Below are 72,089 nucleotides of genomic sequence, written 5' to 3'. Positions count from 1 at the left end.
TCCAAGAAACGAGCTTCCTCTTCTGAAGTTCCGGGGAGAAGGTCAATTGCGAGTTTGAGGGACGAGATTTCACACTGAACTGGTAAGATTGCTTCTAGGCCATACACTAGTTGGAAAGGTGTAAACCCAGTTGCATTCCTTACCGATGTTCGGTATGCCCACAAGGCTAAGTATAGGATTAGGTGCCAACTCCTTTTGTGGACTCCAATAATCCTTTGCAGCATGCGCTTTAGGACCTTGTTGATTGCTTCAACTTGTCCGTTGGCCTGCGAGTAATATGGAGTAGAGCTATCGTGAGACAACCCTAATTTGGCAGCTAATTCGGCCATCATGTGATTGCGAAAATGCGATCCATGATCTGTGACTATAGCCTGTGGAACGCCGAATCTGGCGACTACATGATTGAAAAAGAAAAGGGTAGCTGTTTCACCAGTGTTATCCAATGTAGGCATCGCCTCGGCCCATTTGGTAAAATAGTCAACTGTGACTATGATATACCCATGCCCCCTGGTCGAGGTGGGGTTACATGTGATGAAATCGATGCCCCATTTGGCGAATGGCCCAACAACAACTATTGGTTGCAGAGGTGTGGGTGGTCTTCTGGTTTTGCTATCGAAAATTTAACATGCATGGCAACTTCTGACTGCGGTTATGCAATCTTTGAACATTGTTGGCCAGAAGTATCCTGCTCGTAAAATTTTTTACACCGTAGCATAACCAGATTGATGCCCCCCACACACGCCTGAATGGCAATCATTCAGGGCTTTTTTGGCCTCCTCATGGGTGAGACACCTCCTCAGAACTGTATCAACACCATGACAGTAAAGTGTTTCACCGACGATCATGTAGTCTTTTGATTGGTATCGAATACGTTTTTGTTCAGAGCGGGAGGTATTAGGCCTATATTTTTGGGTTTGGAGATAAATGATTATATCTCCATACCACAGATTGCTTGAAGATATCAAAAACAAAGATTCATCCACGATTGTTTCTTGGGATGTTTCATCGCTAGATGACGATGGGAGATCGCATACTAATTCTGCGAAAATCAGGGCTTTCTTTGACTTGGATTTTACAAATTCCAGATCAAACTCTTGTAGAATTGCTATCCATTTTGAATATTTGCTCCCAACAACTGTCGCGACAATATATAAGTCACGGGGTTGCAATCTGACAGAATGGTAGTTTTTCGAAAGAGGACATAGTGTCAAAATCTCTGTATCGCTTGAATAGCTACGAGCGCTAGCTTTTCAACATAACAATATTTGATTTCTATATCATTTAAGTTCTTACTCAAATAATATATAGGATGTTCAATTCCGTTGTCTTCTTGAACTAAAACCATTGCGATGGTTGTATCCGCTGTAGCCAGATACAGGTTAAAGTCTTTTTGATAATTGGGAGCGTACATTAATGATGCTTTCATTAGGGATTCTTTTAAAGCATCAAAGGAAGATTGTGCAACCTAATCCCAGACGAAGGGAACTTCCTTTTTCAATAGACGTGTATAACCTTTAGCAAGTTCAGCGTAATTTGGAATGAACCACCTCAGAAAGTTTGCTTTCCCTTGGAGTTTCTGAATCTGAAGCAAATTTGAAGGTGGAGGCAAATTTATGATTGCCTAAACCTTACATGGGTCAAGACGAATCCCGTCCTTTGAGACTACAAAGCCAAGTAAACGACCAGAACTGACACAGAACACACATTTGTGTGGATTGAGTCGTATCTTGTAGTGTCGGCAACGTAAAAATATTGCTCTTAAATGCTGCAGATGATCAGTCCGCTTTTGCGAATGAGACGGAAGGTCGTCGAGATATGGTTGAACGATGTTTTTGATGTCATGGAAGGCATAATTCATTGCCCTCTGAAATGTTGCCCCTGCATTCTTTAAACCAAAGGGTAATTTGTGATATATGAATGTGCCCCACGGACAAATAAATGCAGTCTTTGACTGGTCCTGTGGGCAGATATTTATTTGATTATACCCAGAGAATCCATCCATAAATGAAAAGATTTCGCATCTGGTGCACTCATCAATTATCTGGTCAATGAAGGGTGTAGGGTAGTTGTCTTTTGAACAAGCTTGATTTACATCCCTATAATCGACGCACACTCTAATTGTTCCTTGTTTTTTCATAACAGGAACAATGTTTGATACCCAATCGGTTAGAGGAACCAGGTAAATGAAACCAGCATGGAGGAGCTTTTCAACTTCCGCCTTGATGGCAGCGGCTTTCTTAGGGTGCACCTGCCGTAGCCGTTGTCGTACTGGTTTGACATCTAGATACATCTTAATTTCATGTTCAACGATACTCGAGTCAATGCCTGGCATTTCATTATATGACCAAGCAAGTACATCTCTAAATTCGTGAAAAAGAGCATTATATATTTCCAGTTCTAAAGGAGAACAACATTTGCCAACATAAATATTCTCTACAACATCTGTTTTTCGCGATAGTCTCTTCAATGTTGGACAAGTTTCGCTCGGAATCCACCGTGTTTACAGTATTTGATAGGAAATCAAAAACTGAAGGATGATGAAGGTCATCAGGAGTATCTTCTTCACAATCCGGAAGAAGGGAACGATGGTGGTAATCTTCCCATGGTGCCCCTTCAATTACCATTGACTGAATAATTCCTTCGTCGATGTAATGCACTCGTGACCAAGGATCTGAAGGGGTGCCATATTCCTTAGACCTATCTATCCAAATGCTTGATGAGTGTTGACTTGGGCTTGCCTCCCATGCTAGGAACATTGATTGCTACAATATTTCCATTGGGCTTGGAGGCAATACCTGCGTATGATCCATGTTTATATCATTTTCTGAGATCTTTTCAATCGAAGATATCATATTGCAGGTTCCTACCGATGCTACTTCTGCCAGATTTATTGGAGGCATAAGGGAAAAAGTTCCCATTAATATAGGGTCTTTTAGTAGGCCTACTCCGATATTTTGAAGCGAATGGGGGCTTCCATGGATCATTGGAATGCTTCTCGTAACTTGAGAACCATTGGGGAGGAAAGTTTGTTGATCGATGATTGTAATCCCTCCTTGAAAGGGAAATGCAATCTTCCTAAAATAGGTCGACACAACAGCAGCCATAGCATATATCCATGGTCTTCCCAGTAGGATGTTGTAATCAAGGTTTCCATCGATTACTTCGACATCTATTTCTACTGTTTTCCCTCCTAGTTCAACCTGCAAGTTACTTAGAATACCATATGGGGTATATGTTCGTCCGTCGAATGCTTTTAATTTCATCGAAGATTGTGACAAGGTTGGAGACCCCAAAGTTTTCCAGCAACTCATCGACATAATACATGTAGATGCCCCCTCATCAATAATTGTTCGATGAACAGTTTTGTTGAGGGCTTTCACTTGAATGAGGAAAGCTAGTTGAGCTGGTAACTGAGGATCGTATCCTTTATGATTAAAGGACACAAGATTGGAATCCTTTGGGTCTATCCCACCAATAGCTGATAATAAAGCCTGCTTTTGGGATGGGCAATTTTGCAGTACTTCAAGTGTCGACATAGCGGATGGCGATTGGGCCAGATCTTCCACTATATTATAATGTTGTGCTGCTCTAGCACGAGGATTAAATGTCGACTTGTGTACTACTCCCTTTGGCGGTTTTATTGTCAGCTCAGGAATGATGGGCGGCGCAACTTCTGTCGAAGTTGTTGTTGAACTACTAGGTTGATCTTTATCCTTGTTGTTTGACAGCTGTGGATTCCCGTAATCTTTGTTCCTTGTCGATATCAAAGCATCATTTTGCTGTTTGGAAACCGACAACATCAGCACTTGACACGGGGAAGCATTTCCACTATGTTGAGGGCCCTAAAATTGGGTCAACAACAAGGGGGATACCCACCCGGTCCGGAACCTGGTTGGCGGCTCCTTGCCTGTTTGGTGTAGCGGGTCCGACTGGGGATAATGGGACCAACTTCCCAATCTAAAGGATGTGTGTGTGTGTGTGTAGATTTTGATGATGCTAATCTAGAAGTAATTTTAAGCTAATTTAATTCTAAACTCTAAACTGACTCTATGCTACTATAATCTAACAAAAACAAAACATCTAATCTACACTAACCCGGGGTAGAATTCTTTCATTATGCGATCTAAAAAGATTTCATACAATAACTGGTAATAAAGATCATTCAGCTATCATAAGAATATAAATCAATTAAGATAAACCATTCTGCATAAGAAGTTAGGCAAAACAGTTGTGAACAGCATATCGCATAATAAGTTATTCATATGTCAAGCACAAATAAATGACTCCACCGTACAAAAGTGCCAAATGGTAACCCACACATTCATACATTAACATATCAACAACTCAGCTGTATATCACTCTAAGAATATAAGCAGAAATTCGTCAAGAGATAAAAGTACCATTTATGACTGATTTTCACTCACAAACCTCAAGCAATAATGATTTATCTCTAATTACTTCTAACATCTACTAAGAGTACAAAAGTGCAACATCAGTAGCAGACATTAAAATGCAAACACAAATAAATCTTGATCCATCCATTCATCAAAAACCCCCTCCGAGGGTGCAAAACAACATGTTCTGAGGACAAGTTTTTTGACAAATTTCCGGACCCTTCTCCAAATGCCATGAGAAGGGTTAAATACTACCAACTAATTAATCTTAATTACACAAATTTAGGAAACGTCTTCAAATGACCGCCCTTTTACTAAAACAAATTTATTTCTAAAAATTGAATCTAATTTCTAACCGTTTCTGTATCTGCTCCTTAGTGCTGTAAGCAATGCAACGTTCGCCTGGAAAGAGTCGGCTGGTTGTCTTTTCCCTTCGTTCGAGCGATAAAAGTAGAAATAATAAGAGCTGGCACCTTTTTCTGACAAACTAGGAGATATTTTTGAAAATCTTTCTTTGGCTGGGTGTATTCGTTGTGTGTATACTTAGTGTAACCCAGATTTCTTTCAAACTGATTGTGCTGTTGCTATTTCGGTTTCCGATCGTGCGAACGACTCAATGAGTTAGGGATTTCGTTGCCTGAACAATCTTCTATATTGAAACTTGCTTCCGTTCTTTGTTCCAGGCTTTTCTGGAGCGTCTTCCCTCTTTAGCGTTTTTCTTTTTGCTTTACCCAGTCTGAGCTTCAGGATCTTTTGCAAACATGCTGCTTTTGTGCGCCTTTGACTCTGAGTCTTGGATAGTCTATTTCCATCAGTATCTGTTGAGTGATACTCTGGAATCCGCGGTCCTGCTGCATGCGGCAACCATTTGCGAAGGCATCTCCTCTTTGTTCTCCTAGTATTGGCGCTTTCCCCTTTTCCTTAGATGTTTCCTGCATATCGATTTATATTAGTTGCTGCCTTACAGTTTACGCAAAGGAAAAGAAGAATTACGAAAAGATTGACATGAAAGCATTAAGTTCTAATGAATGCATAATCATGACACTCATAATGACTTGACTCTTCGAAAAACGCAACACAATCATTCTTGGATATTCAGGCGTACAATCATTAATTTCCCTTAAGGTGCGCGCTCAATTTTGGGTTTACAGACTATGTCGAGGAAATCTTGCGATGAGTGGTTCTGCGATTCACATCGCAGTATCGAGGATTGTGATGTCAAGAAGTGTCATCGCAGGGATTGATAGTCTCATTCATCGCAGATCGCAAATCGCAAATCGCAGGATCGCAGATCGCGAGATCGCATTTTCATTTAATCATTGTGTGCTGCTTATGCGATGTTGCGATATGCGACGTCGCATATCGGCCGTCGGCGATTCCTTCAGAAATTTCATTTAAGGGCGCTTTCAATATATGCGATGCGATGAATTTCGTGTCGCTTCTTCGCAGCTTATTTATGCGCATAGGAAACGCTTCACTCTCTCTTCGCGATGCGATCTAGCTTTAGGGAGTTAAAATACAAAAATTTTGATAAAAATATTTTTTGGATTTTTTGCTAAGGGTCCCCCTTTGCTTGGTGTTATTGCTAATATCAAACAAAGAGGGGGGTTGTTGGTGACCACAACAATGGCGATTCACTGTGAAGAACCAGTTATCTCTGCTTTTCTATTGACATTTCCACTTCCGAAACAGAAAAATTTTCATATGTCTAAATTTTGTTATGGACAGATAGAGTACGTTACCCCTTATCCTGTCAACGATACTTTGTCTCAACCTTTTCATATTCCAATTGTCTGCTTCCTCAGGCTTAGTTCTTGCATTCATACCAGACATTACTTGGTCTTTTTAAAGATAAAATAAGGTCTTCTCTGCGTACTGGCTTTTTAAAATATGCTCATTTGTCGTAGGTAGAGCCTCTGCTGCCCGCAAGCGTCCATAGCCTCGACAGGGTTACCATATTATCCAGCAATGATCCTTTTTCCTGCTTGAGGTTATTTACAACATTTCAGAGAAAAAATCCTTTTTGACACTTTTTCCTTTTTTATTCTCTAAAGAACAATGTCTTGGTTTGGTGGCCAAATTATGACACAGTCATTCACTTGATTTACACTTTTGCTGAACAAGCTGGCTCGTGATGAGACCCCTTGTCTTTTGATTGCAACAATCTTGAGTCGTTGCCCTGTTTTGATAGACAGTATTGGCAAAGTCAACAAGTTATAATATCTGTGATCATGATAAGCCGGCTCGTGATGAGACCTCTTATTCTTTGAGATATAGTGTTTTCTCGGATTGTTCCTCTGAATGCTGCGATTTCCTTTAGCAGGGAGGAAGTCATCGTTTTTCCTTAAGAAAGCTCTGGACGACAATAATAGAGTTTGAAAACAGCAGCTTTACAGAGAATATTTATTTTATTATTGATGATACCTTTCATTGTGCTGACATGAAACAATTTTTTTTTTTTTTTTTTTTACCAAAGGTTGCTTTCATCAAAGTTTTTCTTTTAAGGTTGAAACTAACATCATATTCAGGCTAAAGTTAACTCTACTTGTCAATAATAAAAATCAGATTTTTCGAAAAGTTTTGCTATTTGTACAAGCGAAATCAAAATCTGATAGAGAATTGGTGTGCTCTTTCATGAATCCTTTTAAATGATCATTTACAACCGGTTTTATTTATAAGAAAGAGAAAAACAAATAAAAACTAAAACTATCCTACAAAAATAGAAGAATGATCTTCTATGGGAAATATATTTTAAGAATCTGTCCATTCACAGGCAAAGAATCTCTTCTACCTGCCAAATCCTGCAACACAAACGTCGATGGGCCTATGACTTCTACAATCTGAAAAGGACCAAGCCATAGCTTCTGAAATTTCGTATGTTTGCCCTTTTCTTCATGAGCCTTATCCCATTTTAAAACTAAATCTCCCATCTGAAAGTTTTTTCTAGTCATTATGCTTGAGTCAAAAGAGGATTTTATTAGCGCTTGGTGGTGAGCATGGGTTTTCTTAGCTTGTTGTCGTCGTTCTTCGAGTTTGATTATTTCCATTTGTCTCAGCTGTAAGGAGGAAGTAGGTACTTCATCGATGTATTGTACTAAAGACAAAGAGGGAATGACTAGGTGAGTTGGAAGAACCACTTCTTTCCCATAAACTAAATTAAAGGGAGAAGTGCCGATTGAAGCTTTCTTCGTAATTCTATCTGCCCATAAAGCATTTACCAGCGCTTTGTGCCAATTCTTTTGGTTTTGGTCGACTGTCTTTTTAATAATCCTGATTAGGTTCTTGTTTGTCGATTCAGCCAACCCATTACCTTGTGGATAGTAGTTGGCAGAATACTTCAGTTTGAACCCTCTTTTAAGTGCAAACTCAGTCATTGTATTTCCAGAAAAGTATGAGGCATTATCAAACATTAAGGCTGTTGGCAATCCAAACCTAGTGATGATAAATTGATCTATGAATTCAATAATGTTTTCAGAATTAGCTGTCTTGAGAGGAACTGCTTCTACCCATTTAGTAAAATAATCTGTTGCCGTGAGGATATACCTATGCTGCTTAGAAGAGTGAGGAACGATCTCACCTATTATGTCCAAGCCCCATTGGTTGAATGGTTGCTCGATGTTAACCGACTGCAATGGCATGGACGATTTCTTTTGTCTCCCTGCAGCGGTCTGGCAGACTTGGCATTTCCTTATGTAATTGTATGAGTCTTTGAATAGCGTGGGCCAATAATATCCTGCACGTAAAATTTTATGTGCAGTAGCTTCTCCAGCATAGTGTCCACCTGCTGGTCCATCGTGGAGTTCCTGCAAAACCTTATTGGCTTCAGTTTTCTCAAGACACCTAAGAAGTACAGAATCGTAATTCTTTTTAAACAGAACATCATTTATGAGCTGGTATTGTTTAGCTTTCAATCTCAGAGCTCTTTTCTTGGTGTGGTCCAGGTGTGATGGAGCATACCCATTCTTAAGATAATAAATGGTGTCAGCATATAAGGATTTTGCGTCGTTTAGGCTTACCTCATACGTATGTACCTCTTCAGATGAGTTCTCAGGAATTTGCGATGCTCCAGCTAACATCTTGTAGAAGCCTTGACCTCTTACGATGTTTGCTGGCTTGATCTCAAGATCGTATTCTTGTAAAGCGGTAATCCAATTTGCTCTCTTTTCGCCCACATCCTTCTGTACCAGAAGGTTTCTTACCGCTGGAAACGGTACTACGACTTTGGTATGGGCTTTAAGTAAGAAAGGTCTGAAATATTTGATCGCTTTGAAAACAGCATATGCCTGTTTCTCCACGTCTGAATAATTGAGCTCAGCACCTTGTAAGTTCGAGCTAAAGAATGCGATTGGAGCTTCCGCCTTCTCTTGATTTGCTTGAGTTAAAATCGCGGCATAAGATTTCTCTGAGGCAAAAGTGTATAAGATAAAAGATTCTGAAAAATTTGGGGTAGCTAAAGATGGAGCGTTAATGATAGCTTGTTTGATCAAGTTGAATGCTTCGTGCTCATCTTGACCCCATTTAAAATTTGAATTCTTTTTTATCATATTTTGTAAAGGAGAAATAATACGTGAAAAATCCGGGACAAACCTTTTTACAAAATTGATTTGTCCAAGGAAAGATTGCATGGCCTTTTTGTTATGGGGCATGGATATTTCAGAAATTTCTTTGATTCTGTCAGGTTCAATGTGAATACCAGATTTCGACACTATGAATCCTAGCAATTTCCCTTCACTTAATGCGAAAAAAGATTTCTTTGGGTTAAGTGAAATCCCATACCTTAAACATCTTTGAAAGATTTGTTTCAAGTCTTTGAGATGGTCGCTTCGCTTCTTGGAGTACACTGTTATATCATCCAAGTAAATCACCACTGATTTATTGACTAAACCTTTAAACGCGATGTCCATGGCTCTCTGAAAGGTAGCGCCGGCATTGATCAGACCAAATGGCATCTTTCGATATGCATATGTGCCCCATTTGGTTCGGAATGTGGTTTTCAACTGATCATCGGGATGTACCAGCACTTGATTGTATCCTGAAAATCCATCCAGAAAAGACATTAATTATGAGCCTGCTACTGCCTGTAATATTTGCTCCATAGGTGGGAGGGGAAAATTGTCTTTTTGACAGGCTTTGTTGAGATTCCGGAAATCGATACAGATCCTAATATCTCCGTTTTTCTTTCTAACGAGCACCATATTGGATACCCATTTGGAATGTCTGACGGGGAAAATTATTCTGGCTCTCAACAACTTATTTAACTCAGTCTTTATCTGATTTTCTAAGTTGGGGTGGATTTTTCTGAGCTTCTGCTGGACAGGTTTTTCATTGTCAATCATAGGGATAGTGTGTTGAATGATAGAAGTGTTGTATGTCTTCAGCTCATCGTAATTCCATGCAAAAAAAAATTTGTATTGTCTCAGAAGACGGATATATGCTGATTTTTATTTAGGAGCTAGGCCATGGCCTAGATTAACGTTTTGTGGCTTCTGATCGGTCCCTAGGTTCACTAATTCATAGTTCAGAGTCGAACTGTAGAGTTTAGAATTGGCGGACCTTTTAAACCGACTTTTCAAATCATATAAGTCTTCTAACTTAACCACAGATTTAGGTATAGCATTATCAATGCTATTTTGTTGTATTTGGTGATCATGATGGTCTTCGTCAATTATTTGATTTGAGTAAGATCCTTCAGAAGTGAGGAAATTTACAATGTCAGGATCGTCGTTGAATACTCTCCAGTTGGTGATGTTGTCAGGGATGGATGGTCTAAAGATTAATTCTATTGAGAATCTATCTGGATTAAAATCTTCGGAGGGAATAAGTCTAGAGGCTACGTTAGCTAACAGGTCTGCGCTTGCATTTTGGAGTCTTGGGATTGACGAAATATTGTATGCTATGAAATGTGCAGTCAGATCTTGTACTAAAGATTGATAGTGCTTTAAATGACTTGACAGGCAATGTATGGTGTTACGTACCTGTTTGACGACAATCTCAGAATCTCCAAAGACTTGAAGATACTTAACATTCAACCCGATTGCTTTGTATAGGCCTTGCACCAAGGCTTCGTACTCCGCTGTATTGTTTGTGCAATCGAACTCAAGTCTGCATGTAAGCATGATCTTGTTTCCGTCTGGGCTAATCAGAACGCATCCTGCTCCTGCTCCCTCGTTAGATTTGGAGCCATCAAAATATAATTTCCAAAACAAAGATGTATTTACAGGGTTATCTAAAAAATTAAAACACTTTGAATCATCAGTTTGGGAAAAATTTTCAACTTGGGACAAAACTGAATTTTCTAAGTAAGGTGAGGTGTGAGCATTGAAATTGCCGAGGAAAGAATCTACCGAGTAATTGCCTATGATGCTGCTATTGTATGCTATTGCTTCATTCTCTCCTTCCAATTCTGTCACTATGTACTTTTGGTGCAACTCTCGTTCAACCTTTATTTGATTCGGTTTACCGTTGTAGGGTAACCACATGTGCGACCAGTCGGTTGAGAAATATCCGTAGAGTTTTTCAGACCAATCCTTGCTAAGAATCAAACCATAGAATTCAGGGATATCAGCTACTAGAATGTCGATAACCTGGCATACCTTCGGGTTAGACGACAATCTTATGGTCACTTGATTAAGTTCACCAATCACTTCGACTTGAGATCGATCAAGTTGAACTATGCACACTGCGGATTTTTGTGGTTGAACATTCAATTTGGCACATATTGATCTGGGTAAAATATTCGTTGAAGCACCAGAATCAACCAAGCAATTGTGCACGTTTTTATTGAAAATTTCATAAGTGAGAAGAAAAGGAGGAGTATGAGATCTTGATCTTCCTCCAATCAAGGCGATGTCATTTGGATCAATCTTATTGATCGTGTTGGTTGGAGGTCTTCCCATGTTGTGGGAAGCTACGACTATAGGTAAAGATGTAGTAGGTATGGCATGTAATTCCTTCATCATTATTTTCTGTTGATGTTTCAATTTGCTCAACTCGTAAAGAGTGATATTAGCCCTAGTCTTTTTCATGTCATCAATAATGTTATACTCCATTTCATCCGACACTATCAGTGTTCTTGATGGAGGTGCTTGATCTGATTGGACTAGGCTAAATTGGGTCGCTCTAGCGGTTGTTTTCTTTATTGCGACCTTATCTTTTGTTGCAGGGCTTGCGCCCTTCTGTTTAGGGGTAGTTTGGGGAGGATCAAGCTGGTTTTTGCTTCGTGTGCTAACCGGGAATGCTTCTTGATCTTCTTCTTGTGGGAGGATGAAATCCCACATTCCTTGTAGTTCCACAACTTCTTCATCATCGGTCTGCTCTTCAGTGGCATTCTCTTCTTCTTGTTCTTCTTCAGATTCAACGTTTGAGACAACATTGGGTGGTCTGACATCCATGGGAGGATTTCTTTTAAAAGCTCTGTAGGGATTTTTTGAAGAAGTTTCTACTACTTGTTTTTTAATGTCAATCATCTCATTGGACATGGCCTTTAACAATTTTTGTAATCCTTCCAAATCGAAAGGATCTTTCGTTTGTTTCTTCTTGGTGTCTTCTTTGAAAGAGATTTTATTAGATTTGCGTTCTTCTATTGCAAATCTCTTTTCTAGGGCCACTACGCGCTTTTCTACTGCTAACGCCTCTGTCAAGTTTTCAACTAAGGTCGTCTTGTTTGCCCTATCTACGAAGATAGCCAAGTTTGATGGTAAGGCCGTGATATACCATTCACATCTTACTTCCTCGCTGGGTTGAGAAGCAGCGGGAATTTTGTTGAGGATCTTATTGAACCGTGAATTGAAATCTTTAATGGGTTCTCTAGCCTCAGCTTTAAGATTGGATAGGTCATTAATCAATGTCGTTGTTGATCTATCATCACCGAACTTGGTAAGGAATTGACTTTGAAAAATGTCCCAACTTGTGATGGACCCGGAAGGTAACGAAAAGTACCATGACCCGGCTGTTCCTTGCATTGTATAGGGAAAAAGCCGGACAACAGCATCTTCGTTGGTAACTCCATTGAGATTAACAGAAAGCATGAAATTATTGATATGCTCTTCAGCTAGCATGCCTGTTTCTGGATTGAATTTAGGTAGCCATTTCTCAGGATGGGCCGGTATTGGACTCAGGGGTGGAGGCATTAAAACCGCCCCAGGGTTGTTCCATGGAGACTGGGCCATCGTTGAGCTGCTAGTTAATGAAAGTGCAGGGGATGATCCCTTATGCTGAGAAGATGAAGATATTATGATCTTTGATGATTGAAGAGGAAGGGTTGTGGAAGATGGATGGGTGATTTGGGATGAAGATGTGGGTGGTTGACTTCGCGGTGAGGGAGTTGAAATGGACGAAGTAGATGAAAGGGTCTCACTGTCAGACTCTGGTGGTGTTTTCCTTGCTCTTTTCCTTGTGGGGAGAGGAAGTTCAGTTGGCTGGATGCCAAACTTTTCACTCTTCAATCTGGTCAGGGGATGAGCAGGATTGTATTGCGAAGTCACGCTGCTTTGAGATTTATCAGACCACTGATTGAAAATAGAGAATCCCTGGAGTTTACGAATCAGAGTTTGAATTTCAGGGGGTTCAATGATAAGTTGGTCTGATATATTAGGGTATGTAGCAGTGGTGGATACTTGAGCGACTTCTAACTCCGGGTTTAACTGGACTGGAGAAGTCGGGGGAGTTGATGAGGGTGATTTACTCTCAGAATGGTATTTAGATTTTGATTTAGGTGCCATTCATAGTTCGTGCCCTCCTTCTAGCGCCAAATATGTTGAGGGCCCTAAAATCGGGTCAACAACAAGGGGGATACCCACCCGGTCCGGAACCTGGTTGGCGGCTCCTTGCCCGTTTGGTGTAGCGGGTCCGACTGGGGATAATGGGACCAGCTTCCCAATCTAAAGGATGTGTGTGTGTGTGTGTAGATTTTGATGATGCTAATCTAGAAGTAATTTTAAGCTAATTTAATTCTAAACTCTAAACTGACTCTATGCTACTGTAATCTAACAAAAACAAAACATCTAATCTACACTAACCCGGGGTAGAATTCTTTCATTATGCGATCTAAAAAGATTTCATACAATAACTGGTAATAAAGATCATTCAGCTATCATAAGAATATAAATCAATTAAGATAAACCATTCTGCATAAGAAGTTAGGCAAAACAGTTGTGAACAGCATATCGCATAATAAGTTATTCATATGTCAAGCACAAATAAATGACTCCACCGTACAAAAGTGCCAAATGGTAACCCACACATTCATACATTAACATATCAACAACTCAGCTGTATATCACTCTAAGAATATAAGCAGAAATTCGTCAAGAGATAAAAGTACCATTTATGACTGATTTTCACTCACAAACCTCAAGCAATAATGATTTATCTCTACTTACTTCTAACGTCTACTAAGAGTACAGAAGTGCAACATCAGTAGCAGACATTAAAATGCAAACACAAATAAATCTCGATCCATCCATTCATCAAAAACCCCCTCTGAGGGTGCAAAAGTGCATGTTCTGAGGACAAGTTTTTTGACAAATTTCCGGACCCTTCTCCAAATTCCATGAGAAGGGTTAATTACTACCAACTAATTAATCTTAATTACACAAATTTAGGAAACGGCTTCAAATGACCGCCCTTTTACTAAAACAAATTTATTTCTAAAAATTGAATCTAATTTCTAACCGTTTCTGTATCTGCTCCTTAGTGCTGTAAGCAATGCAACGTTCGCCTGGAAAGAGTCGGCTGGTTGTCTTTTCCCTTCGTTTGAGCGATAAAAGTAGAAATAACAAGAGCTTGCACCTTTTTCTGACAAACTAGGAGATATTTTTGAAAATCTTTCTCTGGCTGGGTGTATTCGCTGTGTGTATACTTAGTGTAACCCATATTTCTTTCAAACTGATTGTGCTGTTGCTATTTCGGTTTCCGATCGTGCGAACGACTCAATGAGTTAGGGATTTCGTTTCCTGAACAATCTTCTGTATTGAAACTTGCTTCCGTTCTTTGTTTCAGGGTTTTCTGGAGCGTCTTCCCTCTTTAGCGTTTTTCTTTTTTCTTTACCCAGTCTGAGCTTCAGGATCTTTTGCAAACATGCTGCTTTTGTGCGCCTTTGACTCTAAGTCTTGGATAGTCCATTTCCATCAGTATCTGTTGAGTGATACTCCGGAATCCGCGGTCCTGCTGCATGCGGCAACCATTTGCGAAGGCATCTCCTCTCCGTTCTCCTAGTATTGGCGCTTTCTCCTTTTCCTTAGATGTTTCCTGCATATCGATTTATATTAGTTGCTGCCTTATAGTTTACGCAAAGGAAAAAGAAGAATTACGAAAAGATTGACATGAAAGCATTAAGTTCTAATGAATGCATAATCATGACACTCATAATGACTTGACTCTTCGAAAAACGCAACACAATCATTCTTGGATATTCAGGCGTACAATCATTAATTTCCCTTAAGGTGCGTGCTCAATTTTGGGTTTACAGACTATGTCGAGGAAATCTTGCGATGAGTGATTCTGCGATTCGCATCGCAGTATCGAGGATTGTGATGTCAAGAAGTGTCATCGCAGGGATTGATAGTCTCATTCATCGCAGATCGCAAATCGCAGGATCGCAGATCGCGAGATCGCGTTTTTCATTTAATCACTGTGTGCTGCTTATGCGATGTTGCGATATGCGACGTCGCATATCGGCCGTCGGCGATTCCTTCAGAAATTTCATTTAAGGGCGCTTTCAATATATGCGATGCGATGAATTTCGCGTCGCTTCTTCGCAGCTTATTTATGCGCATAGGAAACGCTTCACTCTCTCTTCGCGATGCGATCTAGCTTTAGGGAGTTAAAATACAAAAATTTTGATAAAAATATTTTTTGGATTTTTTGCTAAGGGTCCCCCTTTGCTTGGTGTTATTGCTAATATCAAACAAAGAGGGGGGTTGTTGGTGACCACAACACACTGTCAATGAGATTTGTTCCTGGATTCGGAAACGGATCAGTTAATACTGCCGAGGTTTTTGAATTCTTGAAGAATTTTCTAATCTCAGCTCTATGTGGACAATCTGATGTCCAATGATCCTCATCACATATAAAGCATGGAATTTTTGGCTTCCTATTTCCAGGAGGGTTTGCAGAAGATTTTTCAGGTGATGATTCCTCCTGTTTCTTCTTCTTCCCTTTGTTTTTCTTCTTGCCTCCTAGTTGCTTGGTTTCTTTGCCTTTATCTGTCGAGACGACATTTACTTCCGAGGCAAGAATTTCTTCTTTTGCATTTTGACTGGAAATCTTACGGGCCTTTTTAGATGTAGCCTTTGTCGATTTCGTGTCTGTCGTGCCAATCACGCCATCGCCGGCATCAGAGTCATTGTTTGATTTAGGAGGAGGGACCGAGAATTCCGGTCTGGACGCGTCAGGTATTTTATCATAGAGCATGCCAGACTGAGTGTAAATCAAGTCCAAATATTGCGCACGAGCAATAACTTGCTCTTCGATGACGACTCCCCCTTTTGCCACATCTTCTATAATGGAAGGTAACAAAGACTTAATAAACCATTCAGCTAAAAGCTGATCAGGAACATACGTTTTTACCATTCTACGATGACGTCGTCATTCATGTATATGATCAGATATGTGAGTGGCCATTGTTTGTTTGAAATTGCTAAGAAGTTCTGTTCCCGTTTCGTACCTCATCGGTAACTGAGAATGGGTTAAAAAGGTTGTGGCTAGGGTACTGAAGTTGTCAAACGAAGCTCTGGGCAATTCGATATACCATTTTGCTGCTGGACCAGTTAACGTCCTCTGAAAATGGTGAAGCCTAATCGAATCATCATTTAGGGTGTTTGATGAACACCATAGATGAAAGGTCATCACATGATTCGACGGATCTTCACCCGGATTTCCATTAAATTTAGGAATATCTGACGGAAGTTTATGCGGAATCGCTGGCCACCAAGGGGCGTAAGCGATTGGATCGTTTGTTAACCGATTGAGATCTGGTAACTCTAAAGTCGCCACGAAGGGTAATTGTTGATTCAGGTTAGGCGAAGCATACCTAGGATAAGATGGAATCGCTTGAGCAGTTGGTCTTTGCATACCAGCATAATGCATTTGATGTTGGTAACTTTGGTAAGGTTGGTGGGCATAACCATTGTAGAATGGTTGATTTTGACCATTTTGAATATACAGCTGCCCACTATTTGCAAAGATTTGTTGCTCGAATCCTTGGTATACTTGTTGGAATTGCGGTTGTTGGTATTGCACCAGCCAGGGTTGTGAAGCCATGTGCTGTTGCCCGATACTAATTGTTTGACCAAGATGAGGGGTAATTGTACCCGTTTGGGCCTGTATCATTCCACCAGTCGGCGATTGTGGTTGAGTCGCAGGGTCAAGAGGCTATTGCATTACAACCTGAGAAACCTAAGGTTGGCATACAACAGGCAGCGCTTGTACTTGCGACACCGTCACAATAGCTGGCGTAGTTGGTATATTTGACACAGGTAAACATTGTTGCATTGAATATACAACTCTTGGTTGTTGAGGCAGTATCGGCACCCAACCGCTAGATGTAATTCCAGCATAACCTGAATTTTGTTTTGAATTCCTTTATGGTTGTCCTCCCGGAGGAGACAATGAAAGGGTATACTGCCCCCCATACGGCGGTAATCCGGTACTTAAAGGAATGGTTTTCCCTTGGGGACCGGACTGCCCAAATTGACACCTTGAAGGATCAATTTGATGAGACTCAACATAAGAGTTTCCGGATACTATTCCGGATGAACAAATAGGAAGGGACCATACTATCGAAATAGCCCCTGGGTGGGCCCCTTCTAGCGATTAAGAGCTAGTTGGGACAGATGGTATACCGGTGAACATTGTTGGAGTGACAGCAGGAAGTTCTGCCGTCACTGTGTCGGACGACACAGTCCTAGATGTCGACGGTTGTTCAGACATTTCTAGTCTATCCAAAAGACTACCTAGTGATTCTACAGGAGCTTTCGATGGCAGTAGACTAATTTCTGATGAAGAAGGATACAGAGTGATCCCGACTCCAAATTGCGATGGAGTACTAGATGTAGGATCCTCCACAATCTCTTCTATAGCAATCAGACCAGTTGGAAGAGGTAGACCGTCAGGTCCGTAAAATATTTCTGGTGCCAAAGAAGGTATGGAATCTGCAGCGATAGATGTTTGGGGAATAACACTCTCCGAACCAGTTGTAGATGAAACTGGTTTAGTAACACAAGTGTTTACCTTCAAACTAGGATCAGAACTACTGTCCCTCGGTGGCTGCCGAAATTCTTCTATAAAGGCAGGGATACCAGAAACGTTTGGAGTAGCCAGAGTTTCTGATGGTGTTGGAACACTTGTTCTAATTTTACCAGGAGATTTGGAACCGGTTAAACGAGTTCGCTTTGTTCGAAATAGTTTCGATTCCGGAGACAAAGACAGTTGACTCGTAAGCCTCCGCGAATGACAAGGTTTCAATTGACTTTCTTCCACGATTGCAGATTACTCAGTCAACTAAAAATAAAGGGGAAGTATGTTTCTGAATTAGATGAATTTTAGACGCTTTGACACAACTTGTTTTTTCAATTTTTAAGAGTCGAGAAAAAACAAAAGATGACTCTAGTCACCTTCAATTTTTAACGAGCCTAAAGTGAAAAGTGCTTAGATGGACCTTTTCCGTTAAGGAGTCTGAAAAGGAATGAAAGGGACTACTCTGGAAATCTAGGAAGAGGGATTACCAAACCAATCGCAAAAGTACAGAATACTTTTTACGGTACGGCAGTCAATCTTCCCGAATGCTGTGTTCAGTGCATTGCGATCGATAGGGCGACAGACATGGCTTCCTATGGATAAAGGATTAAGCCTATTGTGGTCTCCCAAAATATAATCGACGGTACCTGGGAGCACAAGTCCGTACTGGCACTTATCGTCTCAAAGTGGAGGAATCACCCAACCAACAGTGAAAACAACAGTTACCAGGCTTTACGACGTCGGAATATGTCTCTAGCCTAGACTTCTAGATGTTGTGCGTTAGGTTCCAAAGCGTTGTTAGATTCATTAAATTTATTTTATAGTTGATCTTGCTTAAGAAATTTTCCTTTCAGGTTCACCGCGTGATGTAGATGTACAATTCCTAAAATGCAATCTAAGATGATAAACAGTCGTTTTATCTTCTTTGTGCAATGAAAATCCTAGCTACTAAGGAAAGAGAAATGGCGTTCTTTCAGCAAAGAGCATAGAGCACACACTATATGCACTGTCCTAAATCAAACCGATCAAACAGTCTAAATGCAAATGCACACGCATGTATTTGTTTTCAGCCTTCTTAATATGTGAATGATAAAAAGAAAGCTAATATGCAAATTTGAATTATTTTTCAAAGCGACAATTACTAACAAGTTTCTTTTCAAAATCAAAATGAAGACAATGACAACACTTTGCGATTTGGAAATGAAAACTTGCTTTTGACACTAGAAAAACTACTAATTTAGATCGAATACAATAGTAACAGGGTAATCGAATATCAAGAACAATCAGATTCTCTTCTATGACTGAAAACGACACTTGCGACACTTTCAAATCAAGAAACGACAGTACAATTACGTTACTTCTTTGTAAAGGAGAACTGAAAATGACTCAAAAAATACACAAAAACATTTACAGTTCTTTGCACAATGGAGGTGGAATAACAGCAAGGAAAGGGGTTTCAAACAGAGGTGTACTGACTACAGGCAGCAAAACTCTTGAATAGATTTGAAAAGAGTGAACAAAGAAACCAAAATTTAGGAACAATGCCTAGTCTGATCAGCGCACCTGTAACACAGTGAAACTGAAATGTAATGCACCTACTACACTCAGGAAGTGTGTTGAATTTGAGATTCACAGAACAGACAGTGCGCTGGACTAGGGACGAGACTTTGATTGGGTTTCGGGTCACAGTTTGCAGTTCATTTCAGGGATTTTGGCCGAGCAAGTGGTAATCAGTAAATCAATCACAGGGGTAGATCTAAGGAGGTTACTAGAGCCACCATGAGGGCAATTAGAAAGCTTGTAAATCAATTGTTTAATTCATAAAAAAACCCGGAGATTGACTGAAGCAACGTTGATCTACTTTGCACTTGCATAGAAAATGCAGTTCGAAGGCTAGCTGGCTTGACTTCAGGCTCCGTCTGTAAGTTTATAAAGTAAAAAAATGTAGATAAACAATCAATCTATTCGCTCCCCAGCGGAGTCGCCATTTTGTTACAGGGAAAAGTGTCTATGCAGAACTGCTAATCCCACTAAGGCTGGTAGCTACCTTAGAAACAAACAAAGTAAAACTACTTTCGTTTTCCTTTATGAAAGATAGATGAGAGAAGAATAAAGGAGACCAACCTCTGTCTTGCACTTGGTTCCTTGCTTGATTCCTCTCTCTTCTGATAGTCCTTTGCTACTTGCTTTCTTGTATACCCAGCTTCACAGAGTACCTGTAGAATCAAAGCAGCATAACACTATACGAGAACATGGATCTATTATCATAAACAATCTAGGATCATATGTAAATTGACCATACAAATGCATAAAACATAAATCACACAAGAGTATGGAGGAAAACTTGAATAGATTTATTGATAATTAAGAAAGAGCCAAGAGAGTTACAACCAATCGTTCTGACCCAGCATCATCCTCTCAGCAAATGAGCCCTTCTTCACCTCATGAAAAGCTTAGATCACCCAACACTATCATGTTGCCTCAAGAAACCAACAGCAATTCCTTACAAGATGCAAAATTCCAGCCCCTGGATCTCTGGGATGAGGGATCCATATATAGATGTCTGCAAGGGAGATGAGTCAGCTTGTGATTTGATTAGTGTCTTCCCTCTGATAGTTCTTGATTCCACTTGGAGATTGATGATCTCTTACTCATCCTTGGTCGAATTCAGAGAGGCAAGTGTCACAGAAGAAGTTTCTGGAAGATTCCATGCTTCTCCACCTCGCGGATTGACACTGCCATTTGTCCCTTCTCACCCATCGCACCCCATAGAAGGGATTTTTGAAATGCAACGCACCTACTATGTGTATTTAGGTGAGATGCAACGCACTTTGCCTATGGAGCAGGTGAAATGGTCCAGTTTTGACCAGTTCTGAGTAGCTTTTCATGGAGAACTTCTGGGAGAAGCTGTAATCAGTTGACCTTGTTCTTTTAGGGGTTGGAACAACACTTTTAAGGACTTAGGAGCCCTTAGTGTATGGACATTTATGCTTGGGGTTGCAGTGCCCAAAAATGTATATAACACCATGTTCTTTTAGGGTATGAAACAGATCTTTTAGGGGTTGATGAGCTCTAATTTATTGACATATAAGTTTGGCGTTGAAGTGCCCAAATATGCCTATAACAGTTGCCCCCTAAAGCTTGAAGTCGTAAATCTTGATGTCGGGTGAAATGATTTATCATGAGGATCTGAGGTTTCGAAACTGGAAGGTGACCTACATAAGTTCCAATACAATGCATTATCATATAATTTTCATGATCTAGCTGAGGTAGGTATTCCCATGCTCAGCTTTATAACTTCATTTCATGTACATAGATCAGATAGTCGTCACAGATGCAGACTGATGATTATTCAGATGTGGAGTCATCATCCTTGGTTAGGATGACCATCTGTGTAGCATCTTTGTACATTTGATGTTTTTATATCCTTGAATATATATCGTAGCCCGGATGGATGAAACTAGATCTAGGGTCTTCAAACTCATTCAATATTTGTCCGATGTACAAGTCAATCCATGTGAAGTGATGTTCTGATGTCGAACATGGAAAGACATCGCCTGATTACCAGCCAATAATGTGAGCTGTTAATAGTCGCGAGAGGAATCACCGATAATGATAATGACCCTCAAGGTACTACAGTACAATTCACGTGGTGTGAATGTATGATCCGATGTCGAACACCACGCAAAATCTTCTGGTCGAAGGCCATTGATGTCAACCTGTCGCCAAAGGTGAGAAACTTGCCATTGAGGCATGCAAGCTTCAAAGCACTGAAAGGGTTGTTTCTAAGTCAACTTCTTGGATAATGAACTGATGTCGATAAGAAGTGACTCGTCGTAGGAGGGCCTTGATGTATCCCACATCTACGACATGAAAATGAAGCAAATGATTTTTGGAGGTGAAAATGATTTGATGACACAAGGTTCAGGAATGGCGGTCATGAAAAATGAAGGTTGAAGGTATTGCAGTGGATGAGGCATTAACTAGATTGTGCTTTCTCAACTGAATGAATTCTCTTGAACATGTCGGCGACACTGAGATGAATGGGTAGTGTTAACCCCAAAATATGGATGGTATGAAAGACCAATGGTTAGATGACCGGTGAATGGAATAACCCAACCCAATTCAATCACGGAGATGAAGTGAAAGTGTCATGTTCAAGAGTGGCCCGCTACCATAAAGTTTTCAATTTTTCTTCCCCTTTTCCCCAGTCATTACTGACCAGTACCTCTTTATTTTTGTCAAGCTTGAGGAGGATAACATATGCTTGTTCTATAATTTTCCCTTCGGGCAAACCTGTCGCTATGTTTTAACAAGTCTAGCGACAGTGAAACTCGGTCTTGTCTAGAATGGACAAGTTTGTCTCTATTGTTTTAATGAGTTTAATGATAAGGATAACTTGGTCCTTTTCATGTTCAGAGAGTTTGAAAAGGGACAAAAAGGAAACTCCAGAAGTTCTTCTTCTTAGAATAGTCCCTTAGGTCCGAAAAATATTAAAATAATACAAAAGGGATGACTTTTCCAATCACTTTAACGAGCTGAAAAAGACAAGCGCTCAAACCTTTTCATGAGATAATCCCTCAAGTCCGAAAAAGATTAAAATATATAGGAGGGATGACACTTCCAATCACTTTAATGAGCTGGAAATGTCAATTTCTCGACAATTTTTTCATATTTAATGAGTCTGAAAAGGGTTTAAAGGAGACTCAATTTTGAAGAACGACTGGTGTCTAAGATATAAACTGGTTCTGAGTAAGCTTGGAACTTCTCAAAACATGGTAATTTTTGTGAAGAGGTTGGCTAATAAGACCACTCATCGCAACTATTCCTCAAAAAAGGGGTAAACAACCAAGTGGAAGCATATGATTGACCAAAAGAATGGAGGTGATGAGAGACAACCAAGCCTCAAAAGGCTGATAGCATGGGAATCAAAAAGGTTAATTACTTGAAGGTGGGTTCATTTTTTAATGAGCTTGAACCACGGGGGAACTATGCTTGGTGTTTTTTTTTTTTTAGTTTCATATTTACACAAGCTAGAAACGACAAAAATAAAAAGCTAGAAACGACAAAACTAAAAATCTAGAAATAAAAAAGCTAAAAAGCTAGAAAATGAAAATTGAAAAAGGAAATGAGAATTTTGCATGCCCCCAGCATGATGAAAAGGGGAGTCTCCAGTAGCCATATGGAAACTTACTGAGGTTAGGTAGGATGGTTTCATACAGAAGACAAAACACTTCCTTGGCTTCGTCCACAAAATAGACAAAACGGAATGGTGTGTTAGACCAATCACATAACCTACAGGGAAACTTATCTTTTCAACTAGGTTTTTCCAGAATAGACAATGGTGCATGCCCCCTAAGCTTTGTTACATTCACCAGACTACTCATGCCAATTGGGTGGGTGGAATGAAAGTTCTTTTACGAGATCAAGTGAAAGACTCGACTGGGATTTTACGAGATCTAATTAGAGACTTGACTTTGAACTTGGGACCTTGTTTCATTTTTAAATGAGCTTGACACAAGACAAGGAATTATGCTCATGTCCTTGGTTTCATCTTTTAACGAGGTTGACACAAGATAACAAACTTTCCTCGAACTCCTTCGATCACAACTCATAAGTGGTCATGAAGGAAAGATCTAGTTCCAATGCCCCTAGTACATAATGTACAACATCACTAAATTGATCGTCAGTCGATGTAGGTATGGAACAGGTTGCCACATAATTAACCCATGGCGGGGATGATACCATTGGTATAAATGGACCATTTAGGGATGATGGTTGACTAGGAGCTATATTTGGACTGGGAAATGAAAGCTGGTCAACAGTGACAATCCTGCCTTCATGCGGGAAATAGATCACTCGAAAGAGTGATGAAACAATAGCTCCCATGTTATAAACATAGTCACGCCCAAGAAGTAAATTGTAATCTAAAGGGCCTGGTACTACCATCACGTTCAGATAAATGGTTTTCCCTCCCAAAATAATAGCTAACTGAGGGAGGATCCCTAATGGTCGACTCATTCCTCTGTTAAAACCCAACAGTTTCTTCGTAACAGGCACAAGCAGTGGTGAACCAAGCGCTTTTCAAGTAGTTGAGGAAAGGATACTCATGGATGCACCTTCATCTATAATAGTGCTAGATACAATCATATTAAAAACTTGTACCATGATCTGGAAAGGCATGTAAGATGGAAAACGGAATCCTGCTAGTCGATTCCAATCAAAGGAAGTGACTAGACTACTTGGAGGGGGTACCGTAGGAATGGGAGAATTAACCCCTTGAGTTACGAGAACTAGAGGATTTTCCTCCTGTCTTGATGGAACAGGTGGATTGCCCCCAAGGTCGTTAGAATCCGAAGTGACAAAAAGGACTTGAGCCGACTTGTTGATTTTGGTCGGTTATAGACTCATAGGATTCACTTTCAGAGAGAGTGGTTTCGACCGACGGTTGATTTAAGTCAGTCGATTCATCAGCTAGTGAAGGATTCAGGGAGAATTTCCTGTAACCAGATGGAAGTCACTACGGTGAAGCAGGACGGTTATCCAACACTCTTTTGGCTTCATCCAAATAGGGACAAAGGTGAAAAGGGTGTATAGCTTCACATAACCTACATGGAAGCTTGACCTTTCCCTTCTGTCCATGAACTTTACTATCACTAGTTGATGGTGTGTTAGCAACATGATTTCCAGAGGTTGATGACACAGGATGGTGTGAATGGGAAGACCATTCTTTCAAGATTCGAGGAAAGTAAGGACAATTTCAATGAAAATTGTCTTCTGCACAAATTATGCGTGGATATTTGACTTTGTGAGACTTAACGGATGAATTTTCATCAGATGTTGCATTTAAAGCAATGGTTGCTTGGTTGCCCCCTTGCTGAATTGGCTTCTTCTTCTTCTTAGCCACCTGGTTACTAGTACCAATTCTTTCACCAAGCGAAGAGGAAGAAGGGGAGGGTGAAACAAACGAGGAAGAAGGCAAAGGGTCAACTTTAGTATTAGCTAGAGGTTGATTCGATTGTGGAGGAATCATGACATTTTGAACCACAAAGGTTGAGAACAGCCATACTGGCAGGCCAATGGTAAGTCCCGGGAGAGATAATGTGGCCATATGAGGAGCACCAATATTTCCCCAAGAAGTAAAAGGACTAGGATTCCCCTCGAAAGGGATTCCTTGATTGCTGGACTCCATATATCTCAACCTAAGATCAACTAAGGAATAGGGATGTTATTCTGAATTCAATTAATTTTAATGACACTTTGACACAAATTTGCTTTTTCAGTTTTGAAGAGTCAAGAAAAAGCTAAAGATTACTCTAGTCTCCTCCAATTTTTAATGAGCCTGAAGTGACAAGTGCTCAGATGGACCTTTTCTTTTAAAGAGTCGAAAAGGAACGAAAGTGACTACTCTGGAAAGTCTAGACAGAGGGATTACCAAACCAATCGCAAAACTACAAAATACACCTTAGTGATAAATTAAAGAGAAATTACCAAGGACTTATGTACGGCAGTCAATCTTCCCGAATGCTATGTTTAGTGCATTACGATCAATAAGGCGACAGACTCGGCTTCCTATGGATAAAGGATATAAGCCTATTGTGGTCTCCCAATATATACACGACAGTACGGGGAGCACAATTCTGTGCTAGCACTTGTCGTATCAAGGAGGAGAAATCACCCAACCTTTGATGAAAATGATAGTTACTAGTTTTTATGACATTGGAACATGTCTCTAGCCTAGACCTCTAGATGTGTTGCATTAAGTTCCAAAGCATTTTTAGATTCATTGAAATTTATTTTAGAGTTTATCTTGTTTAAATTTTTCCTTTCAATGGTTCATCATGTGATGTTGATTCGAAATTCCTAAAATGCAATCTACAATGATAAACAATTGTTGTTTATTTTGAGCAATGAGAATCCTAGCTACTAGGGAAAGAAGACTACAATTATTTCAAACAAAGAGAAAAGAGAACACACTAGTGCATTTTCCTAAATCATTTTTTGCACAAAAAATAAATGCAAATGCAAATGCATGTATTTGTTTTTCATTCTCCTTAATGTGAAAATGCCGAAAAGGAAAATTGAATGTAGCAAAGATCTGAAATATTCTTTTCAAAATGACATGTTCAACAATTTCTTCTTCAAAAGAGAAAGGAAGACTAAACGACACTTTTCAATTTTGAATAAAATATGCTTTCAACACTTTGAATAAAAAAAAATCAAATCAAATACATGAAGAAAAGTTCAATCAACTGTTAAAGGAAGGAAGAATCCACGACACTTCTCTTTTCGACAAAAAATGACAATTACGACACTTTTTGTACTAAAGCAGCAAATTGATTTAAACAACTTTTCGACAAAGGATTGTAAATGATGAAAAAATACACAAAAAAATTTATTAATCCTAATCTAATGGAGGCTGATTTAAGTGATGCAAGTAGGCTTCAGTAAGGAGGCACTGTTCATAAGTAGCAAAACAACTAAACAAAACTGAAAACAAGGTCAAAACCCTCAATTTCTATAATGGAAAAAGAGGTCACTCAATCATCACACCTGGGCTTCACAGAAACAGGGATGCATCTTACTGCACTCAGGAGGTGCTATGCATACTGAGTCACAGGGAGAGATAGTGAGATGGTCCAGGGAGCACAACTGAGATGCGTTTTGGCTCAAATGTGCAGCTATTTTTAATAAGTTAAGGTGGGTTTTGATGAACAGTAAAGAGCAAAGTATAGAGGAATGTCTTGAGAGGTTACTAAGCTACAAAAAGGGAATCTAGAATGCTTTTAAGTTAGACGTTCAATTTATAAACTAAACCAGAGATTGACTGAAGCAACATTCATCTACTATGCAATTGCAGAGCAAGAGCAGTTCGAAGGCTACCTGGCTGACTTCAGGCTCTGTCTATAGTTTATAAAACAAACAATAACAACAAACAAACATCTATTTGTTCCCCAGTGGAGTCACCATTTTGTTTTTGGGAAAACTAGTGTCTTTTTGAGCGACTAGCCCTCTAGGTTTGGTAGCTACCGTAGAAACAACAGTTTAAAGCAATTCAACGATTTCTTCTATGTGTAATGGATAAGAGAAAGGTAATAGGACCAACCTAGAACTTCCGCTTAATCCCTTGCTTGATCTCTCTCCCCATTGACAAAGCTTGCAACTCCTCCCCATACTTATACCACTTGGAGAGTACCTGTAGAAACACAGTAACAAAGAACCGTCAAAGCATCTTGATCTATTACAACATACACATTATAGAATCAGAAATATAATGAACATATAATAGCATTCACAAATGATAACATTCACAATTGCACAATCATATGGAAGAAAACTTGAAGAACTTTATTAAATAGAAGGGAGAATTACAACACAGTTGTTTGATCCAACATCATCCTCCCAGGATCAAGCCCTCTTCACCTCATGAAATAGAAAGATCACACCAACAATACAATGCTCTTTCCTCAATTACAAATTATCAGTACTTCCTTGCAATTCACAACATTCTAGCCTCTGGATTTCTTAGATGAGGGATCCATTTATAGATGTGTGCAAGGGTGTGAGTCATCTTTGGGTTTTGATTAGTGTCATTCCACTTATTACATTTGGTTCCACAAGAGAATAGATAACTGAAGTTTAGATCGCTTACTCATCCTTGGGTGAATTGAGAGAGTCAAGTGGCAGAGGGGAAGTTTCTAGAAGATTTTATGAGCATCCACTTAGCAAAATGTCCCAGACATTTGTCCATCCTCACTCATCACACCCTATAGAAGGCCTAATCAGTATGCATCGCACCTTAGCAGTGTATCACTCAGTATGCATCGCACCTGGCCAGTGTAGCAGTCAATATGGTTCAGCTTAGGCCATTTCTGGATGGTTTCTCAAGTGGAACTTTTGGGGAATGTTGTAATCAGATGACCATTTTCTTTTAGGGTATGAAACAACTCTTTTAGGGGTTGATGAGCTCTATTTTATTGACATATAAGTTTGGCATTGAAGTGCCCAAATATGCCTATAACACATACCAATGTACCTCAACACTTGTAACATCCTCATTTCTGTAAAGACCTTTATAACTTTAGCAACCCAAAATGGATAGCCATTGGGATATCCATCTGCTAGCACTACGATCATGAAACCCTCCTTAATATCTTGTACTAAACCCCTGTAAAGGTCTTCCATGGCTTCACATTGTGCACGAGATCTTTTGGAACCAAGATACATCTTTTTTTCCTCTGCCTGTGAAGAATTAATAATACCTTGAGATTGTTACTGTTCAACAATGTTTATTTCCTCACGTGCATTTGACACATTTTGTGGCCAAATAAATGGATTTTTCAAAGCCATATCTTCATTTGTTGTTGTTGAAATGATATCACTTTGATTATTGAAAAATGACTCCCACCAAACTGAATCAACAATGTTAAAGTACTCATATGTATATCTAATACATTTTTTAATTTCTTCTAGGGAATCACAATAATTTATATCTCTATTTTGTCTGCGTGCATTATGAACTTCACCAACTGATTGTAATAACAATATTTTTGATGAAAATATTGGATGATCTAGAATGAACTTCAAAAATTGCAAACCTGATGACGGTGCCCATTCTGCAGTAGTTGAATACTTCTTGCCCCATATTAGTGTTTTCCCATCAATTTTTTTGATATGAAATTGATGTTGGAACTTAATGTCATTAAGTTGTTCAATGCATTTCCCCTCACCATATTATCCCAGAATAAACCTTCGCATGTCAAAAGTTTCTTCCAACACATCAAAAGAAGGTTCTGGCATGTATGATTTCTTAATACATTCAATTAATGATGGCAAGCTCCCAACTTCCTTATTCCTCAATGTGACTGAAAAACGACTGAACATCTGATCAATATGGTCATGAGTGTGCCCAACAAGAAGGAAACCAACCTTTACCTTCTGAAAAATTCTCAATTCAACAAGCATGTTTAGATATCCAAAAGCAACCTGATTTTTGTTTTCACGGCAAGTGTTGTCCAATTGTAGATACAAAACTTCAGGAAGATTACCATACCAATGAGAAAGCACATCATGAATCATGGTTATGGTCAGATTTGCATCATTATGAATATTTGGAGCTGCGAATTACACCCTTGGCAACATTTTCCCATTGAAGACCATACAACCGACCAAGTGATACTGAATAAAATTTTCCTCCTGTAAATTTTTGGGTGTGCGAACAAAATGTGGTAAAAGTGTTTTCTTTTGGTCAATACCATCAATTATCAAACCCAAATATTTATTCGAATTATCATAACACTTCTTTCGATGCTTGTACAACTTTTTTCCTTTCATTTGTTTGTTGTTCGCGATGCTCCTGAAGTTCTTTGACAATTGAATCTACACAACATAAAAGAAAGCCATTAAGAAATATGTTTTCATAGTTGATGATTATACAATTTTAAAAGTTAAAGTTATGAATGCTTACCTCTTTCTGACCCTTCACATTTGTCCCTTTTTTATTTAAGAGAAGCACATGTACTGCAAATCCCCATCCTTGTCTTCTTAGGAATACAGACATTGTTGAATTCTTTCTTCCATACCTTCACAAAATATTGATAGGTAATAAACCGACCGTGTCCCTCAGCACCTTCTACATATTCTTTATATAAGTTGTAGATTTCTTGTCTTGAAAAATTATCTGGAATATGTATTATCTCTCTATTTGGCATACACTCTCCATCCCTTGAAAATAAATCTTTCATCCATGACATTGCAGTATTTGATAATGGCCCAAACTGTCTTTTATGACGTACTTCTGAATAAAATGTGGGATCCTTTTCCAAATTTTCTTGAATTCTCAAGAGACGAAAATTCCCAATTGAATGAAACATTTTGAAAGCTTTTCTAGAGATAAATAAAGTCCTAATATGATAATCATAACCTGACAATGTAGATTGTATGCACCCAACTAAATATGAATTTTGCATGCTTTTATTCACTGACAAATATCTCTGCCTACTCTCTAATGCAAATTTGAAATCCATATGTTTCAAGCAATCTTTTTGGCAACATTCACTTGAAACGACAGCATTGATAGAACTTCTTCTCGTTAGATATTCTGCTCTACCCCTTGTATAACTAGAACATCTTTCATTGATACAAAAAGGTCTGCTTCTACTCCTTGATACAATATTTCTTGGCAACATCTCCATCATTGGATCAACATTTGTATAAGGATTTTCATCATCATTAAGAGGAATTTTATCCACACTATGATTAGCTGTGCTTTTCAAACACTGACTTGGAGGATATTCTTCATCTTCCCCTTCTTCAGTGCTACTGTCATAGTCCTTAGAATTTGGACTGAATGGAAAATTTGACTCAATGTTTATTGGATATTCTTCCTCATGTGCATTGTTAGTGCTGCTCTCATAGTCCATAGAATTAGGACTATGTCAAAAATGTGACTGTTTACTTACTGAAAATGCTACATCCTATCCTTTGTCACTGCTACTTTTATACTCATTAGAATTAGGACTAAGTGCATCATCCTGTCCTTCATCACTGCTGCTCTCATAGTCATTAGAATTAGGACTAAGTGGACACCGTGACACTCTATTCATTTGAAATTCATCATGACTCTCTTCAACACTGCTGCTCTCATAGTTGTTAGAATTAGGACTAAGTGGACATTGTGACGCTCCAATCTTTTGAACTTCACTATCATGCTCTTCATCACTGCTGCTCTCATAGTCCTTAGAATTAGGACTAAGTGGACACCGTGACACTCCATTTTTTTGAAATTCATCATTCCGCTCTTCATCATTGCTGCTCTCATAGTCCTTAGAATTAGGACAATGTGGACACTGTGACACTCCATAATTTTGAAATTCATCATCATGCTCTTCATCACTGCTGCTCTCATAGTCCTTAGAATTAGGACTAAGTGGACACTTTGACACTCCATTCTTTTGAAATTCGTTATCACGCTCTTCATCACTGCTACTCTCATAGTCCTTAGAATTAGGACTAAGTGGACAGTATGGCACTCCATTCTTTTGAAGTTCACCATCATGCTCTTCATCACTGTTTCTCTCATAGTCCTTAGAATTAGGACTAAGTCGTGACACTCCATTCTTTTGAAATTTGTCATCATGCTCTTCATCACTGCTGCTTTCATAGTCCTTAGAATTAGGACTAAGTGGAATTTGTGACTCTTTATTTATTTGAAATTCTCCATCCCCTCTTTCATTAGTGTTGCTCTCATAGTCCTTAGGATCAGGACTAAGTGGAAGAATTGACTTTCTATTCATGGTGGAAGAATTCCCGGTATATTCATCAATATGAATAGAGTTGTTACGCGATGAAGATGTTGATGCTGTACAAATCAAAACTTCACTATCAGGACAATCCATCCCATTCAAATAGAAGATGTTGAATGATACAAATGGAGAGTCTCCTAAAGATATTATATAGCTTAGAGAATGAAATTTTCCCTCCAAAAAATTTCACGAAAATATTTTCCTCCAAAAAGTTTGTTAGATTTATTTCCCTTCATTATTTTATTCTACAATTTATTGAAAAATGTAAACTAAATTTTTTTATGAAATAAATCATTAAAGTTAAAATTGTAAACTACAACTTCTACCTAAATTATTTTAATAGTTAAAGTATATAATATTTACTAAACAATTGAATGTTTTTATTTTATTTTTTATAATACATTCTAAAAAAAAATAATCTCACATTCACCCTGTTGTAAAACAATTCCATAATATTCGCTTTATCATATTTTCCTTCGCTGCCATAAAAAATTTAACATGTTAAATTTTTTAAAACAAATTAATCCCACATTAACCATACAGTAAAACATATCCATAATTTCACCTATATAATAAATTCCATTATCACTATTACTCACATCACATCAAGGTTTTCTGAGGTTTGTTGAAAGACTTGAAGCAAATTTATAGAGTAGCTACATTGCTATCAACAACATATTCAATGAAGAATTCTCGCAATTGAAAGGTTAGTTAAATTTTTCTCGCAATGAAGTAGTTTTTTTTTTAATTAAAACTTTTTGCGAGCCAAATTAACCAATATGTTCATCGTGAGCATGGTGGGCCTGGTAAAGCTCATGAAGGTCAAATGGGCCAGTAGGTTAGGGGCAATGAGCATGGCTGGCCCGCCTGCCCGACCGCAGCCCCACCCTGCGCCACCCCAATGACCCGCCTACCCGCTCGGCGGTTCACCGGGGTGGCATGGAGTCAGGCACCCCGGTGGCTCGCCCGCCCGCCCGCGGGGGTTGGACGATTCCGGGCAATGAGCATGGCTGGCCTGCCCGCCCGACCACAGCCCCACCTCGCGCCACCCTAGCGGCCCACCCGCCTGCTCGGGGGGGGCTGGCCGATTCCCGGAATCACCCAACCCCTGCTGGCAGGCGGGTAGGCCGCTAGGGTGGCGCGAGGTGGGGCTGTGGTCGGGCGGGCGGGCCAACCATGCTCATTACCAGCCTGCCCGTGGGGGCTGGGCGATTCAGGCGGATGGGCCGCCGGGGTGGTGCGGGGACGGCCGCAGCCCCACCTCGGAATCGCCCAGCCCCCCCGGTGGGCTGCCACGGTGGCGCAGGGTGGGCCGCAGCCCGACCCCCCACCACCCCGGCGGCCCGCCTGCCCGCCCGCAAGGGTTGGGCGATTCTGAGAATCACCCAACTACCCTGGGTGGGAGGGCGGGCCACCGGGGTGGAGCGGGGTGTGGCTATCGCATCCGCACCTTGCGCCACCCCGGCAGACTGCCCGCCCACCAGGGGTGGTTGGGTGATTCCCAGAATCGCCAAACCCCCGTGGGTAGGCCGCCGGGGTGGCGCGGGGTGGTCTGCGACAGCCCACCCTGGCGCCCCACCCCCCACCACCCTAGGGGCCGCCGGGGTGGCACGAGGTGGGCTGCAACAGCCCACCCTGCACCACCCCAGCGCCCCACCCTGCACCACCCCGGTGGCCTGCCCGCCCACCAGAGGTGGTTGGGTGATTCCCGGAATCGCCCGCCACCCCGCGGGCGGGCGGGCCAACGGGGTGGCACCGGGGGGCTTCTACCATTTCTCTTCATATTGATCTCCTTCTCCGTCTTCAATCTACCCCTCAAGGGGGAGGCTAAGGGGTAGATTGAAGAGGGAAAATGAGATCAATGTGGGGAGAAATGGTAGAAGTTTTTGTCGCAGCCTCCCTTGTGCCACCCCGCCTGGCGGGCCGTTGGGGTGGCGTAGGGGGAAGGCTGTGGCAGCCCCCTGCTCCACCATTGCGGCCACCCCGCGGGCGGGCATGTCACCGGGGTGGTGTAGGGGGAGGTTGTGGCAACAACTTCTACCATTTCTCCCCTGAGGGGTAGGTTGAAGACGGAGAAGGAGATCAATGTGGGGAGAAATGGTAGAAGTTGTTGCCACAGCCTCCCCCCACACCACCCCGGTGGCCCACCTGCCCGCGAGGTGGCAGACGATTTTTTTAGTATTAATATTTTTTTAATTTCAATGATCTGATTATACAAATTAAATATTTATGATATATTTTCGTTATTAATTTAAGTTAATATGTTTTTGTTATTTACTGATTTATGTGTTTCTTTTTTTTAGGAAAATGGCATCAAAGAAGATTGCTGTGAATCTTTCTGGAACAAAAACTCTTAAAGGTGGATCTTCAAAAAATATTGGTGAATGAACTCCGCCTGAGCTCATGGCTACAAATCATTCAAGTGCCTCAAATGATAAGAAGATGATTTCATACTAGAGAAATTCAAAAGAAGTGAAATTTCCATCAAGAATCTGGTATGCGAAAGAAAGAGAAAGCCAAAATGTGAATATATATCTATATATTGATATACCGAATGATAATGGAATTTATGAGGTGATGGGAAGAGTCATAGATATGTGTTCAGTACCGGACACTAAAGTTGTTTACATACTTACAAAACCTCCCAAGTCACATGAAAGGATTAAATACCGGCTATCATATTCATTGTATGACATGAGAGAGGTATCTACAAAGTTGTGTAAACAAATCGTAAATGAGATGAAACAAAACATTGTAAGTATTGTTATTTATATTTGTATTTTGTGTTCTTGTAACTGTCTCACTATATTTTTTTAACTTTGTTTTTATTGACATATGATATTTTGTTTGGCAGAATTTTGTTGAAAGTTGTTCAATTAGGTTAGGAGGCATTCATTTCATAGAGCATGATATTATGAAAGTTGTCAGCAGTTTCTACTTAGTGTCAGAAGAAGATATGGAAAACAAGCAAAATGTAGTAATTGATGATGCTACAAAACTACATCCAAGGGATCAGAAAAAAAGGCCTCTAGTGGATAAATCTAGCAAGGGTAGACAAGTTACTTTTGAAGATGATGAAGTTGAAACTGACAGTGAAGCATATGTTGCTGTTACCGAAGATGTCATTGGAACTAAGAAGAGCTGTAAAAGACCAAAAGTAACAATGCCCAAGAATAAATCTGTTACAGTTAATGATGAGAATGTTATGAAGAAGAAAAGTAAAGTTGAATATTTTGAAGTAGTCATTACCAGCAGTCAAGAACCTAGTGAAACTTCAAAAGAAAGTAGAGAAATCATTACATCAGGAGCTGATTTAGAGGATGGCATTATATATATAAAAAAAAAACAAAATGCCATTCGACAGAATTTGACAAAGAGAAACTTAATTGATGGTGGTCGTACATTTCAGCTTAATGTCAGACAAACCTATAAGGCAAGTGAAGGACAATGCCAATATCAAGTCAGAAAGCCACATCTTCTGCATGTTCACAACTTGAAGACATTGATGAGGTACAATCGATATGCTCATGTGGTTAGTTATGTGCTTCTTGTTGATCCAGTTCAAGTTCCCAACAAAGAAGCATTTGATAAGTCAAAATGTTTTGAATACAATTATTATGTGCTTGGGGGGAACCATTCTGTAGAAGCTCAAAGATAATTGATGGAGGAATATCCTAATAACCCACATTTTGAAACAATGAAATGTATCATTTATGCTAGTTTATCAGATACAAAAGCAAAATTAGTGGCATGGGATGATAATTCAAATAATGAATATAGGATGTCTATGACTTTCATCCAAAGGGTTAGATTTATTCATAGTGAATTTCAAGAAAAATGTGGTGGGGATAGGATATATGTTACTGTAGATTTCCGAAAGGAATGTTGTATGGAAATAGGCTATCAAATTGAAGAGAAAACTAATTCAGAAGGTGGAAAAGGCGGAAAAATTAGTGATTTATTCAGAGGTGTTGATAACATTTTCCAGTTGGCATTTAGAACTAGAGATGTATGGGAGTTGATTAATGAGGTAAATAGGCTATCAAATTGAAGAGAAAACTAATTCAGAAGGTGGAAAAGGCGGAAAAATTAGTGATTTATTCAGAGGTGTTGATAACATTTTCCAGTTGGCATTTAGAACTAGAGATGTATGGGAGTTGATTAATGAGGTTTTTAGCATGTGGGAAAACATTGACATTAAAAACCAGAAGGTCAAAAAGTCTAAGCCATTGATATGTAGCAGCAGTAAATCAGGTCCTGAAATGAAGCAGCTTCCAGAAGATATGACTATCACACCTTGGAGAGCAATGCAAGGAGTGATTTTGGGACAATTCGAACGGTTGGTTTTGGCGAATGGCAACGCTTGCTCCTTTTGCTCCACTTCTTTGCTCTCAAACCAAATGATGATAATGGTGAGTCAAAAAAATATTTTATAAGCTTTGAAAATGCAAAATTTTTTCAAATCTTGATTTTGTTTTGTCTCATGTAACTTTTAACTTGGGAGCTTGGAATGTCGACAATGGTTTGATTTTCAGGAAATTTTGGACGTTTTTTCGACAGTTTCGAGACGGTTCCATGACTGTTGACCCGTCATGGCAGGTATCATTTTTTACTGGCATATAGGTTAGGGAAGCCATTTTTTCCATTGCATTATGCATACTAGCCTCCATTTCCCAATATACTTGCCATAGGGTCGATCCCATCGTGTTATGGTTCGTAAACCACCTTCACTCGCCGATTTTTAAATCATGACACGATGGTAGAAATGTCTGAGGAATTTCAAAAGTAAGTTTGTTGAATTATTTTTATTTATTTCTAGATTATAATTTTCTTTTAAATAAAACATGTTGTTCTTGGTAGTATTTGTTATACATATCATTATATTAACTTTTTGTTACTTTATCTATGTAGTCACAAAGTTTACATGAAAATTCAAGAACAAATGGTTAAGTTGTTGAATGAAGATAGTTGGGATGATGTTGTACGCAACTATCTAGATTCAAGTTCTACATCAACATTAAAAGTTTTTTATCTTGCATTTAAAAAGTTCTCTTGATTTATACATTCATTTTTATTCATATGTGTACTATTTTTAATTTATAACTTACACATATATTTGTTTATTTTATAAAAGATGAAGAAGGATGATAATGGAGCACCAGATAGTTTCAGAACCTTTATTGAAAAAACAAATATCGAAAGATTGAGGAAGCAACGTAGATAGAATGTTGAACTTGATCCAACTCTTACTCATTTCATTTGGAATGGGCTAGACATTATTCAATATCAAGTAATACAAGGCGACTGTGAAGACATTGTTAATCTCATACCTAAAAGGGATTATGCCCTAGTTATTGCAGATATTCCCCATGGTTTCAATATTCCGAACATTGACTATGATAGTGACCCTTATACTTATCAAGCTCTTAGTAAAGTGGTTGCAGGATTTCTAGAAGTCACGTCATCACCATTATGGAGATTTGTGACATTTCATTCAGACACACAATTGACAATGGTATTGTCAAGCTTCAAGGGGAAAACAAATTCAAGGATGCAGCTTACATGGTAAGACGTTTAAAATGTATATTTGATTAATGTTGAAAAATTCATTTATGTACAAGTTAATTGAACTTTTACTATTTCATGTTACAAGCAAAAGTTAACCGTGAAAATCAACTATTTATAAATGATTTTGAGTTCATTCATATTGATAGTCGAGCAAAAGATGATAGCTATATGTCTATGATTTTTAATCGGGTAGATGGAAAGAGTCATAGCCAAATACTGACTTATGATTCTGTTGTGAGAAAACTAACATATGAAGACAAAGAAGCAAAAGGAGAGATAGTTAACATTTATCAAAAACCACAAATTATTATTGATTAACTATCTTATAGACATATGTTCAAATGAAGGAGATTGGGTTTTGGATTTATTTTTGGCTCAGGTAATTTTTATTATATGGAATTGAATTTCAATATGTTATTTTTTAATTAATATGTCATTGTACTAATTTACTTCATTATTTCTTTTGTGCTTGATAATTAGGTACAATACTAGCATGTCGCCTTCAAAAAGGAAGAAATTGCATTGCAATTGAAAAAGATCCAATATAGTGCAATTTCATTTAGCAAAGAATGAATGCTCTTCAATTTCTTCCAGATGCAATGCAAGAAATTGGGTTGAAGAAGGGGGATTTTAGTGAATCACGTGTGGCAAAAAAGGCAAAGGAACCCCAACCACCATTACATGGAATGTTTGGAAAGACATACAATGGGAGATTCGCAGACATCAAAGATCCATTAGAAGAGGAAAATGAGCAAAAGGAAGCAGAAAATATTGTGGAAGAAGACAATGATGAAACTCTAGAGGACGAAGAGTTTGGATTACGTGACATTGTTGATTAAATTTAAGTTATGCTTGGAAATCAAGCTCATTTTTTGTAGCTATGAAGTAGTTATACTTGTAATGTTTTGACGTTAACATTTTATGAGAAGAATATACACTCAATTAAGGTTGTTATGCGTTCAATATTTGTAATATGTGATTTTCGTATTAATTTTTAAGTTAATCATTATTTTTTGAAAAAATAAATGATTATTATTATTATTTTGACATGAAATTCATAAAAAAACTATTATTTAACCATTTTTAGTTAAAATTTTCATATAAAAATTGTGATTTTGACATGTCATTTCTAGCAAAAAATTATCAAAACGTGTAGTTTTTTAGTTATATTTATGTTAAAAATGGTTATTTTTATGTCAATTGTTAAAAAATATTGTTTTTTAGAAACAATTATTTCATGTGGATTGAAAAATTAATTAACGATGTATAAATATGTAGAATATCGAAAATTCAAAATATCGACCTTCTTCTTTAAATATGCAAAACAATAAAAACCTCACTACAAAAAAATTAAAGTTAAAATAAAAACAAGAAAATATGAAGAAAAAACCACTTCAAAAATTACTAAATTTACAAAATAATTATTTACATTTCATACATTAGAAAATTAAAAAAAAGCCTTTTAAAGAAAGGGCCTGGTGTAGAATTACCACTTTTTAAAATCAGCATCAAAAACACTAACATTCTAAAACGCAATGTACATAAAAAAAATTATAGTGCCAAAAACTATGCTCTTAAAAAAAACATGTGTGTTCTGCATCACCCCTTTTCAAAATCAGGTCACTTTTTTGCTATCTCTACAAAACAGGTAAGAGTATGAGTTCCCGTTTCAAAGTTTACATTGTTGATATTAAATGGGAAGAGGTTAAGGTGTATATTCTATTGCACATGAGCTTACAAACACATGCCCTATAGAAACTGTTTAAACCACGTGCGTGAAGGGTCACATCCATAGTGCCACCACACTCATCTAATTGTTGGGTGAGAATTGTTGTGATGAATGCTCATAGTTTTTAACATTTCAGGGCTACATTATGTCATTGTGGAGATAGTTTGTGAAGCTTATAGAACAAACACCATAACAAAATACCAGAGCACTGGTGTAGCTTAATGCAAGGAACAAAGATGACATAGGTTCTGCAAGGTAATTATGACCTAAGTTTGGAAAGGCATGTTTCACACATGGTGCTGTATGCATTTTGTTTTCATGTGTAATAGTTATTTCATAGTTGACAAGAAGACTAAGGACCATTTTGCATAGGATTATTAACACAAGTACAAAGGATCATTCACATTGCAATCTGTTAGAGGTTCTGTTAAAGGATAAATTTGGACAAACTGCCATTATGCACAGACTGATCAATTAGCATAAGTACAAAAGATGTTTCACACTGTAGTCTGTTAAGAGTTTCTTTTAAATGATAAATTTGGACAAACTGCAGTAAATACTGTATTCGCTTCAAGTACTGCGTATGATATTTTAAGAATCCTATGAAAACATACCTTATGAAATATATTTTATTATTGATTCTTTATGCAACTTCAAACTTGTGAGTAAAATCTTCTAAATAGTGCACAATGTGATTTGACATCTATATGACTGTTTTTAGGTCGAAAGGAATTTTTGGAGTTTGATGGGTTATTAATAAGATGGGTACATGAAATGCTTGAATATATTTTAGTGCATGAGTAATTCTGACTTTCATATCTTTCTGAATAGTTATTCAACAATTTATGCACGCAGGACTGTGTGTTCTTATCCAGTATGCCTATTCTACTTATTATTCTGCTGGAGAAGGGGAGTCCACAAAATTATGGTCTTGCAACTTCAGCTTACATCTTGCAAATTCTTTGACAACTGAAGGGGATTTTCAAGGTGAAATACGTGCTTTAGAGATTGGACAACATCATGCTAGTCAAATGAAGTATCCTGAACTTGAGATGGTCTTTGCAACATCTATATTGCACATTAATCTTATGCAGTGGGAAGATGAAAGTACTCTAGAAAGAGTTGTGAAAAAATGTGATGCCATTTGGAATTCAATTCCTGAGGATCAAAGACAATGTTGTCGTGGTCTGCATCTTTATAATGAATTGCTGCACACATTTTATCTTCTGCGAATATGTGATTACAAGGAGGCTTCAAACCTTGTGAATATATTAGATGTTATCTTGGAAGATGATATGTAGCTAACATAACAAGTTCAGAAGTCGACTGTAGAACTTAACAAAGTAGAGAGCAGGTTATTGCAACCTAGTCTACAGCAACACAAAAATCACAGAATTGTTCGAGAAAAGAAAATCCTCTTAATGGAGAGTGGTTACCAAAGAGTGTAGTATATGTCTTGGTTGACCTTATGGAAATTATATGTGGTCAGCCTAAGGGATTATTTAAGGATTGTGCAAAGCAGATCTTACCAAAAACCGTCTCACTGTATTGTTGGAAATGCGTCAACTAGGATTCTCATATTACAGCCACGACTTCGCTCTGAATCCTCTTCCATTCCAGTTGCAAATTCCTCATCAACGGCTCTAGATTTCAAGCAAGTTCCCATGGAAAATGATATCACAAAGGCCAATGATTGGAAATCCGAGGGTAGCCCTCAATGGCAACGCTAGTTGAGGGTTTAGAATATCCACTCTGGTAGGCGGTTAGATTTCCCAGCCCAAGACAATGTAGAAACATCATCTTCAATGTCCACTACTACAACCACTAATAATAATTTCACCAGTAATGGCATGACCTCTATTCCTTATAGAATTTGTGACTATGAAGGGAGTGACGATGAAGACGAAAGATACCCGCCCTCTGGAAAGGCAATTTACATGGTCTCTAATGGCACTGGATGGATAACAGAGCACTCTATCCATGCTGCATTAGGTCAATTTGAGACCTGTTTAGTTGACAAAGCCTGTGGTGTAAATACCCATTTACTCTGGGGGATTAATGAGGTTGATCGTCTTATGGAGATCATTAAACAAGTGGCGAAGGAGGGAGCACTTCTACTATACACATTAGCAGATCTGAACATGGCAGGGGCGGCAAAGAATGCTTTCCAGTTGTGGGGAGTGCCTTATACTGATATTCTTGGGCTGACCACTGAAGCCATTGCATCCCACCTAGGAGTTTCACCCTCAGGAGTTCCTCGATGTAGTCCAGCCTGAACCACACCCCTCTCAAAACGTTATTTCAAAAGAATTGAGGCAATAGAATTCACAATTAAAAAAGACGACAGAGCCCTGCCTCACAATCTTCATAAATCAAACTTGGTATTAGTTGGTGTCTCATGTACGCAAGACTCCACTTTCAATTTATTTATCTCAAAAGGGGTACAAGGTTGCAAATGTGCCACTTTTTCTTGGAGTTGATCCTGCAAAAGAATTAATTGAAATTGATCAAAACAAAATCTATGGTCTAATCATCAGTCCTGCCATTTTGTTGTGTTGTGTTATATTCTTTCCATGACTAGCCCACGTAGTTAACCAGGGGGTTAGAAGGGGGGGGCAAAGCCCCCCCTTTGTTGCGCCGATTGCATAGCAGTGGGAGTCACAAGGGGTTTGAGGGGTGCAGGTAACCCCACTCTATGGGGTCCGAGGCAGACCTACCTATGGTTTTATGCATGATTTTTCACATATGGTTTTGGATGTGATGGTTTTTAGTCCATCATTTTGGACGTGATGGCTTTCAGTCCATGGTATTGGATGCTTTGGCATGTAGAAATATGCATTGTAACATTGAAAGGAATATAATGAAAAATCAAGCTCGTAGTCCCGATTTTGGGATCCACGGGAAATCTCTGTGTATATGTGTTTTATGTGTTATGCTCTCTCATTGTTTATTTTCTGTGTCTTAGAATTCGTATGCAGGTAATTTATGTACGGGGTTAAAAACTACATTTGGTATCAGAGTTGTTTTAGCTTCAAGGGGATGCCTTTGGTGCTGAGGAGTTTCGCTCAGGCCTGTGGTAGACCCTGTTCAGTAGGAGATCTACGGGATCGATTCTGGTAGTGAAAGAAGATGGTGAGCAGTGGAAAGATAGAGATCGAGAAATTTAATGGTCAGAGTTTTGAGTTGTGAAAACTCAAGATGGAGGATCTGTTAGTGGATAAAGATCAGTGGACCGTGGTAGATCCGAGTACTAAACCAACGAGAGTGTCTGATGAAGAATGGAAGAAGTTGGATTGGAAGGCAAAGAGCATAATATGATTATGTGTCTCGTATTAAATATTTCTAAATGTATCAGGGGAAGCTATGGCGAAGGCTTTGTGGGACAAGTTAGGGACTTTGTACCAAACTAAGTCTCTGGTGAATAAACTGTTTCTAGGGAAAAAGCTGTATAACCTGAGGATGAAAGATGGAGACTTGGTGATAGAGAATCTGAATGCGTTTAATACTAAGGTAAGTTAGTTATCATCTATTGATATCAAAATTTCAAATGAAGATAAGTTCATTAGTTTGTTGTGTTCTTTACCAGATTCGTGGGATAGTCTAGTTATTGCAATAGGTAGCAATGCTACAGTCTTGCAGTTTGATGAAATAGTCTCATCCTTGCTGACAGAGGAGATGAGACAGAAAAATATGGAGAGCCAAAATGGTGATGCCTTGTTTGTATGAGGACGGTCCCAAAACAAAAACAAAAATAAGTCATCGAGTGGGAGATCCAAATCTTCAAGAAAACCTGTAAAGGTGGTGTGTTGGAAATGCAGAAAGAATGGGGACTATAAAAGGGACTGTAAATCTAAAGCTCCTGATAAAGGAAAGGGATCTGATGATGCTCCTTCTGCAAAGGCGAAAACCACCTTAGATGAAGGTGGGGATGTGTACTTTGATTCTTCAAATATACATGTAGATCATGAGGCATGGTTGACTGACACATGTGCATCCTTTCACTTCACTCCCCATAGAGAGTGGTTTTGCGAGTATGAGAAATATGATGGTGGTGATGTCTTCTTAGGGGATGATAGGAAGGCTAGAATTGTTGGTCATGGAAAAGTAAAGTTGAAGTTGCAAGGTGGAAGGGTTAGAACCCTTCCGGGTGTTCTACATATTTGTGCATTGGCCAGAAATCTGATTTCTGTAAGCAAGCTGGATGATGCAAGTGTAAAAATAGTTTTCGAGAAGGATACTTGCAAGATGGTTAAGGGATCACTGGTATTGATGCAGGGAGTTCAGATTGGAACTCTGTACAAGTTGCAAGGTAGCACTGTTGTTGATGGGTGCAACAGTTCTGTGGTTCCTGAAAGTGGAGCAGAAAATCTAGTGGTCTTTGGAGAGAAGACCATGCTGTGGCATCAAGGGCTTGGACATATTTGATAGAAGGGCCTTCAAATACTTCATGGTAAAGGTATTGTAGAAGGTATGAGTAATATCTCTCTAGATTTTGATTTCTGTGAAATTTGTGTATATGGGAAGCAGAATCAGGTGAGTTTCTCCTTTGGTGGTAAGAAGGCGAAATTAATATTAGAGCTTGTGCACAGTGATGTGTTTGGACCTATGAAGGTTCCATCACTGGGTAAGTCTGTGTACTATGAATCATTTATAGATGACTTCTCAAGGAATACATGGATATATTTCCTTAAGAAGAAATCTGAAGTCTTTGACAGGTTTAAAGAATTTAAGACTCTGGTGGAAAACCAGACAGAGAAGAAGATAAAGGTGCCGAGGACAGATAATAGTGGAGAGTTTCGCAGTAAGGAATTTGAAGAATTTTGTAAGAAGTGTGGTATAGCACGGTAGAAGACTACTCCATATACACCTCAGCAAAATGGAGTTGCAGAAAGAATAAACAAGACGTTGATGGAAAGGGCAAGAATCATGCTCAGTGGTTCTGGGTTAGGACAAGAATTATGGGTAGAAGTGGTGGAGATAGCATGTTACCTGGTCAACAAATCACCTTCATCAGTGTTGGAGGATAAGACTCCACAAGAGTTATGGATTGGTAAGAAACCCTCTGTTCCACATCTGAGGGTATTTGGATGTGATGCATATGTACATGTTCCAAAGGAGAAATGAACCAAGTTGGATATTAAATTTGAAAAGTGCATCTTTATTGGGTATAAGGATGGTTTAAAGGGTTATAAGCTTTGGAACCCAGTAACAAGGAAGGTTGTGTACAACCGAGATGTGGTGTTCAGAGAGGTGAAAGATGTTATTAAACATGAAGTTCAACCAAAGGAACCTGAGAAGATAGAGTTTGAGCTAAAGGAGGAAGAATCATAGTCTACAACAGAGGAGGAATTAAAACATGAAGAGCCACAAACTCCGGGTGTGAGAAAATTAGTTCGAGAAAGAAGGCAGCCAGAAAGGTATAGTCCATCTACTTTCTGTTCAAAGTTTTCTTTATCTATTACTGATGATGATCCCAGAACTATGAAGGAAGCAGTAGATTCAGAGGATGAAAAACTCTGGAAAGAGGTAATGGTTGATGAAATGGCATCTTTGCACAAAAATGAGGCTTGGGATCTGGTGGAGTTGCTGGCCGGAAGGAAACCCATTGGCAGCAAATGGGTGTTCAAGAAGAAGACAAATGTAGAAGGAAAGGTGGAGAAATACAAAGCTCGGTTGGTAGAAAAAGGTTATTCCCAGGTGCCAGGAATTGATTTTGGTGATATTTTTTCTCCTGTTGCCAAGGTAGCTTCTATTTGATTACTTTTATTTGTTGCTGCTGCTTTTGATTTTGAGGTAGAACAGATGGATGTGAAGACAAAATTTCTTCATGGGGATTTGGAAGAGGAGATCTACATGAAGCAACCCGAAGGCTTTGTGGTGAAGGGTAAGAAATAACTAGTATGCAAGTTAAAGAAGTCTCTGTATGGGTTAAAACAGTCACCAAGGATGTGGTATCAAAAATTTGATACATTTATACGGGGACTTGGCTTCACCAAAAGAAAAGCAGATCACTGTGTGTATTTTAAATTAATTGGTGACCATGTTATTTATCTAGTCTTGTATGTGGATGATATGTTGCTGGTTGGAAATGACAAAGAAATTATCCAGGATTTGGAGACCCATTTTTCCTCCAAATTCGACATGAAAGATCTTGGTGCTGAAAACTATATTTTGGGCATGGAAATTAAAAGAGATCGGACAAAGAGGAAGCTATGGTTAAACCAGAGGAAGTATGTCGAGACAATATTGTAGAAGTTTAATATGTAGGATAGTAAACCGGTGAAGTTTCCTATTCCTGTAGGTGTAAAGTTATCTGCTGAATAGTGTCCCAAGACACAAGAAGAGGAAGAGGACATGTCCCGTGTTCCATATGCAAGTGCAATTGGTAACCTGATGTATGCAATGGTCTGTACTAGACCAGACATTGCACATACAGTGGGAGTATTGAGTAGGTTTATGTCAAAACTAGGGAAGGAGCACTAGACAACAATGAAGTGGGTTTTTAGGTATTTGCGTGGAACTAGTGATTATGGTTTGTGCTACCAAGGAAGACCAGTATTGGATAGAGTGCTGGATATTCATGGCTTTGTTGATGCATATTGGGCTGGAGATCTGGATCAAAGAAGATATACAAGTGGGTATGTGTTTAACCTATTTGGAGGTGCAATCAGTTAGATGAATAAGAAACTATCTGTAGTGGCACTATCAACTACAGAGGCTGAATACATGGTAGCCACTCATGCAAGCAAGGAAGAAGTTTGGTTGCAGATATTGTGTTCAAGTATGGGTTTAGTATAGGGAGCTATAAGGATAGACTGTGACAGCCAAAGTGCAATTTTCTTGGTAAAGAACCCTGCATATCATTCAAAGAAAAAACACATTGATGTTCAGTATCACTTTGTGAGGGATATGATAGAAGACAAAAAGGTGTTGTTGGTAAAGGTGGACATTTTGAAAAATACTGTAGATGATTGAAAAAATCTGTGAACTCTGAGAAGTTCTCTTGGTGTAGATAAACAATGGGCATTGTAGGGCTAGATAAATGACTAATCTCTCTTGTGGTCTGTTGTAGGGAAAAGTATCCGACTCGGATGACCCTATCCCACTCTAAGGGTGATAGTTCCTTAGCAACAACTGTAAAACAAACTACTCAAGGTTTACTTCTTTATGAAAGCAATAGAGAATGGAGAAAAGCACTAACCGTTGCCTTGCGCTTAATGTCGAATCCAAACTCTTCTCTTTGGCCGCTTGCTCCTAGCTCCTTGTTCTTTTGCTTGCCCAGCTACAGTGAGATCCTGCAAAATAACAAAGAAGGAAACTACAAGAGGCATGCAATCATAACTGGTTCATGGATTAGTGTAAACCAAACATGCAGTTATCACAATATATCATTGAAACAAGAGCACATAGAAGAACCTCAATAGCTTTTATTAATGAAGAAGTAAAGGTTCTGAGAGTATTACAACCATTGAAGGCTCCAACCCAGCAACACCTCCCAGCAGAAAGAATTTCTCCTCTTCACCTCTCTCAAACAATCACCCAATAGTTCTATAGTGAAACCAACAGCATATCATTACTTTGCACAAAATTCCGGCCTCTTCAGCTCATAGGAGAGAGCTCAATATATAGATGAATTGAGAAAGGATGAGTCAGCTTGCAACTGATGTGTAGCTGCCTTGTGTCCTCTCTCTCTTCAGTTAATCTTTAGTTGATCTTCAGTTCTTGAGTCCACTTGGTGAACCTTGCTTCCACTTGGAGAAACAAAGCCTCTGACTCATCACAAGGCGAAATCCCTGATCCAAGTGTCATTTTTCGAAGATTCCAAAGCAATGACTCATTGTGCCACTTGTCCCATCTCGCTCAGCGCAGGTGGCCTTTGTCCCACTTGCTTTGCAACGCAGGTACACCATGGAGCAACTGAGTTTCAGCGCAGAAACCTAGTGGAGCACCTGCTTTGATTTCAGGATTGCTTGTTTTTGAGTGTTTTCAGGTGGAGAACTGATCTGAGAGCTGTTGGTTTGCTGACCTTGTTCCTCTAGGGGTAGGAACATCATGTTTAGGGAACTTTGGATCCCTTGGATTATTGACAATTCATGCTTGTTGCTGTAAGGCACAAAATTGTCTATAACAGATGCCCCCTAAAGTATGAGGTCGTTTATCGGGTGAAATGCTTTATTGAGAGGATCCGAAGTTCATTCAATCTGCTGAGAAGTGTCCTGTAATAAGATACAATACGATACATTATTTTTCATACATTTTCATGATCTAGCTGAGGCGGGCATTCCCATGCTCAGCTTTATAAATACATTTTGGTACATAGAACAGACGATCGTCTGATTGTAGACTGATAATTCTCTACTGAAATTATCATCCTTTGAGAAGGATGATCATCTGCTGCAATGATGTACATATCAAATGTCTTTATATCCTGAATATATATCGCAGCCCGGATGGATGAAACTAGATCCGGGGTCTTCAATCTCTTCCGATCTTCACTCAATGTACAAGTCGATCCATGTGAGAATTTCTTGAAGTCGAACATGGAAAGACATCGCTTGATTACCGGCCAATGATGTAAACCGTTAACAAGCACGAGAGGAATCACCGATAAGGATGATGACCCTCAAGGTACAGCAGTACAATTCACATGGTGGGAATAAAGGACTTGGCGTCGACCACCATGCAAAATCCTCTGGTCGAAGGTCATTGATGTATACCTGTCGCCGGAAGTGAGAAACTTGCCATTGAGGCATGCAAGCTTCAAAGTACTGAAGGGGTTGTTCCTAGATCAACTCCTTGGATAATGAGCTGATGTCGACAAGGAGCGATCCGTCAAAGGAGGGCCTTAATGAATCCCACATCAGTGACACGGAACGGAGCTAGTGATTGTGATGAGGTGAAAACAAACTGTGATGTATGATTCAGGGTGGCGGTCATGAAGTGGATGAAGGATAATGTATGGCAGTGGGTGGGACACGGTTGACTCTTTGCAGAACCACATCTCTTGAACATATAATGACACTGATGTGATGGATCGGTAGCATTACCCCAATTGTGGATGGTGTGGCGAGGACCATGGTTATGAGACCGGTGAATGAAACAACCCAACCCGATGTGATACGGAGGAAAAAGTGTCATGTTCAAGAGTGACTTGCTACCATTAATGCTGTGAAGTTCTCCCAATTTTTCCCCAGTCATTGCTGACCAGTACCTCTTTATTTTTGTCAAGCTTGAGGAGGATAACATATGCTTGTTCTATAACCTGCCCTTCGGGCAAGCCCATCGCTATGTTTTAACGAGCCTAGCGATAGGAAAACTCGTTCTCGTCTAAAGACAAGTTTGTCGCTATTTAATCATTTTAACGAGTCTAACGACAAGGAAAACTCGGTCCTTTTCATTTTTAGAGAGTCTAAAAAGGTACGGAAAGTTAACTCCAAAATTCCTTTTTCGTCTTCTAATCCCTTAAGTCCGAAAAAGTATAAAACAATACAGAAGGGATGAATTTTCAATTGCTTTAACGAGCCGAACAAAACAAGCGCTCGATCTTTTTGTGCAATAATCCCTCAGGTCCAAAAAAAGATTAAAATCTAGAGGAGGGATAACTTTCCGGTCGCTTTAACGAGCTGGAAGGCCAAAACTCGGCAATCTTTTCATATTTTACGAGTCAGTGAAAAGAGCTTAAAGACGACTCGTCTTTCGAGGAATGAGTGATTAACAGGGCAGCAGCAGATTCCAGGTACAGGTTGGAATATTCCAATCACGGCAGTGTCACAAGGATGGCTTAGTGAGATCACTCTTCGCAGCTGTTCCTCAAAATGGGTAAACAAACATATGGAGATGAACGATTGGCCAAATGAACGGATGGAGGTGAGACTGCAAGAACACGACCAAGGGCTTTAATATGGCTGTCAAAGGTTACATTTACCAAGGTTATTTACCGGTTCATTTTTTCTGGGTGAGCTTGAACTCTAGCGGAAGATTGCTCACAACTTATGTTTATTTTTTAACGAGCATGAACTATGCGCTAAAACTGCTCGGATCTTGCGTTTATTTTTTAACGAGCATGAACTATGTGCTAAAACTGCTCGAACATACCAGTCATAATACAAGAAACGCCTCAGGTGAGGTAGTCATTTTTAAGGAGCTATACCTCACTAGTTACTCCAATTTGGCAAGTTTTAACTTTTGCCCCACATCCTTTCTTTATGCAAGCTCGAAAACGACTAATCCAAAAAACAGATAAATAACCGCTCTTTGCTTGCACTCCAAAAGGTTTGCATGCCCCCAGGTATAAATATAATTTCAAGGCTACCCCTCCTCCGTCCCACCTCTGTTTTTCTACTTGTCGTCTTGCTATATTTTTAACGATACTTGTCTTCTCGTTATTCTTCGGTGCCGACGGTACTTGTCTTCCCATCAGTTCACTTTTAGGTTTTTGCAAGATCGCAACAGATAAAACATTGGTGTTACGGATGGAGGTTTTCCTCTTACTTATTATCCGAAAAATGGTTTTGTTTGCTGCCGCAAACTAAACTCTTTCTCCCGGCGATGTCTACCATTAGGTTACTAAAGATGGTGACCACTTGTTGTAGCAATAGAATCTCTTTCTTTGGAGGCTGCCCCTACTTATCCTTCAAAACATATGTTTTAATGGGTGAGGCTTGTCTTCAAAGATGGTTACTACTTGCTACCGCAAATGGTCCCCTTCCTCGGTATCCTTATTATCTAGACAAGGGGAGCGAGAAGCAGATTATCTCACTCACATAACTTTGACAAAAGAATCTTATTCTAGAACAACCCTCTCTTCCTTCTTTTGGACGGGGTACGGACTAGTCATATTCTTCTGCGGAAATCAACTTTATACCCAAGGTTTCCTCTGCCCAAGGCAGGCCAGGGTGCATGCCCCCTGGGTCCCAGTTCTTTCTTTCCGAATTACTCGCATTCATCGGGAAGTAGAACCGGGGGTGGAGGCATTTCTTGAGTGAATAAGCCGTTTAGGGTTGGTATTTGACTATTTGCGATGCGAGATCCCGGAAATGAAAGTTGGTCTACGAGCTTGACCATCTTTCCTTCGTGTGGAAAACACATTACTCTAAAGAGTGAGGAGACTATAGCTCCCATGCAATATATATAGTCTCGTCCAAGGAGTAGGTTATAATCCAAGGGTCCTTGGACAACCATGACATTCATATGAACTGTCTTCTTCCTCAATGTAATGGGAACATTGGGGAGGATCCCTAAAGGGCGACTGGTTCCTTTATCAAAACCTGATAGATTTCTCATCTCAGGTAAAAGCGTCGGGGAACCCAGTGCTTTCCAAGCAATAGAGGAAAGGATACTCACAGATGCCCCTTCATCAATTATGGTTCCAGCCATTACCATTCTATAGATTTGGACAATGATTCTGAATGGTATAGTGGCTGGTAACTGGGGTCTGCCTAGTTGGTTCCAATCAAAGGATACAACCAGGTTGCTTGGTGGTGGGATCGAATACACGGCCGGATACGACCCTGACGATGTTCCTTCCTGCGATAAAGGAATGGGCGCATTGCCCTGATGCTCATCAAAGTCTGTGTTGATGAAAAGAATCTGGACGGTGTCATCCTTATTCTCTTCAGTGAGGGTGTCATTTGAAGGTGAATCTTCAATGACGGTGTCATTTGAGGATGAAACCTCTGAAGGAAGAACCGGGTCAACTGCCGTTTCGACCTTTAGACTTTCGTCTGGTCTGGATTCAGTTGGTTCATTCTCAATGACCGACACTTCAGCTGACCACTTGAGCGGGCCAGCTGGATTTTCAACTATCGAGGGATTAGGCACGAGTTTTTGGTATCCAGGAGGAAGCCGTAACGGTGATACCAGACGATCTTCCAAAACTCTTTTCGCCTCATCTAAGAATGGACATCGGTGGATGGCGTGATCTCCTTCACACAACATACAGGGTGATCTTGGTCTCCCTTTTCGTCCTTCACTCTCGCTAGTTGACGGATTGCAATCAACATGACTACCAGAGGTTGATGCTACCGGATTGTGCAACCTGGGGGACCAGTCCCTTAGTATCCGGGGAATACAAGGACAATCATGGTGGAAGTGGGTCCCTTTGCAAATGACACATGGCGATTTAGGCCCGGTCGGTGCAGTGTGTGGATTTTTGTCAGCTGTCTTTTGCTTGCCCCCAGTCGCCTTCGCCATAGGCCCCTTCTGCTTCTTTTCTTTCTTCTTCTTTTCCTTCTTCTCCTTGGGAGGCTGACTTTTGCCGGCTCTACCTTGTGAAGATGAAGGATCAGAGGAAGAATTGTAAGAAGTGGAAGGCTGGTGGGTAGTTCTAGACTGGTCTGACTGTTGATTCGACTGCTCAGGATTAGTGGCGATCTGGACTACATTAGTTGAAAAGAGCCATACAGGTAGGCCAATTGTCAATCCTGGAAGTGACAATGTGGCCATATGAGGCGCACCAACATCTCCCCAAGAGGAGAAGGGATTTGGACTTCCGCCAAGGTTACTTCCTTGGTTGGTGGGCTCCATACTTTTTCAACTGAAAGATCAACGCGGGAATAAGAGGTGATTATGTTCCGTTTAAAATAAATTTTATTAACGACGCTTTTAGACACAAACTTGCTTTTTCATGTTTTAAGAGTCGAGAAAAAGCTAAAGATGACTCTAGTCCCCTTCGATGTTTTAACGAGCCCGAAGTGACAAATGCTCGGATGGACTTTTTCAGTTATAGAGTTTGAAAAAGGCCAAAAGAAACTGCTCTGGAGTTCTAGGCAGAGGGTGTGCCAAACTTTTCGTGAAACCACAGAATACGTTTTACGGTACGGGTGGTCGATCTTCGTGAATGCTGTGTTCACTACATCGCGATCAGTAGGGCGGCCGACACGGCTTCCTATGGATAAAGGATAATTGCCTATAGGGGTCTCCCAATATATACGCGACGGTACGTGGGAGCACAAGTCCGTATTAGTGCCACCGACTCTCAGGAGGAATCACCCACCTTCGTAGAGATCGACAGTCACTATGTTTAACGACGCCGGAACACGTCTCTACCTAGACCTCTATTTGTTTGCGTTATGTTACAAAGCGTTGTTATGTAAATTGAATTTATTTTAATGTTGATCTTGCTTAGCAGTTTGCCTTTAAGGATCACCACGAGATGTATGTAACAAATTCCTGAATGCAGTCTAAGATGAGAAGCAAACTTTTCAATCTTTCAACTTTGAAAACCTTAACTACTGAGAGAAAAGAAAGGCAAATCTTTTCACACAGATCATAGAGCACACACTAGATGCAAATTTTTCCTAAATCGTCAAGCAAACAGTCAAATGCAAAATGCACAATGCATGTATTTTCTTTTTCCCTTTCTTAATGTGGATGGGTTACAAAAAGAAAGTTGTTATATAACTTTGATTTCGATTTAAAGCGAAAGTAAACAAGCTTGTCCAAAATCAAAAGACACCTTAAGATTCACTTGCTTAATCACTGGAAATGCATGAAATCAAACCATAATGACGAAAGTAAATGATTAATCAGCTATGGACAGCAAACAAGCTAACTCTTTAGACCAGCAAAATGCCTAACACAGGTTCAGATCTAAGAGGCCAAAAGCAAGACTAGTTTACTTTTCGTTATGGGAAATTGTAAATGAGTAAGAAATACAAAGAAAAAGTACAATTTCGTTATATAACAGAGGCGGAATGATGGCAAGTAATATTGGTTTCAGAACAGGTGCAAGACTGGTAACTGGCAGCCAAATCAATAGTGAAAACAGGCAAGAGAAAAGGAGGAAACCCCAACAGCACTAGGCAAAATTGGGCCAACGCAGGTGCTGCACAGCCAGTCTGGCTCTTAGCGCAGGTAGCCCCTTCGGGACCTGCGTTGCAAAGCAGGTAGCCTGTGTACTACCTGCTTTGGAAAACGAAAGTTGCGTTTTCACAGTTTCCGGGTCATAATTTTCTCAAAAATGCACAGTTTTTGCTCAAATCAGAAGCAATCAGTCAAGCACACTCAAAGGGATGATTAGGAAGGTAAAAATCTATCACTAAGAGCTTACAAGGATCCTTGTAGATCAGCTCTTCAAATCATGAACTTGCTCAGAAATGAGCTAGAGTAGCTGCTCTCTACTTCGCTTTTGATATAGTCAAAAGCTTTTCGATTTGGTACTCTTTTGTTCAGGAAATGAATAGCAAGATACTACAAACACAATCAAACGGATACGATCCCCAGCGGAGTCGCCAGTTTGTTGTAGGGAAAAGTATCCGACTCGGATGACCCTATCCCACTCTAAGGGTGATAGTTCCTTAGCAACAACTGTAAAACAAACTACTCAAGGTTTACTTCTTTATGAAAGCAATAGAGAATGGAGAAAAGCACTAACCGTTGCCTTGCGCTTAATGTCGAATCCAAACTCTTCTCTTTGGCCGCTTGCTCCTAGCTCCTTGTTCTTTTGCTTGCCCAGCTACAGTGAGATCCTGCAAAATAACAAAGAAGGAAACTACAAGAGGCATGCAATCATAACTGGTTCATGGATTAGTGTAAACCAAACATGCATTTATCACAATATATCATTGAAACAAGAGCACATAGAAGAACCTCAATAGCTTTTATTAATGAAGAAGTAAAGGTTCTGAGAGTATTACAACCATTGAAGGCTCCAACCCAGCAACACCTCCCAGCAGAAAGAATTTCTCCTCTTCACCTCTCTCAAACAATCACCCAATAGTTCTATAGTGAAACCAACAGCATATCATTACTTTGCACAAAATTCCGGCCTCTTCAGCTCATAGGAGAGAGCTCAATATATAGATGAATTGAGAAAGGATGAGTCAGCTTGCAACTGATGTGTAGCTGCCTTGTGTCCTCTCTCTCTTCAGTTAATCTTTAGTTGATCTTCAGTTCTTGAGTCCACTTGGTGAACCTTGCTTCCACTTGGAGAAACAAAGCCTCTGACTCATCACAAGGCGAAATCCCTGATCCAAGTGTCATTTTTGGAAGATTCCAAAGCAATGACTCACTGTGCCACTTGTCCCATCTCGCTCAGCGCAGGTGGCCTTTGTCCCACTTGCTTTGCAACGCAGGTACACCATGGAGCAACTGAGTTTCAGCGCAGAAACCTAGTGGAGCACCTGCTTTGATTTCAGGATTGCTTGTTTTTGAGTGTTTTCAGGTGGAGAACTGATCTGAGAGCTGTTGGTTTGCTGACCTTGTTCCTCTAAGGGTAGGAACATCATGTTTAGGGAACTTTGGATCCCTTGGATTATTGACAATTCATGCTTGTTGCTGTAAGGCAGAAAATTGTCTATAACATGGTCCCCTGTGGAAAGAAAACAACAAGTGGGAGAATGTTGGGTTGTGTTATATTCTTTCCATGACTAGCCCACGTAGTTAACCAGGGGGTTAGAACGGGGGCGAAGCCCCCCCTTCGTTGTGTTTATTGAGTAGAAGGGGTAGTCACAGGGGGTTTGAGGGGTGTAGGTAACCCCACTCTATGGGGTTCGGGGTAGCACCCCAGAAAATTTTGTTTTTGGACCCTATATTAGGTTGGGTGGACCTACCTATGGTTTTGTGCATGATTTTTCGCACATGGTTTTTGATGCAATGGTTTTCGGTCCATGGTATTGGATGCTTCTGCATGTATAAATATGTATTATAATATTGAAAGGAATATAATGAAAAATCAAGCTGGTAGTCCCGGTTTTGGGATCTGGGGGAAATCTCCATGTATATGTGTTTTATGTCTTATGCTCTCGCATTATTTATTTTCCGTGTTTTAGAATTTTTATGCAGGTAATTTTTGTACGGGGTTAAAACCTACACATTTTTCAATCAATATGGTTGGTGAGGGTCGAAACTATGGGTTTACATTATTCCAAGAGAAACTAGTTCGAAATGGATCATATTCTTCGAGAACTAGATTATGGCAACAAGCTCTTTGCCCAGAATCCACGATGGCCTGTTATTGTCGTTGGGGTAAGGTGTAGGTCCTAAGCACTTGGAAAAATAAATACCCCCTACTCACAGCCGCTTAGATGAAGGAGAGCCACTGTTAGGCCTCAGATTTTGAAACTGACTCTGATACCATATGTGAGGATCCCACCTAGGGTCCTCTAACTAAAAACTAAATTTATCTAATTTTAAACACAATAAGAATGGAAATAATTTATTTATATCTAATCATTTATTTTATGACAATATACCATTAAAATTTATTTACCACAAATTAAATGAATAAAAATTTCATTGCAACCATTTACATAAGTAATCAATAAATGTAGGAATACATGTTCCAATAGCTTAGTAGAGATGCTCCCGAGATCCTGACTCTGTTTGGATGCTCCTCTTGACTACTCGACTGGATTTGCCTCCCAGCCAACTAGGAAGTATTTCCTAGCCCAGGGAACCTCCATAGGTTCTCTAGCCCTCCAAGCCCAAGTCCAACCAGATGTAGTTTGTCCAAGTTTAACAAACACTCTCTAGATCCAAGTTTGTATTCCCTCATTTATCTCTCCATTATATCCCTTCTCTTTCTCCACATTCTTTCCCCAAAACACAATCCTCCAAAACAAATCAAGACTAAGGATCCCCCCACTCCTCTCATCATCCTTCTCTTTTTATGTCTCTTCCTCCCATCCACCTCAACCACCTATTGTTAATGTCATGACTACCCCCTCATCCTTTCACTTAGTATCCTTGAATTTTCTTACCATATTTTGTTCAAAGTAGATTTGAGAAGACATTTTGGGGATAAGATATGGATATTTAATTTGGAAATTAGTTGGAGAAGACCATATCTTCTCCCAAGTAGATTTTGAGAAGACACCTTGGGATATGGATATTTAATTTGGAATAAATGTAAGGAGACCATATCCTATCCAAAATTAAATTTGAGAAGACAAGTTTGGAATTGAATAATAACATTAATAAAATTTATATCAGTAAATAAAATTACAGTTTCACAAATGTAGGTATATACCAATATTTATTGATAACTATAAGTCAATATTTTCAGGTAATTAAACACTAATAAAATTTGCATGATAAGATTAAGTAGGGAATTACATTCACAACAACTCCATTGAAGAAGGTAGTCTTCACATCCATTTGGTCGATCTTTCAACCCATCTATGTAGCTAATGCTAGAATGGTTCTGATTGAGGAATATCTTGCAATAGGGGAAAATATCTCCTCATAGTCAACTCCCTCTACCTGTGAGAATCCATTAGCCAAAAACCTATCCTTGTACATCTCAATGCTCCCATAAACTACATGATTTACTTTGTAAATACATTTGGAACCAACCACTAACTTATTCTTTGGTCCCAACACCACCTCCCATACATTTTTCTTCATGATGGATTCATACTCCTCCACCATGGCATCAAACCACATTAGATGAGAAACTGCTTCTTCAAATGAAGAAGGATTAGAATCAATGAGTTTTTTCATGAGTTCCATGTAGCCAGTATACTTTTCTGGTGGCATCGTCTTCCCATGCAAGGATGTAGGACCTCCCACATGCTCCCTAACATCTTGCACCAACATGATAGCTTCTCTAGTTCTTGTCCTCTCCTCTATGGAATATTATGGTTGAGTGGGTGTTGCCACTCGTCCTCCTCTCTTCTCTTCCATATGTGGTTTCTCCACAACATCCTGAAGCTATATCTGAGGCTCCTCCTTTAGATCTAGAAGCTCCTCCTCTGGTGGGATACTCAAGTCTCACTCTAAAGAGCATATCATAGCCTTCTCCTCATGAAATTTGACACTTTCCTCACCATTGTCATCCTGAGGGAGGGAAAATACACCCAGAAATTATGTGGTGTCTCTGTGTATCCTAGAAAGACTCCCATGTCAACTATAGGCTCCAATTTCTTCGTTGTATACTTAGAGACATGAAAATGCAAAACGAATCCTAAATTTTTAAAATGGGATACATCTAGCTTTCTCCCAGAGAAAGCTTCTTTGGGTGCGATCATGCCAAGTATTCTGTGAGGGCTCTGGTTCTATAAATAAGCTATGATTTTGCATGCTTCTTCCCATAGATGTAATGGAAGCCCTTGATCACGCAACATGGATCTTGCTACTCCCACTATGCTTCTGTGTTTCCTTTCAGCCACCCCATTTTGCTGTGGGTTATGAGCTGCTATCGGTTCTCTTATAATACCCTCTTTGGCATAAAATTTGTTGAAGGTGTTAGATACAATTTCTCCTCCATTATCACTTCTTAGGGATTTTAATTTCTTAACAGTCTCCTTTTAAACCAATTCTTTGAATTCAACAAATTTGGACACTGGTGGTAATCTGTTGCATGATTTTTAAGGCCCCATGGCGTAAGTGTCCCATGCATTTGTGCCAAAGTTCTCCAACATATCGACTTTGCAAATTTTTTTCCTTGCTACTCAGTGAAGCGCAAACATCCACCTCAAGTTTATAAATATTTTTCACTCTAAATCCAATCTATTTCAGCTTCCCTATAGCTACATGATTCAGGAAAGTTTTTCCCTTTCTAAGCACAATATCATAACATATGTCCTCCAACACAACTATAGAAATCAAATTTTTCTTGAGCCCAGGTACATACATAACATCTTTTAGATGAAGATGGGAGCCTAACTCCCTCTTAAAGGTGAAAATATCGATTCCTTTGGTACTATACCTCACATCATATCCAAGTTTTATGTGCATTTGGAGATCCTTCTCCTCTAGGTTACTGAAGAATTCTTTGCTTCCTGTCATATGGAATGAGGCACCAAAATCTAGGTACCACACACTCCCTATTACAGTGCTTTCCATGCATTCAATCAGGGTGAAGTCCAATTTGAATTAGGAGGTGACAGCATCACCTCCTACTCCTCTTGAAGCCTTCTTGTTGGATTTCTTGTGAAAACACTTGGTTTCATAGTGTCCATGTTTGTGGTAGTGAAATTTTTTTATCCTGTTGAGGTCCTTCTTCTTGCCAGTGTTCTAGTTGGACTCAATATTTCCTTGGGCCTTGTTACCACTCAAACTAGGAGGGGACCTAAAGGGTATCCGTAAAGGGGAAATGTTAGGCCAAGGGAAAAAAATTGAGACTTAGCCCACTGCCACCTCAGCTAAGGCTCCCTACTATTTATGAACTTTCACAAATGGGAGGAGACTCGATATGTATGGAGTCACCAATGAAGGATAATTCAATGGATATGAGTGACCCAAATAAACCCTTTCCAAGAAGAGTTTGAAGGATGAAGCTCTCTTGATTCCTAAGAAAGGTACTATGTGTTCTGGGGAAAGGAAGGAAGATTTGAGGGTTAGGTTTATAGGATAAGACTTGTGAAGAAGTTCCCCAATCCCTAAAATCCTTGTTAGAATTTGTATCCCAGATGGTTCTTGAAGAATGATCTTTCAAAGGAGTGAGACCACATAGGGTCAAGTGGACCCATTCTAGGGTATGATTAACGAATGTATCAATTAATGATATTCTTGCCCGATACAAGGTGGGGAAAGGACCAAAGAAATAATTTTCACTTGAAGATGTTTTTATAACCCTATAAGGTACTAGCCTTGAGGATAGTAGGGAAAGTTTTGATCCCAGAGCTAGGTCTTGGCTTTTATTCCCAAATCCACCATCAGAATGGCTTCAAAATTGGAGGAGAGCTTGAGGAAAGACCAATGCACGAGACCCTAGGATATCGATTTTTTTTAATGGCTAGCTAGTGGGGAAATTAATGCCCTAGGTACCCCAACTTGGCTAGACCTGTAAGGAGGTGCAAGAATATGAGTTTTAGTGACCACCCCTAGTAGATCAGTGCCTTAATATTTTGGAGAATGGATTTTATGATGAATATGAGTAGGATTTTTTGGTTCCCAGTCAAGGAGGCCTCAAGATCACTTTGCTAGCCTTATAGGTTAAGAAGAAGCAACCTTGCAGCATTTATACTTCAATGTGTAAGAGGAATGGATTATCAAGGTCAAATTCTTTCATAGAATTACCCCTAGGAGATTTCACTCATATTACATGGCCCATACATTGATATATGACATAATAGAGACAAACTCCACAATTTTAAGCAGTAAATGTATGCAAAGATTGGCCTTAGAATAACGAAACTCCTAGTCCAATGTATATGACAAAAGCAAAAAAGAATAACATCAAAAATAATGTACTTACACGTAACAGAGTGTATCCAACCATTCAAAATTAATATGACAGAAGCTCCAAGAGAAGATACACCAATATCCACACATCAAAATTCATCCATAAAGCTCCAATTCATCCTCTAGAAAAAGTGCAAAAATCTCAAGAGAGAGAAGTGATCCAAACCAAAGTGATGACAATAAAATGAGCTCATCTCACTTGTATTTATACACAAATTAGGAGTTTGAATTAGTCACCTTAGCCTACATAAGCCCCAAAAATAAAATAATGTTCTAATAACTCAACTTTTGGTGACAAGCCCACCAAACTAGCCCATGAATGAAAAAGTAAGCCTCTCAAGAGGTCAAATAATAATATATGCACGTTGTAGGGCCCTCTAAGAGGCATAATGAGGTCCATGGCTGGAAAAATGAAGAATAGGACCCTCAAAAGCAGTGGACAAGGGGTTGGCCCCTTGTAATAACTTGCGGTGCTCCAAATGACATGTGGGAGCACTCAAGTGTCCTCATGGGGCTTCAAACAAATCAAAGATGCTTGTAGATTTCCCGCAAGGGCTAGGAAGATGATGTGGTGATGACACATCATTGTACAAGTCCTAGATCATCTGCCAAGTGTATAGTGTAAATCTGGGGCCAGCTGGGCATGTCGGATCATGTGCATCTTCCTCGTCCAACCGCTCTCAACGGACATGAGTGTTGTTGGTTGTTCTGGAGACCCATGGCTCCCAACACACATCCTACAAGTGACAATGTAGCCCTTTGAAGGATTAGGACCCCATATAGGGATACCAAACACAAAATGGATACCATCTGCAGTTTTGAATAAGATCTAATGTGTCCCTTAACCTTCTAGTGCAACACATCATTAGAGAAATTGAGTAAATGAGATTACCAAATCATGGACAATAGGTGGGGACTTCATAATGGCCTCCCTTCCATAATGGGCTGGGGGATGTGCCAATGTCTCCTAAACTCCAAATGGGGTTAACCAATAATCCTATTAGGTTGTTTCTACTTCTAAAGGGGATAATATAGCCAATGTACATCCTTCAAAAAGTGGTGGCATGTGGTAAATTGGTGATTGAAGTAGGGAAAGGGAAGGGGTAGCCCTAGGTCACATGCTGGGTTATAATGTGTAGGAGGGATAAATCGTGGTACATGAGGTGCCTCGACCTTGATTTTTCCACCCTTCTTTATATGCCTTTTGTCTTTTTATGATTTTCTTTAATTAACTTCTTAAGGCTCAAGGGGGAAGAGCATGATGTATAAGATATAACAGTGAATACCCCCTTTTAAGGTGGGGCAGTTCATTTCGCACAGGGGGTTGGGACAATTATGAGTTCCTATATGCTAAAGGAGGCTTATATAACCTGTAGGAACTAGGGTGATGGCCATGATGATAGGGTAGAGCTCATGTATCCGCTTTTTCCCACATGCTAAATGTGTTTGTCCTGACCATCTTTTTCATTTTGTGGTACATTTTCCTAATGAATGTGACCATATATGCTTTTATATTTCTTCTTAGCTGCATCAACCTCTGGGCTTCATTCTGGGCCATGACCCAAGGTGGGCGCAAGGGGAAGGGGTTTGCTAACCCTAGGTGGACCTAGTGGAGGAATGTGGACATAGGTGGGAGAAACGATGAATGAGGTAATAATGAATGGAAAGAGGGCAATATAAGTAGATAAGGGAGTGGGACCACACAACAAAAATCAAGGTTTCCCATGAAATACGATCCCTAGAGAGAAATGGTCAGTTAAAAGAGATACCATGGGATTAGAATGCAAGGTTAATACCTAAAACGGGTCTAGGGGAGAAGAGCACAAACCTATCCCATTCTTTCCATCGAATCCCCCCATTAATCCATGCCCAAAAGTGTCTAGATGAGCAAACTACAATACTCAATTTCCAAATAACAAGGCATACCTTTATGTTCAGGAGTCCCACTTTCAAACATAAGATCAAGGCAGATGGGCAAGGGACCACATGGCGGGCTGAGGTGGTGGAGAAATGGCATAATGAGCTAGCTGGTGGCTGTAAGGGGCTACTAGCTACCGGTTGAGGATCATCTTGGAGAAAACATTTCTCCTAGGGATATTACCCACAAAATGGTGGGTAACATATAGCTCCAATTTGGACGCGATCTCTTGAAGAAGTGGGAAAAGCTACTCGAACAGGAGGTCATGAGAACTCCAACAATCTCTTGATTATCATAGACCTTTCACCTACACATACAATAAATGGAAAAACACGGGGCAACATGCTTTCATGACGTCTCATGATCGCACATGCTATATGTTAGGACATAAAATCAACAAAAAAAAATTGTGCAAACATGCACCTATCTATCATGAGAAATATTATATGATGTTAGTTCTAATGTAAAATCAACATACAATGCACCCTACTCTACCATGCATATGATACAATGTCAGGTGCTAGGTATAATCAGAGACCCAATGCAACCAACTTTCCAATTGATCAATACAAGAATTCATGCTTCCATGATTATTTTTGCAATGGACTCGACAATATAAATGGGAATAATGATGTGATGAGTTATGGGGGTGGGAGGTGGGAAAATAGGAGATCTTTATGATATAGAAAGGAATCCTATAAGAAGGGAAAGAAATCACAAGACAAGATTGAATTTGGTCTTCTAACCAGGAGATATAAATGCCAATGATCAAGTACATGAATATTTGATGAAGAGTTATCTCAGGCCTTCACCCTCTAGGTAAGAAGGATTGAATGCCTCAAACATATTTAGGATAATATTATTTTGGTCATTGGGAAAACATGAAGTGGACTCATCATTGTATTTGGGGAAAAACCATGCTTCGTGGTTCTTCATAGGGGAAAGCAGCTCTTCATCAAGACTAGGGGAATGAATATCATCACAAACCTCTATTTCCAAGGTTTGGGAGGAATTCTCAAACATGAATAAAAACCATTTATCAGGGGCATGGCCTAAGGAAGCATATTCCTAAATTTCTTTTATATTAGAGTCATCATAATTTCCCACAATCCTAGAAGGATATTCTTTGATTGAATCATCTTGGAAAATAAAGAAGAGGCCTTTCCAATCATTAGGAAGGGCTTCATAATGACCAAAATTGTTATTTAGAATGGGAGAAGAATTTTATTCTTCCCTGAGCTCACTCTTATGGACTTGAGAAACCATGGGGTCTTCATCTCTATAATCATACCCAATTCCCTAATCAACGACCCAAAAGTCACTTTTAGATTCTTCGTTTATTCGATTATCATGATCTTCCTCAGAATCCTCCCATTCTTCACTATAAATTTGGTGTTGGTTAGGATTCCATTCATTCTCTCCTTTATATAGGGAGGACTTTTCCTCCTTCATCCATTCCCGAAGAATGATCTCCAAGGTATTTACTACACGATTTCGATAACATTCCTCAATAAGAAGGTCATTGGTAGGGCTCTATTTATATTCACTCTTCATTTTACAGGGCCTTTTCGATTGCTCACAATAGTGGGAGAAAATATCTTAGGAGTTATATGTGGGAATCAATTTCCTGCAAGACTTTTCATAGTCCATCATCCATTCTTGTAATGTCTAAGGCCTCTTGGGGTTGACGTCTTCCTCACTATCCTTAGAGGACATGCTCTCCACTTCACGAGTCTCTCCTTTGGCACTATCATTAAAGTATGCATCAATAAGAGGATCTTCCTCAATCTTAAAAACATATTCAATAACTTCCTCCTCTCGAAGGGCCATATATAACATTTGGGATATGTCTTCATGAGATTGGAAACTTAGCCCTTCATGCAATAAGAAGTGTGTAGTAAAAATTGGAAGAGAAGGAATGCTTTTAGGTTTACATGACTCAAGCAGTTCGTACTTGGGGTAATGGATAGGAAAAACAATTCCATTTGGTCACAAGGTTGAGATATATTTTTCTTTGAAAGTTACCTAATGAACCTTACCATGTGGTTGGCTGTGGAATGTGGATCCCCATCAGACATTGGCATATTCTTCATGGATGTTGATGAAGTATATCTTGGGGTCCTTGTAATATCTATGGGAGGAATATATGTGGTCAACATGTTGTTGGGTCCTTAATGACATAGGAGTCACCAGGGTGAATGAAATTGCCTTAACATATGCTTGCTTCACCCTACAAGCATTGACTTTGAAGTTCAATGAATAACTAGGGCTTCGTTCTTCCGATGGAGTCATCAATAATGTTATTTAAATATTTAGTATGGGGAACCAAACACACATTTTGTATCCCCGACAACAATGCCAAAATGTTGCAACTCAAACTAGCAAGGGACCTAAAAGGAAAATTCCAGGCCAAGGACAACAAATGGAGACTTACTCCGTTTTCACCTCAGGTAAATCTCCCTACTATTTATGAAGTTTCACCGATGGGAGGAGACTCGATATGTATGGAGTAATTGAAGAAGGATAAGTCAATCGATATGAGTGACCCAAATAAACCCTTTCCTAGAAGAGTTTGAAGGATGGAGCTTGCTTGCTTCCTAAGCAAGGTACTATGTGTTCTAGGGAAAGGAAGGGAGGATTTGAAGGTTAGGTTTATGGGATAAGAATTGTGAAGGAGTTCCTAAATCCTTAAAATCCTTGTTAGAATTTGTATCCTGGATGGTTCTTGAAGAATGATCTTTTAAACAAAAAGAACCACACAGGGCCAAGTGGACCCAGTCTAGGGTATGAGAAAGGAATGTAGCAACCAATGATATTCTTACCCTAGACAATGTGGGGAAAGGATCAAATAAATAATTTTCACTTGAAGATGTTGTTTGCACCCTATGAGGTACTAGCCTTGGGGATGGCAGGGAAATTTTTGATCTTGGAGCTAGCTCTTGGATTTTCTCCCAACTCCACCTTGAAATGACTTCAAAATTGGAGAGATTGAGGAAAGGCCAGCACAGGAGACCCTAGGAGATTGAATTTTTTTTATGGCTACCTTGTCAGGAAATTGATTCCCTATTGTTGACAAGGTTAATCCTCTCTATGGACATAGACGACCCCTCTAGCCCAATGAGTGGGTCTAGAAATTAAAGTGACAATCAACTAGACATCTTCCTAGGTTATAATTGAAAAGAAGAACAAAAGAGATGGCCTACCTCATTATGATGCTATTCTGATTTTCCTTGTTGAGGACCTTGAACCGCTTGTGTCACAGACTTGTTCCTGCTTCTCTCAATGTTTATGTACTTTCACAAGTGATCAAGAGACAACAAATAATGCCAAAACCAATAGAAAATCCAATAAAAACCTACTTAATTGATCAAAGAATGTCAAGCTAAATAGTACATGAACATATATATTTTGGGAAGATGAACCAGTAGTTGTATATTATTAGGAAATAAAGGGAAGCTTACAACCAAAGCCTTGATGTTGAAAGGCTCTCCTTGAGTGGTAATCCAAGCCCAAGCCAAGAACTCTCCAAGCATTCCTTCTCCAAGTCTAATGAATAGCCTCTAGGCACAAGCTTAGCATAAGGGTGCATATAGACATAGACCAACCCTTTGTGAATGGGAGAGGATGAATTTATAGGCTGGGAAAGGGATTTAAGAATTATCCAAAGATATGACTAGTCCCTCATATCAAGGAGGTAGCTCATAGGGATAAGACAAGGAGGCCAAGTTGAGAGGATTCAACCTCATTTATGTGAAACAACCTCTAGCTCGCCGCTTTAGAAGCTTCTAGATCACAAAGCTTCTCATCCTCTTTGGGAAAAATACCTTTTGGGATCATTGCAAGTATGCAAGGGAATAGAGCGATGCCATCGCTATTCAAGTACAATGAAACAGACAACCATCATTGTTTTAAGCCTCATAAGAGTGATGATCCTCATTTTAGGGTTTTAAGAGCTATTCCTTTAGGGAAATCTCAAGACATTTTCCAAAGAAAGTCTTAAGAGGGATATGAGATGTATACATGGATGAGTATACTATATAATGGTCATGTTTCAGGCACTTTGGGGTATGTCACAGGGAATTTCAGGAGGCATGACAAAATACTATGTAACATATGCCCCCTAAAGCATGAAGGAAGAATGAGTGATGGCTGAGATGCTTTACGGGCCCTTGCAAGGACGAGGACACCCATTGTTAGAAGACCTGCAAATCAAGGATGCATATACATATACATATATAAGATCGAGACATGAATCCACAGAATGGATGCATCCATCTGGATGATGAAGACTATATGAAAAGATCCATGGTATGGGCACAAGCATCCAAATAACAAGGATCATCATCAATATAAAGTCCCATAGTATGGTCATAGCTATCCTTATAGTAGAAACATGTGTACAATCACGAATGACATATAACTCCATGCAGCCTGAGTCATAACAGACAAGAATCAGGGTCTTGTTCTCCATCCCAACCCGATCAACGTACGAATCCTAACATGCGAATAAATGTGTTGAAGTCAAACATGCTAGAAAACGACCTGATTATCGGCCAATGATGTGGACCATTAATAGGTATGAGAGAAACCACCAATAATGAAAATGGCTCTCAAGGTACAACACTAAAATCCATGAATTTGATAATGAAGCTGAAGTTGAACACTCGTGGAATCACCCAATCGAAAGCCAATGATGAAGACCTATCATCGGATGCAAAGAACTGGCCATTAGCGCATGCTAGCTCTAAGGTACTGAAAGGGAGTTTCTAAGTTATCTTCCTGGATAATGAGTTGAAGTAGATAGGAAGTGATCTGTCGAAGGAGGGCAATGATGAATCCCCCATCATCGACACGAAACAAGGAATAAGGTGGAATAATTTTCAAGACTCTAACAATGACTCAAACAATGTATAGGTAAATAATTGTAGATTGGACTTCTGTTGAACATTGGCGACATGACTCCAGAGTGTGATAGCATCTGAATTGACATAGGACTAAAGGTCATGATGACAAAATGGAATAGTCAAATGAGAGGAAAAATGGATCACCCAAACCTGGGAGGACAAGTGACTGAGTAAGGATATCCCAAACTCGACACAAGAGCTAAAGAGTGTCATGTTCAAGAGCGACATGCTTCCTATACAAAGGATGTTTCATCTTCATTTTTCCCCTACTATTTTGAGCAAGTACCCCAATTATTTTTATCATAAGCTTGAAGGGGATAGAATATACTTGTCATGTAAGTTCATTCCTCAAATGAATCAATCCTAGTAAGTTTTATGAGCCCTAGGAAGGAGAAGCTTGGTCTCATCATGGTGACGAGTCTTTCGTCGTAAAGTTTTAACGAGTCCGACTTAAGAATGAATCGGTATCGTTTTCATATTTTAGAGAGTTTGAAAAAGAAATGAAAAAGAAAACTCCATCATGTCTCATTTCATAATTTGTCCCTCGAATCCGAAAAGGTAGAAAACAATATCCAAGAGAACCTCTTGACCATATCGATCAAGGTGTACCTTTTTTGTAAAATAGTCTATCTCATTCCGAAAAAAGGTTAAACTTATATTGAGTAGACATCATTTCATTTAATTTTATGAGTTCGAAACAACAAATACTCGACAATATTTTCATATTTTTGGAGTCTAAAAAAAGTTGAAATAGGACTCCTCCTGGAGGAACGAGTGGTATAAAAGGATAGCAACTGATTCTGGTAATAATGGAACCACTCAAAAACATGTAATGGTCAAGAGACAGGCTAATAAGACCACTCATTGTAGATGTTCCTTAGGCAAGGGTAAAACAACCAAGTGAAAGCATATCATCGGCCAAAGAGATGGTGACGATGGAATGAAAGAACCAAGGATCATCTGGAAACAAATCGGCTGATAAAAATGGAAATCATGAGATGTAAAGTGGGAATGGTTTCATTTTTTATTTCACAAGCTCAAAATATGGGAAAAAAACTATGCTTGGATTTGGTTTCATTTTTACACAAGATTGAAAAGGAAACAAACTATGCTTGGGTTGTGTTTCATTTTTACACAAGGTTGAAACGGAAACAAACTATGCTTGAGATAAATTTGCATGCCCCCAACATAATGACTCAATCAAGGAATATGCCCCCCAAGATTCATTTCATTCACCTAAGTGGATGGAAAGAAGGTTCACTTACGAGATCAAGTGAAATATTCGACTGGGGTTTTACGAGATCTAATCGAAGACTCGAATTGGATGGGGATTTGTTTCATTTTTTAAAGAGCTTGACACAGGAAAAGGAACCATGCTCATAAACTATTTCATTTTTTAACGCGGTTGACATAGTAAAAGAACTATTCTCATGGTCCTTGTTTCATTTTTTAATGATCTTGACACAAGACAAGGAACTCTGCTCCATGAGAACCTATTTCATTTTTTAACGAGGTTGACATAGTAAAAGAACTATCCTCATATCCCTTGTTTCATTTTTTGAAGAGCTTGACACAAGACAAGGAACTCTCCTCCACCCCTTGTTTCATTTTTTAATGAGCTTGACATAAGACAAGGAACTCTGGTCCAAGATCCTTTCATCACATACCAAAGAAGGCCATGGATTCTAACAGGTTCTCATCAGATGGGAGAAAAACACTCTAGAAGGGATACACCTCCAAAGATCTAAGTGAAAAATCGTGCTCCAATGCCCCCAGTACATGATGTACTACATCACATATGAGATCATCAGTAGATGTGGGCATGGAATAGGTGGCCACGTAATTAACCTGTGGCGGGGGTGATACTGCTTGCATATAAGAACCACTTAGGGATGATGGTCAATTGGGAGTTGATTCAGGATCAATGAATGTAAGTTGATCAATGATCATGATGCTTCATTCATGCGGGAAAAACATCACTCAAAAGAGGGAAGAAACAAGAGCTCCCATGACATAAACATATTCACGACCAAGGAGTAGATTAAAATCCAACGGGCCTTGGACAATCATCATGTCTATATAGACAATGTTTCCTCCCAAAGTAATAGGCAACTTAGGAAGGATCCCTAATGGTTGATTGGTTCCTCTATTAAAAGCTAATAGATTCTGAGTGATGGGGACAAGATGAGGAGAACCCAAAGCTTGTCAAGCAGTTGAGGACAAGATGCTAATAGATGTGCCCTCATTTATGACTGTGCTAGGTACAACCATATGGTAAGCTTGTACTGTAATCTGGAAAGGCACATAAGACAGAAGGTGATATCTTGCCAATCGACTCCAATCAAAATAAGTGACTAAATTAATCAAAGGGAGTGTCGTAGGAACATGAGAGCTTCCCTCTTGCTCTATGGGAACAAGAGAGATGGTCTCATGTACCTCGGGAACAAGAGTATTTCCCTCTAGTTCATTTGAAACTGAAGAAACCAGAAGAAATTGAGCAGTATGAGGTTCACTCTCTACTGCGAAGGTATGATTAACTGAAGGTGGGTTCAAGTCTACCAGTTTCTCAATCAATGGTTAGTCAAGAACCGACTCATGAGACTCACCTTCAGAGAGAGTAGGGTTGACCAAAGATGACTTTTGATCAATCATTGGATCAACTAGTGAAGGATCAGGGGAAAGCTTTCAACACCTAGTCGAAAGACGAGGTTGAGAAACTGTAAGGTTTTCCAACTCTTTGGAAGCTTCATCCATAAGAGGATAAAGGTGAATGGGATGATTACCTTCACACAACTTACAAGGAAATTTGACCTTTCCCTTTTTCCCATCAGATTTACTAGTTGAAGGTTTATCACCAACATGATCGCTAGAGGCTGATGACAAAGGTCGATGTGAACTTGTGGACCACACTTCTAAGACCTTAGGAATACCAGGAAAATTCCGAAGAAGGTGGTCACCCTTACATAGCATGCAAGGAATTTTTACTTTATGGGTCTCGTTGGAATATTTTTCTTCATTAGTTGCATCTATAGAAATGGCTTCTTGGTTGCCCCCCTTGCTTATTTGGCTTCTTCTTCTTCGGCCTCTTCTTCTTCTTAGCTTTCTGATTACTAGAATATAGACTTTCACGAGGCGAAGAGGAAGAACGGGGTGAAGAAATAGGTGAAGCAGGCAAGGGGTCAAATTTAGGATCAACATGAGGCTGATGTTGTTCAGGTGGAGGAGAACTTGGTTGAAAAGCAGTTTAGACACTCGGAACCACCAAGGTCGAAAATAACCAAACTAGCAGACCAATGGTCAATCGAGGAAGGGAAAATGTCACTATATAAGGAGCACACTTATTTCCAAAAGAGGGAAAAGGACTAGGATTCCCATCAAAGGGGTTTCCTTGACTGCTGGACTCAATAAATGTTGCCATTGGTATCAAACTAAGATATACCAACGAGTATTTCCACAGGAAGGATGTTAATATGCAAACAATTAATTTTAGAATTTGAAACAAAAACTTTTCCTTTTCATGTTTTAAGAGTCAAGAAAAGGATGAAAAGGTGACTCTAGTTGCTTTTGTTGGTTTAATGAGCTTGAAAGGACAAGTGCTCAATGATCTTTTCAAATTTAGGGATCAGAAAAGATCGAAATGACTACTCAAATAACTCCAGGCAAAAGGAGCACCAAGCAACCATGAACTGCAATATACACCTCAACAAATAACTTTATCAAGGACTTGACGTACGTGCAGGAAATCTCCCCGAATTTTGTGTTCAGTGTATCACATTTTTAGGGTGGTAGACTCAGCTTCCTATGGATAAAGGTTCACAACCTATGAGGGTCTCCCTTTATATACTCGACGGTACAGGGAGCACAAGTCCGTGCTAGCACTCTCTAATCCGAAAGCGAATGACAACTGCTAAGTTTTAAAGACGTCGGAACACGTCTCTAACCTAGATCACTAAGTATGAATGTTAATGTTTCAAATTCTCCTTAGGTTAATTGATAGATTTTAGACTTGATCTAGAAATTATGTTTTGATTTTAAGGCTCAACACGATGTCACCTAAACATCTAAGATTCAACAATATGAGAAAAATAAAACTTTCGTTTCTATGAAATCCAGACTAACCAAGGTGTTGGCTTGTGGGGGCCTGAGCCAGGTTCGAAGTGATTTAGCCAAACATATCGCTACACTACTAGCCCTTTCGGTATCAGCCCGTGGAGCATGTACTGAAGTCTCACTAGAAGCAGTATGGGGGGATGCTGGAACAAAGTTTCCACACACGTGAGATGTCTGTGGTGTCGCTTTAGTCCAACTGTTCCTATCTTCATGCAAGTTACTTCGCGCACTGTTCTAACCTTCAATACCCTCACGGTCTATTATAATCGCCTTTTGCGTAGCCCTAACCATGGGCTGAGATGCTTTTACGTTGCTATGGCAGCGAACTGCACTATTCCCCCAATCTACACAACGAATCTTACTTATATTCTTACATATGTTAGTCAACTTCGTGTAAACATATATTATATCTTGTATTCACTTAATCAATACAATCATATATATATTCACACATCATATAAACAATAGAAGTGCAGTTTATACCAATATATTCAATGCATAAAATTGGAAATAAATACATAGAATAGATATGGAACTTCTCTTTATTAATACTTTCAATTGTTATAGACTCGACTCGCCCTGTGCACTCAGCTGCAGGGGTCCGCGCACTCATCTGTGGACTACTAAGCCTCTGCGCGCTCAGCTGCAGAGCCTTCTCCTACTCTACGACCCAAACTAGACATTGCACTTCTGTTCTTCCACTATGCTTCTATTCCATGTTTATATTTTTTCTTCCATTAATGCCTTGACTACTTAGAGCCTCAATCTATTTATACAATCCCATGGTCCACAGACCATGGGTAGATCTCTATAGCCAACATTACATTAACAAAATTGAGGGTGGACAACCCTATGACTCTTTTACAAGCTACATGCTCCGTGCCCACAAAATGCGGAGCATTTACATTGGAGTTACAATTTTTGACCAAAATCTAGGCTCTAAGCCCTAAAAATTCCCTTGGGGGATCCCACGCCCAATAGGCCCCCAACACAAACATCGTGACTCGCCCTCGAGTCACTCTGTCGGTGCAGAGATCTTTACACAAAGACCTCCCAATTCTACCTGAATCGTTGCAAGATCGGCATCGCACTGAGCAGTTGCCTGATGTACGTCCTCTACTTGGTATGCAGAGACTGTTGTAGCTGAACTGCTACCCGGAACCTTTTCATGTGTTGCCTGCAGCTACGTGAGATTCTCTTCAATGGAGGTAGTAACGATGTATGCCTCATCAATCCACGACTGTAAGCGTGCCTTCAAAACCACTTCCTTATGTTGAGCAACATCTGCTTGTTCCTTGAGTGCTTTTGCCTACTGCATCCTTGCGAGCCTTAAATGCTTGTTTCCCACTCCATTTGGTCTCAACCCAAGCATCACATCATGAATAGTGACTGTAGCGGTCACTTTCTAGCCAACTCGTATGGCAGTGTAGCTACCCTCACGCTGTCACGGACCCTGTGACACTTTGCTACTGCGTGCAGTCCTAACATTGCGCAACTCCTGAGTAGAGTAGTTTATAGTCCCATGCCTCCTTTCAGCTGCCTAGAGTGCTAAGACTGTGTTGTTGTTAGCTAGTCAGATGGTTGAGTGCCCTGTGTACACCTTCAAATGACTACCATTGACTTTTCCTAGAAAGGGAGTTATCCATTTAGCTTTACCAACTGCACTGCACAATCATCTGCGATCTCCTTAATAACATACGGTCCCAACCAATGCATTTTGAGATTCCCTTGGGATTTATCGAACTTACTCTCATACAACAACACCAAATCATTTACGTTGAAGGTGGGCAACTTAATATGTCAATCGTGCCAAGCCTTTTCGCGCTGCTTTTAGACCTGCTGGTGAAATCAAGCCAAAAATCATTCTTCCTCGAGCTCCTCCAACTGTGCAAGCCTCTCCTCCAGGCTCCATGGTCCCTCATACCTATGAGTCCTACTATGCACAGAGTAGGCATGATGTATTCCATAAGCATTACAACTTCCACTACATAGACAAGCCTAAAAGGTGTCTATCCCGTCAGTTTCTTGCATGTCATTCTATAAGCCCATAATACTGTTGGTACGCACAGGTCCCAGTCACTTCGTTGCGTGTTACATACTTTGGTCAGCGCGGTCTCCAGTACTTTGTTGAATGCTTCTACTATCCCGTTAGCCTACGGGTGATACAGTGTGCTTTTTTGATGATACACCTGAAATTCTTCCTTTAGCGCATTGATCGTCTCATTTAGGAAATGTGTACCATGATTGCTCATCAAGATATTTGGACATCTGAATCACGTCAATATGTGTTCAAACAGAAACTTCGCAGTCATCATGGTCGTGGAATACTTTTCCAGTTGTGCTTCTGCTCAACGAGTCAGGTAATCTGTCGCAGTGGTAATATATCTTGTGCTTGTCTTTCCTTGAGGTTTGATAGGTCCTACAAAGTGGATTTCCCACTTTTCGAAGGACTGCAACGTCATTTGTGGATTCAAAGGCATCTCGTCCCTCCATGATGGTTTACATGGTCTTTGACATACATCACATGCCTTGCAATGTGCTTTTGAATCCTGATGAAGCGTCGGCCACCACAACCCTACGCGTAGAATCTTCTATGCGGTTACTCTCCCTATATAATGTCCTCCTGCAGCGCCCCATGAGTGTCCACGAGGACGTTGCTTCCTTCAAACTCAGGTACATACCTTCGCAGTATCTCATCATTCCCCATCTTATATATGTGCCCCGCAATGACAAAGAAATCTGTCACGCGCACCACTAGTTCCTTCTTCTGTTGGATAGAGTACCCTTTTGGCACAGTTC

General features: G+C 39.7%; 1 pseudogene; it reads left to right on the top strand.

Annotated features, from left to right (window-relative positions):
- The first annotated feature begins 40,081 nt into the window (after positions 1-40,081).
- LOC149219265 (putative pyruvate, phosphate dikinase regulatory protein, chloroplastic pseudogene) lies at positions 40,082-54,215 on the top strand (annotated as a pseudogene).
- The last annotated feature ends 17,874 nt before the right edge of the window (positions 54,216-72,089 follow it).

Source organism: Pinus tabuliformis, chromosome Q (assembly GCF_031772625.1).
Source record: "Pinus tabuliformis cultivar Carrire ecotype Pingquan chromosome Q, CPIR1, whole genome shotgun sequence".
NCBI lineage: Eukaryota > Viridiplantae > Streptophyta > Pinopsida > Pinales > Pinaceae > Pinus > Pinus tabuliformis.
This window is presented reverse-complemented; position numbering and strand designations above follow the sequence as displayed.